We start from the raw sequence: 72,089 nt of genomic DNA, 5'->3' as shown, positions 1-72,089 counted from the left end.
CATTGGGCCTCTAGTATATTATATTTTTCATTTAATTTATTTGTAATTTTAAAATAAAAATGTGGAGCTGCAAAACACTAATGCAACTCAAAATGTTTCAGTGAATTACACTGACCAATTCAACGTTGTAACAATTATAAGTAAATATTTTAAATTTTGTGGATAATGCTAGCATTTAGATTTTAAAAGCAACTTAAATTTCTTATTAATGGCAATTAAATGGTCTTTGTGGTATTTTTATCATGTTATAGATGCTACCCTTTCATTCTACTTTTGAGTTTCCCTACACAGCAGTCCGTATATTTGAGGTGTATATATTTTATACTCTCCTATAAAGTTTATTATTAAAGTGTATTGGACCACCAAAATATGTAATCCAAACAAATACCTCATCAGTGCAATATATAGTGTACATTTGGGATACTTCAACAGCATGCTCACCTTTCTGGCCACACCCAATCTCTGATTCACAGATTTAAGTTACAGTACACAGATTGGGAAACTGGTGTCTGATTTACTTAATAATAATTAAAAACAATGTGAACAGTATAGTAAATCTACCGTTAAAACACAGAAAAAATATACAAAAAAAATAGAAGACCAGTTTGAAATACCGGGTACTGTATTTACAAGAGTTTTGCTCTCAAGAGGATAATTTTTAGCATATATTAAATGTATAAATCAACAATTGCATAAAAATAGTCATATATTGTTAAGTACCAAATTAATTATACATACAGGGTAGTCACAAGTGAGAGCTATTTTCCTGGAAAGAATAGGGAGAAATTTTTAAAAGAGAGAAAGAGATACAAGAATTCAAACTAAATCAGAGATAAAAGAATTTAAAAAGATGTAGTGAAGATAAAGGGTTCTTGCAATTCTTAATAGAAAGGCCAGCTCACTCCACAAAATATGGAAAGATGGTTAATAGAAGGTTTATGCTGTGAACATAATGGAACACTGAGTAAAGCTGAAGTTGATGAGAGGAATTCCTAAAATCCTAAAATCATTCTAAATTCCTAAAATCAATTTAAAGGAATATAATTTTATTTGTATAGCTATATATAGACATCATCTTTATATATTACAGAAGTGACATATAAAGTGAAGTTTTTAAAGTTAATCTGGGGTGTTCTACACAATAGATTGTGGAGACCAACTCTCTGGTGCCCCAAAATGCTAACTTTATCCATTCAGAGTTCTGAGTAAGGTTCTCAACTGTCATACTTATCAAAGGGAAGAAGAAAGAGTAAATGAAATACATCTCACCAAGGGAAAAGTGACTGGAAGACTGGTTAGAAATGGGAAACAAAAGAGAGAAATGAGCCAGGGATGGCGCTGAGGCTTCAAGTGTGCATGATTACCTATGAGAAGACAGTTCCACTAGCAGATGGGAAGTCATCCAGAAAACCAGCTTACAAAGAAGCATGATGAATGATGCTTGAGGTGTGCTTGGCTTGGAAGAACAATGGAAAATCCAAGGGATCAAAGCACTCACACGGAGTTGCGGTGGACTTGTAAAGAAGACTCTATCCTCATCTGAGGCATCAGTCCCTTTAATCATCATCCCTAACCAACTGTCATTCTTCATGTGGTTGACATCTTTAATGACAGGGAGATGCTCTATCTTCTTATCAATTCAATGTTTTTTGCCAATCAATTTTTAAACCTATCCTTCTTTACTAATCCAAAATTGCACCTCCTCTAAATTCTAGGGTTGCTGCTAGCTGCTTCCTATGGAAACCCAAAATAAATGTAACCCTCTTTTCACAAAACAGCCATTGGAATAAGTGAAGGCCCTTTTCATGTCTCATTGAACTTCCTCTTCTCCAGATTAAATGCCATTTGATATGCTTTCCATCTTTACACTGTGTCTTTCTTTAAAGCATATTGCGTGAAACTAAATTAAGAATGTTGAGAAAGAGAACAGAACACTATGAAGATCGCTGAAGCTATGACCCAGGGAAGACTGCTCAAGGGAAAAAAACAAGCTAACAAACAAACAAACAAACAAAACAAACAAGAGTCACTAGGCAGCAGAGCAGAGGGCAGGGAGTTAACCTTAGTAAATGACGGAAAAGAAAACCAGGGCCGGGCCAAAAAAAAAAATAGAGATTTTTGTGATAATTAGCGTATTCAAAAATTAGAAAATGCTATTGAGAAATTTATATATTTTTAAAAAGCTGCACAAGGTCATTGGGTCATTTATTAATTAACCTAGGAGTGATGGTTTTAGGAGAATCATGAGAGTATAGAAATTTGGGAATAGAAAAAAATGAGAAAAATAATGCAACTACAGTACTATCATAATCCTATTCAGACTTTAAATCCTAAATCAAGGGTTACTTCTTCAGAGAAATCACCTAGCACCCCAATTTGTGCTTCTTGAACAATAGGCTCTTGTTGCACTGCTTGTCACTCTGTACACTTTTTCTCCTCTTCTGTCCCTACCAGAAACTTGTTCCTAACCATCTCTCTGAAATGTCAGCATAGTCTAAGCCTGACACATAGATAATAGTCAAATAAGTGTTAAATCAGAAAATGAAGTATCTGATACAAGAAGTTCAGGGGCAGTTTTAAAGATGCCCTAGGTCAGTGGTTCTCAACCTTTCTAATGCCGCGACCCTTTAATATAGTTCCTCATGTTGTGGTGACCCCCAACCATAAAATTATTTTCATTGCTACTTCATAACTAATTTTACTATTGTTATGAATTGTAATGTAAGTATGTAAATATATGTTTTCCAATGGTCTTAGGAGACCCTGCTAGTGGTTATCAACCTAGAGGTCGAAACCCACAGGTTGAGAACCGCTGCTGTAGAGCCTAAGACCATTGGAAAACACAGCTATTTACACTATGATTCATTAACAGTAGCAAAATTACAGTTATGAAGTAGCAATGAAAATAATTTTATGTTGGGGGTCACCACAACATGAGGAACTGTACTAAAGGGTCATGGCATTAGAAAGGTTGAGAAGCACTGTCCTAGGTGCTCTGCCCAGTTTTGCTCAGATCTCATGCCCTATTCCTTTGTGAACTCTTCCCATTTTCTGTGTGATTCTGCATCCAACTTCTTGAGCCTGAAACCATTTTTGAAGACCGTTTTAGGATTAATCAATCCACTTTGCTCATGCTTGAAGAATAGAGGTGCCTAAGATTTATACGCATACACACACACACACACACACACACACACACACACCCTTTACTGTACACTGTTGGTTTTTAACCAGTAAGAGCTAGGTGCAGGAGCAAGCCCTAAGCTGTGGCCTCTGGGAACAATAACTCTGACTTATAAGTTAATCAATTACATTCTAAGAATTCTTGAGGAATTAAGCAAGAGCTACCAGATGTGGGCTTTGCCTGAAGTGTCATCCATGCTTGGCCTCTTTCCCTCCCTTGTCTTGCTTTCCCCAACTCCTTATCGGTTTGTTGGTACTATGAATACCTTTCTAAGGAGATTTACCTCATTAATCCTTGTTCCAAATCTGCTTCTGGTAAACCTAACTTACAAACTCCTTTTAGAAGAGGTGGAACCAGTGATATTTAAAAGCAGAGAAGTAGGTCCATCTAGGAAAAGTGCTTAAATTAAATATGCTCTCATGTGAACTTTGTTTCGCAGAGATTGAAGTGATACATAGCTGATTACCAGGTAAAATCTTGGGAGGGAGGGAGAGAGGCTAGCCAGTGACTATCCCATGCCTTGATTTGATTTGGAAAAGAGAATAAAAAATAATTTATTAGTAGGAATATATCCTGTCATTTTGGGGGAATTCTGAAGAATGTGAAGAGTTTAGAATGAAAAATAAATTTTCAGTTATGTAAATATAGACATGCGTACTGATACAGAGCTTGATGTGCTCATGAACTGAATATGTGAATAAAGTATAGATAAATACAAATAGATACTATAAAATACTCCAAAAATATTCCTTTAAGTTTCAAATCCAGGATGGTCAGGGTGTTTCCAAATCTTGCACTAAACTACAAGGAACAATGTGACATAAATAATGTGTCAAAGATCAAGGAGAGAAATGGTATTAAAGACTCTCTAGCACCCACTTCAACAAGCACTTCACAGTCATTATTTCAACATTTTCATCAGGTCCATGTTATATGCTGTGAATACCAAAATCAATAAGACCTAGGCTTATGCCATGTTGTTAGCATACAGAGTGACAGTGAGGAGTCACTTAAGTGCAATGAATCACAAGAGCAAAATTGACTAGGAGACATGAATGGTAAAATTAACATGTAATAAAAGTAAAGAGTTGCAACTTCATGATAAAATGAGAGAATAATTTCAAAGCGTGCAGAGTGGACTGTACCCTATCTATCTATCTATATTAAAGCCCAAGCGACCATTATGACTAAACAACCAGAATGACCAGAATGACTGGTCACTATGACGTGTACTGACCACCAGGGGGAAGACGCTCAACCCAAGAGCTGCCCCGCTGGTGGTCAATGAGCTCCCGCAGCCAATCTCCCATGGTCCCTCCCGTGCCCTGCAGGAATTTGTGTACTGGGCCTCTAGTCTGAATGTATTACACTTTTAAGGAATGGTTCAAAGTGAATGGGGGTGGTCAGCTATAAAATTACAGAAAATGAGATTCAAAAGGTCAACATGGGCAGAGCCATGAGGACCTTGCACAGAGTAGAGACTTTTATTCACAGACTTTGACATTCCAAAGTTTTGGCAAGGTCATTGATCCTTGTGCAATATGCTTCCTCTGGTATAACGAAGACATAATTCATCTGGCTTTTGTTGATTCCAGGCTGACGGGGCATATAGTTTTTGAGTCATCTCTCCGAGAATATGGAGCCAGCTGGTGTTAGTGTCCATTCTGTGTGATAGTTATAGATATCATTCTTTATTAAACATCAAAGCTGCCATTCTATATTAGGCAACTAAATGAAAGCTATCACTTTCTGGGTGCTATGGCTTCTTTCTAAGTAAAAGTTAGTAAAACTGTCAGATTCACCAAGTAATCTCAGCCTGTGACACTCTTTGGTTGACAGCCAATCAATGCTCTTGACCCAACAACAACAGTGTCCTCTCCTATGGAAAGCAACCCTTTAGTGGTCCATTCTCCCCTCCTCTAGCCATTGTACCTACAGCAGCCTCAGCACTGAACACCATCTCAGACACAAATCTTGAGAAGAAAAGCGTAATCAGAACTGATTACCCATTTTCCCCTAAAACACTCCCAGAATCAATTAAGTAATCTCTTATAGTCTGCTTTAACCTCAGCCCATATGAGTTCAAGTCCCTGGACCAACTATCATCACCCAAATTGCTATCCCTAGATGCATCTGTATACTCTCAACATTGATCATGTCTCCCATAAACTCTATCCTTCCAGAGTGCCCTATGGGATATATTATTTGTCATCAGCAGATTCCCTAAATCTCTGCTCTGACATTCTCTTTATTTTCTTGTTCATCTTTGAATGTAGATAATCTCCCTCCAGAGCTCCATCTCTGCAGCTCTCAATGTTCCATGTTCCCATGTGAATGAGTATTCTGCTGTTGGCTGGAATGTTCACTAGGTGTCTGTTAGATTAATTTTCTATATGTGTGCTTAAATATTCTGTGTATTTATTGATCTTCCTCATTGTTCTATCCATTGTTGAAAGTGTGGTACTTAAGTTTCCAATATTATTATTCAATTGTACATTTCTCCTTTTAATTATGCCATTTTTTCAATTCATGTATTTTGGGACTCCTTTAAGGGACACATATGTTTTAAAATGTTATATCTCACTCATGCTTAATATGTTTTCTCCATCCTTTCCCTTTCAAATTATTTGTATTTTTTACTCTTAATTGCATATCCTGCAGATCACAGTTGAATTTTAGTTTTTATCCCATCTGATAATCACTGTCTATTGTCTAAATGTTTAACCCATTCACTTTTAATATTATTGATATAGTTTGTAGTAGGTCTGTTATTTAATATTTGTTTTCTATTTTTCTCATGACTTTTTGTTCTTCTATTATTCCTTTGCTCCTTTTTTTGATAAAAAGTATTATTTCTTGTAAAACATTTTACTTCTCTTGATTTTTTTTCACCCTACTTATTTGTAATTACTTCTTGATAGATGTTCTATGACTTACCATATTCATCTTAATTTATAGAATCTAAATAAAATATACTAATTAAATTCCAGTAAGAAATAGAAATTTTATACCTATATAGCTTTATTCCCACTTACACATTTTTGTATTTATTTTATTACATAAAATATTTTTACATATTTTACCTTAAAACCATGTAGTTGTCTATAACATGGTGAGAAGAAACATTGTTTCTTTCTGTAGAGTTATACCCAAATCATTCAAAGCCCTTTTTTTAATTATGTATCTTTATTTTTACAACTTTATTATTATCACTACCTTTTGCAGTATGTCTCACCTTTGTATTCCTGAGTCCTATTCACTATATAATCTAATTCACTGTGGGCTTTTCAACTGTGTCAGAAATTGGAGAATATTTCTCTCTGAGCACATATTGTATTGTCAATTTTCATCACGATAAGCCATTCCAAAAATATGTAAAACACTGGGTAACTGACAGATATTTATTTTCTCATGCCAAATCTATTTCATTTTCACATGTAGTAAATGCTGCCAATGAAAATTAGCCATTAATTGCCATTTCTTTATTACTTATGCAAGCATCAATATTATTCTAATCCTGCCTAATTAGTTTCAATTTGTCACTCAGGATAAAAGGACTGTAAACATTTATTCAAAAATTATTATTTCTCCTACGCAAAGGTAGGCTACAATATGCTAAATTCATCCACATCCCATTTTTATGAAATACTTATTACTACCCCTGCTGTTACTGCTCCTATTGCTGCTACTGAGAAAAAACTCTCATATGGAAGAGTGTATTTGCAGTCATCTAGAATCTAGAATAAATTAATAAAATATCCTAATATTATATAGGATATATAAATATATATAAAGCCACCTTGAAAATTCATAGACTTTTATAAATATTATTGTTATTCCAAAGATAAAATAAAGAACAATTTGAATGACCAAAGTGGATAAAGAAGATGTCAAATAAAGAAATAATACATGGAAGTCTTCACACTGGAAAAGATGGAGAGGGTAAATTCTCAAAATCTATACCAATGCACTTTTATGATAAAGAAAGAGAGCTATTGAATTACTAATATTTGGATTTGTGTCCCTGTTGTTTTTCACTCTCTGAATCTCACTTTTTTCATCTGAAAATTCAAGATTAAATTAAGGTAAATCATTAAGAGTTGTTAGTTCAATGCCTGTCATATAGTAAGTGCTCAAGCAATATTTTGTAATTTAATCATGGTATATCTTCTAGTTTATCCACATATTTACTGTATTTTTCTTCAAAATAGAATATCTTGAAACTGACACATTTTTTTTCATAAAGATGATTATATGAAAATATAAAATTATATAATGCATTATACAGTAAGAAGAAATTTATAGAATCTCAAAATCCCTAAATAGTCTAAAGGAAATGTGTCAACTATATTCCTGAACAATTTGGTTCAGGTTAGAAAAAAATGCTATTCTAAAAAAAAATCCATTATATTTCATTACTACTGTAAATGAAATAATTAAATGAACAGGTTATCTCTTGTTTAAATCCTTTAATCACCCCCGTAATAAATACAGGCTGAAATTCGGAATTTATAAAGTAGCCAAACCTTTCACCACTGGGCTTTATTCTCTCCTTCTACTGTGACTCATAGTCAGTGTTCCGGTCATAAAGAATGACTTACCTGCCCAAATATAGTTCTCTCCATGCACCCTTCACCACCTCCATGTGGAAAACCCTCCTCCAAGCTTTTTTATTATTTACTTAGTGAACTCAAATGCACTCTGCACAACTCTTTCAGGCATTTTATTAATTTATTTTACAAAGTGTGTTTAGCACCTATACTTTCCCAGGCCTTATGATAGAGTACATGGTTGAAGTCTGAGGTTCATGCCCTTAATAACCAATTATCTGGTAACAATTGCAACACAGAGACAAATAATTCCAATATAACTTATGTGTTATAGGTTGGAATATGCTGAAAGCAAAACAATAGCTCTGATGAAGGGCTTGTTGGACACTTTAAAAGGTTAGGGAAGCTTCCCGGAAAATATGATGTCTGGTGTCTTAGAGGAAATGATGGCCTGCACTAAGAGGGGAAAATACTAGAAGCTTTGAAAAGCATTTTCCTATAAATCCTATCTCAGTACAATTGACTGTTCTCCTTATTTTAGCCATCAATGCATCATGAATGAACTAAATATCCTCATTATAGTATAGTATTGATATATAGGACATTCATTCTAAAGTAATCATCACACTATAAATCGACTATTGATTTATGCTTGGCACCTTATTAATCAGAGTTATGTCTTTTTAAAGTTATTATATTTTTTAAAATCCCACTGATTAATACAGGCATGACCATATAGAACATAGTAAATATTTAATCAATGCCAATGATTGAGGCCCATAGAATACTCATTCCATCAGTAAAGCAACAACCAATGTAAAAACATAAAACCTTCCTTTTAAAACATGAGTTGGGTAGACTATAACAGAATAGCACACTATTATCTATACTATTTCACTGACATGAAAGGAGGCATTCTATCAATAGTAATAAAGCCGGAGAACTCCCTTAGGACAGGGTTGTACACCAGTGTTGATCTCTGACACTATTCTTTCCTGATCACAGATAATACCACAGGCAAGAAGCAATATCAGTAATCAGGATAGGACACAGAAATTAGGTTTTCAAAACTATTTTTAGGGAAAACACACATTGAAACAGGGGAATGAACCAGTTGCTTGTCAGCAATCATAAATAGAATTGTCTTTTCTAAACAAAGAATTTGAAATATAATAGGTTAAAATACAGTTAGTCAGAGAAATATAGTTTAAGAAAAGTAGAAACTCACCAAATCCCATTCCATAAGTAATAGCTTGATTCATCCCACAGTCTAAACAAAAACAGAAACAATAATTTTAGCACTATTCCTTGTCTTTTACTGATTAAAAAAAAAGTTAAAAAAAGTTATCTATATGAGCTGAAGATGTTACATCTAAAATTTCTGAGTTGATATCCAGTTTTTCTAAGACTATTTAGAAAGCCTTCTTTGCTACAGAGCTCAATGTTTAAATAGAAAGAAATGCAGCTCATTTAAAAACACAGATTCTTAAAAATGTTAACATATTTGATACATTTTAATCACAGTTGAAATTAGGTAGTTTCTTTGTAATGGGGAAATACAATATAATTAATAAACTGACAAAATCTTAAATGCCTGAAGCAAATTTTTCTCACTATCTTGAAAAATCAAGCCCTCAATAACTATTTTAATAAATTATATTATTTTTATTACATAGAAATACAATATATGTAGAAAATTTGACCCATACATCAAAATGATAAGATGTTTAAAAACCATTGCACCTAATCACACCATCCAGAGACAACCAATATAATAATTTTGGTATAGTTTTTTTCTACTTCTACTACTTTGTTTTATTTTTTCTTTACTCTTTTGCTACTTATAATCTCTTTTATTGTTTTCAATTTTATTTTTAAAATTTAAATTTCAAAATTAATTCAACATTTTCATAAACATGCCCTTTAATAATATGAACCTTAGAACAATAAATGTGATCAATCCTTTCCAAATTACATGATAGTACAAGTTTATAGTTTTAAGGTATGTTTGCCTTCCAAATTAGACAGGCCTGCAATGGATAGTAGTTGTGGGCGATCAGGCCAGCAAGAGAGGGAAGTTGAGGGAAACCAGGCCGGTAGGGGAGGGCAGTTAGGGGTAATCACACTGACAGGGGAGCAGTTAGGCATAGATCAGGTTGGCAGGGGAGTGGTTAGAGGGTGATCAGTCTAGCAAGCAGAAGTGGTTTGGGGCAATCAGGCAGGAAGGCAGATGAGAGGTTGGGAGCCAGCAGTCCTGGACTGTGAGAGGAATATCCCAGATTGGAGAAGGTCTAGGCTGGGCTTAGGGATACACCCCCTGTGTGCATGAATTTCATATATATATATTGGAGGCCAGGTGCATGGGTTGGGTCCAGCCAGCCTGGCTTGGGAGAGGGACATGGGTGGTTGGCCGGCCTGCCTGCTGGTCAAACTCCTGGTTGAGGGGACAATTTGCATATTAGTCTTTTATTATATAGGATATACACTGAGTGACCAGATTATTACGCATTCAAAGAGCATAATAATCTGGCCACTCAGTGTAATTTATCCCATGTCCTGAGGACATCAGGTCAGGGAAAATGAATAAAAAACATGTAAGTAGGTAAAGATATACAGTGTTTTATTCACGTTCTCACCTAAATACTACCATCTCCTGATCCTAGAAAAGTTTCCAGTAGAGTCCTCTCATAGTCAATGTGTTATTTAAACAACTAAGCCATTCCTTTAAAACTTTGTACCTGATGTTTTGAATAATAAGTGTTCCTAATCTCCCCCCCCCCCCCCGTCCCCATAAAGCCCATCTTGTTTTATGGAAGGATAAGCAATGAGGTGTGGCTATGCATATTTCTTATATATTCTGCATGTTAGTAGCAGCAAACTGCTAGACTTGATCAGAATGATTATGTCCAGATGGGCTGAATAATAGAGAACACACTGCTCCAAACTTATCTGTGTGTTCATCAAAGTTCCTTTTTTTGCAGGGTAAGGGAATCTGAGAGCACAGTAGGTCTCAATCCTGGTTAATTACCATTTAATAGCTTCCTGGGGTCCCTGAGAAAGGTCTAATATAATCCCCTTGCAAAGTCTGTGCTGGCTCCAGTCTTTGAAATTTCACTTACAGCCATTTCTAAGTGATTTCTTTCCTGTTGCCATTGGATTCAGTTTACTACTTCAGCCATTTCATCAGGTACAACAAAAAATGTGCTATGACTTTACTCATTAGTGAATGGCTGAGCCCCCAGAAACCTGCTCATTTTAAGAAATCAAGTTAATGGCTCTGAGGATCTGACTAAAGCATGTGCCCTAGCATTCCTGATCCCCAGAGCCCTCAGCTATGCATATTTTGTGAGCATATATGTGACCCATCTTATTCTTCCCCTAAATTCACAAAGGAATTTCCATTAAAAAGTGCCTCATTCAAGAGTGCTCTTTTATGGTCTAGTTATCATATTTAGGGCTCATCTGCCTGACAATATCAGCAAGGCCACAGCAAAGAGTAAGGGTGTCTAGATGAGGAAGAAGATCTTCTAGTTGCTGAGCCTCTTGCTTTTTGTCAGGGTCAGTAGCAACTTATTTTTCACCTTTTGAGAAATGTCCCCAATTACAACAGCCCACATAATTATGAGAAATTTCTAAGACAGAGCTCAGCTTTAGATTTTAGCTATATTTATCCATCAGTCTCTCTTCATCATGTAGGTGACTATGTTCTTACCTCCTTTGGCCTTCTTCCTCTGAGAAAGTAATTATCATGATATCATCATATATTTCACTACGTTGCTCAACAAGTTTAAGTTCAAGTGCCATATCACTACATATGTTAATAAGCTAGCGACTTAAAATATCCATGTGGCAAAACAATAATTGTTTACTGAATCCCACTACATGAGAATGCAAATAGTCCCAGGTCAATTTAGATACTAGGATTGATTGAAATTAAGTTCACTTGTGGGTCTGTCATAGCATCTCATACTTCTAAGAAATATACCCCATATAATCTTTATCATAACAGGTACAGCTGAAGCAATCAGTAAACCTGTTTAGTTTAATCCTGGAGTGTTAACCTCAGGAACCATTTGCCTTAAGAATGGGCCAGATAAGAGGTAATGGGTTACAGACCTGTCCCTTAATCATTTACTCCCTAACAAAGTATATCTTCATATCCACAGAGTAGAAAATACGTGTTCCTATTCAAATTGTTGTCATCGAAGGAAGCATTATAATGGCAATATCAGACTTAGGATTCTAAAAACATGGGCCACATAGGCAAAATATAGTACTATATTTTTTAAAAAGTGTATCTCTTTTCTTTTTACATATATTCTACATATAATGAGCCAATTATCACTGTAGCCAAGAATAGGTTGTTAGTTCAGTTTCCCAAACAAGGATTCTATACTCTTTCCCCAAAGGATTATCTCTGTCTGAGCTATATATCTTTCCATCCTCTTAATGTCCTTCTGACTTATATCAGCAAATTTATTACTCAAAAGAGTAAAGTACTTTGTTATATTTTTAAATACTGCTTAAAATACAGCTTGAAAAACAGAACCCATTTCTTGACTCTATTAAAGAATAAAGACTCACGCTAAGAGGAAAATGCTTTGTTTTCTAGCAGAGAAAAAAGAAAAAAAAATTGTGCTTCTCTATCCAAACATACTTATTGCTTAACACTGGTAGCAATTTTATGAGATTATTGTGATCTAATATCCCAGGCTCCTAGCAGCTTAATGAATTGACTGAAGACAAAAACCGACACCAGATCTTTACTACTCCAGGTGCCCGGGAAGTAGTTCAGGGCCAGATGTTTGTAAGTAATGTGATTTTGTAGTTACTATCTCTGGGGCTGGGAAAGAGGTAAATTCAGTTTGGTTCATTTTGGATTCAATGTTCTTTTATTTTTCACTCCTCTCCACAGTGTCAATATAGTCCACACTTCCTAAGGAGTGGTAAAATAATACCTCGTTAACTTAAGACTCTGGTTTCTGCAGACTTTCTTTTTATAGATGTGCCTTAGTTGTTTTGACTCAGAAGGCATTAAATTTAAAGATGTGTACTCTATAGCATCATAAACAAAACAGTCAAGTGAGAGAGTCCATTTTAAACATCCACACTGTCAGGTCATTCCCCCATAAGGAAAGCATCATGGGATAAAGTTAGACGTTTATCTGGCATCAATCATTGTACCTTCAAGTGGGAGGTTGGCAGTGTCCCAAGCATATTTGCACTTTATTCTTCAAAAGCAATTCTCTGTTATGTCCTTTCATTCAATGTTTTAGTTTCCCTTCCATTTAATTAGTTCCTAATTGTTCTCTTGTTTACAAAAAATAGTTTCGATCACAGAATCACTAACATTGATTTTCATAACATTTTTTTGTTTGTTTTACAATCTTATAGTTTTGCCTATTGTTTAAAATAGAACCCTTTATTGAATTTCAGGGCATTTCAATTAAACAAATATCATAAATGTGTATGTATACAAAGAAAGTATTTTATTTATTCCAAATATATTCAGAGGATTTTTCCAAAGTACATAAGAATCCTGGGAAGAAAGCTTTTTTCCAAATATCAGTCACAATTTCTTTAGAGCCATAACTATACTGAAAGAGAAGATGTTGCTGATATTGGGTGTGGCTACTTTCCTCTGATGTCTGCATTTGAAAGTGAACATCTGTGTGTCAGAGATAGAAGCATTTGCTCTGTGGAATGACCTCAAGGGTCCAGAGGCAAGGTCCACACTTGCATTAAGTGGAAAATCTGGGAGGCATGTGTGAACTAGATAATGAATTTGGAGGCTTGACTAACAGTAACATGATGCTTCAACGATTTGATCTCCCTGGTATAGCCAACAAGGTGAATTCTGCTAGATTTAGTGGTGGACAGTATAAAAGGAAGTGATAGCCATCTTAATGTGGGTATCTTGACAGAGAGGAAACAGCACCTGGAAACATAAAGAACCAACATAAACTACCCATGTTATTCTTAGAAGAAGAATATACATCCAAACCTAGTCCATATCATTTTCACCATAATTATCTTTTATTATTTTTTAATTGCTTTCTGACCTTAAGAAATAAAATGGGCAGGGGTCATTTAGATCTGTATGGGCAGTTTCATTCTAAGCTTTATCCTGTATGGCAACTTCTGTTGCTGGTATAGGCCTGTATCCATCTCATATTCTTTAAGAGTAATTTTAGTATTTAGGGTATATATCTATTTATAATGATATTGCTTTTCTGTTAAGTTAAAATCAAAATATACTTTAAACATTTATGGGATTAAATTAGAGAAATTTTATGACCATATATTAAACTATTTCAAACACACAAGAGAGGAATTTAAAAATAATTCTTTTTCTCATTTTATTTTTTAATTTTATTGGGGTGACATTACTCAACAAGAACATCCAGATTTCATGTGTGGATTACTAATTTAAAAAATCTGTATATAGGACCATGTGCCCACCTCCCAAAGTCAAATCTTATGTCACCTCATAAAAGGTTCTATTAAGAGAAAAAAATAATTACTGATATTCTTGATATAAGAGAATATATTAAGATGACTGGATGAATAAATAATTTATCTGATTATTCTGCCTACCTCATAGGAAAAAATACACTATTTGATTCACTCACAGAATATTAATTTTTAAAAAATTATAGTTTTGGCCCTGGTCCGTTTGACCTGAGACTGAAGGCTTCAATTCTGGTCAAGGGTACATACCTGGTCAGGGCCCTTGCAGGAGGCAACCAATCAATGTGTTTCTCTCACATAGATATTTCTCTCTGCTTTTCCCTCTATCATCCACTCTCTATAAAAATCAATTTAAAAATATCCCTTGGTGAGGATTAAAAAGAAAAAAGAAAAAAATTACATAGTTTTGGCTTGGGAAACAAAATGATTCTTTATACTCTACTAGAGACCCAGTGCACAAAATTAATGTAATAGTAAGGTGTCCCTCAGCCTGGCCTTCACCCTCTCCAATCTGGGACCCAGCAGGGGATGTCTGACTGCCAGTTTAGGCCCCATCACACAGGGATGGGACCTAAGCCAGCAGTCGAACACTTCTCTCACAATCTGGGATTGCTGGCTCTTAACTGCTCTGCTCGCTTGCCTACCTGCCTAATTGCCCCTAACCTCTTCTGACTGTCAGCTTGATCCCATAACTGCTCCCCTGCCAAACTGATTAATGCCTAACTTCTCCCCTGCTGGCCTGATCACCTTCTATTGCCCTCCCCTGATGCCCTGATTGCCCCCAACTGCCCTCCCCTGCTAGCCCAATTGTCCCAAACTGCAGTCCCCTGCTAGTCTGGTCACCCCTAACTGCCCTACCTTGCAGGCCTGGTCTCCCCCAACTGCTTTCCCCTGCAGGCCTGGGTCCCCCCAACTTCTCTCCTCCACTGGCCTGGTCTCCCCCTAACTGCCCTCCCATGCAGGCTTGATTGCCCCCAACTGCCTCCCTTGTAGCCTGGTCCCTCACAACTGCCCTCCCCTGCTGGCTTGATCACCCACAACTTCCCTCCCTTGCAGATCTAGTCCCTCCTAACTGCTCTCCCCTACTGGCCATCTTGTGGCGGCCATCTTGTGTCCATATGGGGGCAGCCATCTTGTGTGTTGGAGTGATGGTCAATTTGCATATCACTCTTTTATTAGATAGAATAGAGGCCTGATGTACAGGTGGGGGCTGGCTAGTTTGCCCTGAAGGGTTTCCTGGATCAGGGTGGGGGTTCCCTTGGGGCATGGGGTGGCCTGGGCGAGGGGCCTGTAATGGTTTACAGGCCAACCATGCCCCCCTGGCAGCCCAAATGGAGGCCCTGGTATCTGGGATTTATTTATCTTCTATAATTGAAACTTTGTAGCCTTGAGCACAGGCCAAAGCAGGCCAGGAAGCTTGGCTTCCTCCATTACCTGAAAAACCCAAGCCTCTGGCTGGCTCCAGCTTTGTGGCTGCCATTTTTGTTGGGATTTATTTATCTCCTATAACTGAAACTTTGTAGCCTTTAGTGGAGTCCAGGGCCAGCCAGGGTGTGCGGGAACCTTGGCTTCCTCCATTGCTGGGTAAACCCAAGTTTCCTGCTTGCTCTGTTGCCACAGCCATCTTGATTGGGTTAATTTTTATAGTTGCTCCTGATTGGCTGGTGGGCATGGCTTTCGTGTAGTGGAGGTATGGTCAATTTGCATATTACTCTTTTATTAGGTAAGATTACTAACCAATGCATCGTCAGATTATATTTTTAACTAGAAAATAAATTGATTAACCAATAGAAAGTATGCTGCTTTATGTGAAGGAGTAGATTTATACTATAAAGATTTGTGATATTCTAACTTATTATAGTTAAGCATCACTGTCTGCTACTGGCTTCAGTGATAACACAGAATTTTCTGGTTATCCTCTTGATTCTCTTTCTCCTTCTGACCATCTCTTTGACCTCTTACTATTAGGAGTTCTTCCTCAAGGCTCCATTCTGAGCTGTAATCTTTTTTTGGGGGGTAGAGCATACTTCTAGAGAATGTTATACCTTCCCATGGCTATAACAGAATCCTGTTTGTCAAGAACTCAAAACCTAATATGTGGTCCAATTGCCTCATAAGGACTTCAGACTCATGTAATCAATTTTCTATTTGTAATATCTACTTTGATATTGAAAATCAGGAAAAATAAAAATAAACATAGGCAAATAAAACAGAGCACATCTCAAACTGACTAGTTGATCTTCTTGGGAAAATCCCTCTCTAATCATTGCTATCACAATAAGTGGCTCCATTATCCACTGAGTTGCTGAACTTGATATTTTGGAAGTTATTGCTGTATTTATCTTTCTTTTCCACCACAATAATCCATCACCAAGTTCTATAAAGTAAAAATGCCTACCACTTGTCTCATATCACCATCTCTACTACCACTTACCTGGTACAAACCACCACTCTCTCTCACTTGGACTGAAGCAACAGCTACTTATCTCCCTACTTCCACTTTTACTTCCCCTTCAATCCATTATTCACCAAGTGATCTTTTAAAAAGCCTCATGTCATAATCATGTGTAATGCTGTTACAATTACTCTTATTTTAAGACTCTTCTATATGTAAGGCATGTGTTTGATCTGGGCCTTTCTGTCCTCCCTATCTCTTCTTAGTCTCATGATGCTCCTTTACCAAGCTCCAGTCCCAATAATCATCTTTGCACTCCTTAATCTCATCAAGTGCTTTCTCACTGCAGGGTCTTCACTTTCATATTCTGTGCATGAGAACCTGAAATGCATTTTTTTTTGGTACCCTTCAGTAGAAGACCTACAACTGCTACTCAACTCTAACCTCTCAGCTTGAGAAAAGTATTTTGCAAAGAGCACTCTCAAGATAGCCATTCTAAAGATGGATCTCCTTATTCTGTGTTGTCACTGAACCAGCACCTTTCAAATCCAATTCTCCCTTATCTAATTCTCTATCATCTTCTGCCTAAAACCTATCTATGCTTTAGCTTATTACAGTCACAACACAGAATATCCTTCTCTCCTATTAGAATACACATGGGAAGGCATTTTTTCCCTAAAGGTTTATACTTTCTCATTCAAGAAGATAACTTCCTCTGAGAAAAAATAAATTAGATTGGAAGTCAATTTTAATAATCTATGTTCTTTATAGGGGAACAAGACAAAAGCAATTCTTTAGGAGATTAAACACTGAAGGAGATGAGCTTAATTGAAAGATCACATCAAGGAGCTGAGAGCCCTGCACTAAAGAAATAGTACCTACTGCAGCGAATTACAGAACAGTAGGGCTTTGGTACAACTCCCAATTAAGGTATTTTCAATTTCAGTAGCCAAAATACTTTATATTCCTCTATTATAACTTATTTGTTAAATATCTATTAAGTAAACATAAGTAAATATATAACTTGAGAGTTAAGAAAAAGAAACAAAAGTAGCATAGAAAATAAATAATAAAACTTGAATTAAAAAATAAAAACAAAAAGCAGTCAATTTAAGGAATGAAAGAATTAGTACATTGAAAAATGTTAAAATATAAACTACTGACAAAGGTGTTAAAGTTACAAGACAAAGAAAGCTAGGCAAATTACACAAAAAAATTTTTTCAGGTACTATTAAACAGTTCATCTTAATGCAGGGACTCTCAACCTTGGCAGTGTTGATATTTGAGTTGTATAGTTTTTTTTTGTTGTTGCTGTTTTTTGTTTTGTTTTGTTTTAATATATTCCAAGGTGAGACAGATTTGGCCTATGCATTGTAGGATGTTTAGCAGCATCCCTGGCTTTTACCCATTAGATGCCAATATCAACCCTCCCCTAGGTTGTGACAACTGAAATAATTTCCAAAAATTGTCAAATGTCTCAAGTGATATTACTCTACTCTCACTCCAGAGAGAACCTTTGGCTTTGTGTGGCTTCATGTGAAGGCAACATAATTTATCTTTGGTTATCCATGGTTAAATATTAGTTTCCCAGTGAAATCTTGGAAATCCCATAACCAACATAGATAATTTTTCCTCAAGAAAATAGAGATATTTAAACTGACTACTTCATAGATATTATTCAAATGCTTATAAAAATAACGAAGTAGAAAAAAAAAAAACGAAAAGAAAAACCAAGAGAAGACTTTATAAATGCATATAAAAAGATCATAGTTATTACATTCGTTTCAAATTCTACTCTGATCTTTTTAGCAGACATGAAACAGAAAGCCAGTTCCTCCAGGAAGCCTGTGTTTCCTTAGCCCTCTCCTCTTCAGACTTCTGATTTTATAAAGAAGACAAGGACAGACATAGAGGACAGAGCCCAAAACACTTTTATGCCAATTATACTCATGATCTTGATACACTTGTTCAAGTGTAGAGTTCTTCAATAAAAGCTGAGGCAGACCAGCCAGCATGTTTCAGTGGTTGAGCACCAACCTATGAACCAGGGGGTCACAGTTTGATTCCTGGTCAAGACATATGCTCCAGTTGCAGGCTCATGGGGCATGCAGGAGGCAGCTGATCAATAACCTTCTCACATCATTGATGTTTCTGTCTCTCACTCCCTCTCCTTTCCTCTCTGAAACCAATAAAAAATATTTTTTTTTAATAAAAGCTCAGGCAGTAACATTAGAACAATCTACTGAAAGCCACTCTGTGATCAATTCAGATACTAAATAAAACCAATCTTGACATAAGGCTATTATTTAAAGCAGGGTTGCTAACCATAGTCTGTGGACCGCTGATGGTCCGTGAGGTCTGGTAGGTTGGCGACCAGTATCAAAATTAGCTATTTAGCTTATAGCTTTCAAGAAGTTTAATAAGTATTACTTCTTTCACTATGTTTTTTTGTTTTTTGTTTTTTTATAATAGCTTGCTATCAACTATTTTGGAGATTAAAATTGTGAGGGCTTATTATATAGATAAACTGCATACCAGGGCAATTCAAATTTTATTTTCCAAGTTCTACCTAGTATAGAGACTTTGCCATCAAGTATAAGACCTTTTTCTGAAATTGGTGCAGGGCACCTATATGCCCAGGCTGTGTAATGTGGGATGGGCATGTAGTGGGTAGAAAATGTGGTGAGCAAAAAGAGACAAAAATGTAACCCAGTGATCCAGACTTGAAAAGTTGTGATGAATTTCATTACTCCATATTTCAATTATGTTGTTTATGAATTTTGCCTATTTTATTATCTTTTTACAATAATCCTTTTGTTTATAATCATAACATTTCAGTTACTGTATTTCTCCAAAACCTAATCTTCCTGATATAAACATTTTATCTCAGTAAAACATACAACAGTCTGGAATTTTTTTTTGTGTACTGAGTTTAAAAATAGCAAATCTATCGTTGTTCAATGATGCCCTCTCCACAGTAAACACTAAGGGTCAGTCACTGAAAAGCAGGAAATTTTTGTTTTATTTATTTAGTAATTGTTTTACAGGCCTGTTCATGAAAACCCTATATAATAGAGGTAATATGCAAATTAACCCTCACACCCTCACAAGATGGCTGCCTATGACCAGGCCGCCAGGGGGACTAATGAGGGACGACCAAAAAACTGAACAATCAGGCTGCATGGGGTGACTAGGCCAGTAGAGGGGCTGTGAGGGGTGGCCAATCCAGCAGGAGGGGGCAGTTAGGGGCTACCAGGCTGGCGGGGGGGTGGGGGGATAGCTAGGCATGACCAGCCTGGAAGGGGGCAGTTAGGGGTGATCAGGCAGGCAGGTGAACAATTAGGAGCCAGTGATCTGGGATTGTGAGAGGCATATCCGACTGCCAAATATTAGGCCTGATTGCTGTAGGGGTCCCAGATTGGAGAGGGTGCAAGCTGGGCTGAGGGGAACCCTCTCCCCTGTACACGAATTTCATGCAACAGGCCTCTAGTTATTAAAATCAGATTTCCTGCTGGATCATGAGGTCTGTCTTGAGAACATCTAAGGCATGGCTGGTCAACACAGTTGAGCTCCATGCATCACTCCTGGTATATGACACCACCTTCTTCAAACCATCCATTGATAAACAGAAAATCATCTCTCCTCAACATCAGAGGCCATCTATTTTAAAGACCATTTATCTGTGCATATCTACTAATAAAGCAAAAAAATTAATCAATAAAAGGGACAACCCCAGAGAACTTCCTGGAAATATAATGCTTTAGGATCTCATTAAAGATTAAATAAAAAATAATATGTGGCAGTTTGGCTATTAACTAGGGAGACATATATTCACAATTAGGAAGTCAGTAACCACCTGCCTAAGAGGACTGGCAGAAATAATTTATTATTTGATGATAAAAAGCATACTATAATGTAGTTATTTCAGAATAATAAAATTATAAGTTTTGTTCTTTTAAATACTTGAGGAACACTGTCATTGCAAAACTGTTCGATTTTTCAGATCAATTATTCCTTTCCTGGTGCATATGTAATTTCCATGTTAACTAGTTATCTGATTATTTACATTATTTCATATGTAATTTAAGATGCTGGCCAGAAATCCCAGTGGCCAATTTTGGCAAAAGAAGAAGACAAAGATCTTACATTTTGGTTTCTCTCTTTATAAAGGCTGATGTGGCTGGCTTGGCACTTCATTAAACAAATCAGTGTTAATTGTTACCACTTTAGCAAATTATAGAGGTGTGAAAAGGCAGTGGATAGTCTGGCATAAAGGCAGTAGTTCTAGAAGTGCCAACTAACTGAAATCTCAGGAGTCCAACTCGGGCTAAACATCAATAGATGCACTTCCTGGAAAAGCTAAGGAAGAAGGCAATTCTATGAGCACTTCCCAAGTAAGGGAAATGAGCAAATGCTTCTAGAAACTCGTGGAGTATAACTTTATGTCTTTTTTCACAAGATCCAGTCAATTCCATTAAAGAAAGTTTGAGAAGCAGCTAAACTTACATGAAGATTGCAAAGAGCCCACTAGTTTACTCAGACAAAAAAAAGTATATATATATATATATATATATATATATATATATATATATATATATATATAAACAGAAAAGATAATGCAAGAATTAAAACAGAAGAATCTCTAATTTTCCAAATATGAGAGTTATCTGACTTCCTTTTGTCAATCAACCACAGATTTTATATTCAAAATATGAAAATCAGAAAGGCTGGATATGTATCAAGTTACAGGACACAGGTGACTGAGATTCGGTAGGTGCAACATTTCTCAGTTTAGTCTTCTTTGCACTGGATCTTGATACAGGTAAAACTTTGGAAAATACATTATGAACATCCAAACACAGAAGATTAGTTAATATATATCATGTGCTTTATGCTCAACTCAATAAATAAATGATTCTCAGATATTTTCAGGTGCAGATAGGACAGATAAGTTGTCGATTTTCAGAAAATAGTTGGAAATGTAAGTATAAAGTCCCAGAGGAAGATTGGGATTAGAAAAGAGACTTTAGAGTCCTCTACATAGCAATTTTCTGTTCTCAGCCTGGTGAATAAAACTTTCATGAAAGAAGGGTACGTTCTGTGTCTGGAGCAAGAAAAGACAAAAGAAGAAAAAGTCAAGAAGACAGCATTATCAGAAGAGAATGAGGAAAGTTGCACTGAGGAAAGAGAAGATTCTCTGTCACATATTCCAAAGTGAAATATGAAAATGTTCAAGTCAATGTCTCAGCTGATGAAGAGTACATATGGATCTTGAGGGGGATATTTCATAGAGTTGAGGTATTGAATCCAAAATAAGATAGTTTGGAGTGTGAACTGAAGGCAACACTGACTATTAGTAATTCTCAGACTTCCTAATCAACCGCCCTGAAGGTATATGTATGTGTGCGTTCTCCAGGCATGTGTGCTATTTTTATATTAAATTGACAGGGAGAAAGAAACCTAAACAAACAAACAAAAAAAGGTTCACCAAACTTTTTCAAGACTGATCTTAAGCCCTAATAAAACACAAACAAAAATGAAATAATTATTACTTATCTTCACATTAATTAGAAATCCTCCCTTTTACATAACACTAAAAGGCATTATTCACCTAAATGATGATTTCCCTGAAATTTTGAAAACTGGATTCCCTAATTATTCCACTAAGAACAGCAAAAATAAAGAAACTGAATCAGAATAATTAATAAAGCACCATAATGTGTGTATAAACATGCATGCATAAACCATTTTATCATTTCATTAAATTGTTATGAAAATGTAGTTATGAATTGGCATTAGAGTACTAAAGCTTTTCCAGAATTATAAAGAAAGGCTATGTTAGAGCTACACCAGGAATATAGGTCCTTATTCTACAATAAGTCCATTCAGCTTAGTTTTCCAAAAACAAATCTATAAATGAATATAATAAACATTAAAAAAAAAAACCTTAAGGTTAGAAAATATGACTAAAGTTCCATTTTTATTACATTACTTTATAATTTAACTTTTTTTTAAGAGTAAATTAAAAATAATGAAGATAGTTGGTTTCAAATTTTTACTTCATAAGCAGGTAAAGCTGTTACTAATAACTATTTATCTTAAAATATAGTCCTATCGATTCAAGGTTAATATTTCTCACACTTGGCTGTATCTTAGAATTACCTAGGATATTCTAAAAATACTGGGTTCTTCCCAGAAGGTGTGGCTCAATGACTGAGCATCCTCCTATGAACCAGGAGGGCATAGTTTGATTCCCAGCCAGGGCACATGCCAAGGTTGTAGGATTGATCCCCATTGATGTTTCAATCTCTCTCTCCCCCTTAGTCTCTGAAATCAATAAAAAGATATTTAAAATATTGGGTTCTATCCCAAAGGATTCTGATTGAATTGGTAGGAGATGTAACCTGAGCATCAATACTATTAAAAGTCCTCTGGAGTGATTTTAATATACAGAAAAGCCTGAAAACAACTGTCCTAGGCCAAAATATCTTCTAGTAGCGAGTTTCTTTCATGAAAATTATTGTCCAAATGAGGTGGAAAATGGCATTTCAATAAAAGGACTGAATTGAATTCTGTGAGTAGAGAGCAGGCTTGGGAACACACTGGATGATTCCACTCAAGATCAGAACAAGCTCCTTAAACCAAAATCATATTATCCAAGTACCAATTGTTGTTATTGTTGTTTACAAGATTGCAAACATATTCTATTGTTCCTACAACCTGCAGGAACAACAAAGCCAGAAGATATGGTTCCTCCATGATCAAGGTCTCACAAATGGAAGGAACTGGAACTGAATCACCAGGCAACAGAAATTAGCCTCTTCTGATCAGATCCAAACACTTGATTTTGGAGTGACTACAGCAATCAAAAAATGCATTAGGGACATGCCTAAGCCAGTGTGTCAATTTCTTTTCATCCAAAAGTAGCTAATCGGTCACCCTATTTTGAGGCATATCCAGTTTGGAGACCAACTTGCATATGAAAGGTGGCTTGGCAAGCAGGCAAAGAGATTTTTCTCTGTAGACAGGCTGGCCATGGCTACATGGTACACTGAAGGAAGCTCACTTTCAACTCTAGGGACATTTAGTCTAACCAAGCCTATGCTTCTTTTAGTCAGGTGGGATCAGAAAATCATCTCTTTAAAGTGTTGTTTTAAATACTGCTAAATCCTTGCTCTTTGCCTTTCCTTTTCCTAGACACTATGCTGACAGTTAAGTATGTATTTATTACAAGAGTTTTCAGACAGTGTTATTAAAGTACCTTAATCTCATTCTATTGCATCTGGTCATTACTTCCAGGTAGGACACCTTGGCCATCTTTGGTATACATCCCAGGCTCTGGCACAGTGACTAGAAGCATGTGCTCAGAAATCTGATTGCCTAGGTTTAAATTCTGATCGCACCACTCACCAGCTTGATTAATTAAATTCCCTAACCTTCAGATGTCTCATCTATAAATGCAAACAATAATGATATCAATCTCATATATCACTTATGAGGACTACATAATGCATTCATTGCAAATTACATAGTGTTTGCTACTGGCAGTAAAATTAATCATTATAATTATTAATGATTTTGCCCAATCATCAACAGCAACATATTTTATTCCACACCTACTACATGTTATTTAATTAGAAGCGGGAGAATAGTGCATTTTACAAGGGACACTGGGTGAAGGGCAGAAGCATCTGTGAGAGGCAGCCCCTAGTTCCTAGAAATACATACACAACCAAAAGAACTTCCTCCTTACAGATTCTTAAAACATATCCCTTTCTTGATTACTATATCTTTCTATTAAATGATACAGTTCTCCTATTGTTTTCCTCTCCAATAACTGATAGTGCGATACTTCTAGTAACTATTAAAAAGATTTCAGTTCATGTATCCAAAGGAAAAAAAAAACACTACTTGTTTAATAGATATATCTCATAGTCACCGAGTGAAACATAAATAAAAGTAATAAATAGATGAAACGTTAGTATAAATAATTGCAAATAACTAGATTGACATGCATATAAATAAGTACATCGATGTATGTGCCTATAAAGTAACTTTATTCTGTAATATAGTAACAACCTGCAAGTTACTGTAGAAGAGAAATATACCTGACAAAAGGGGGAAAAATCCATCAGCTCCACTTGATTTTGATCAGAGCTACCATTAATGAAAGATTAATACCCTGAAAGATTAATAACATCTGAAAGTGAAGAAATTCTTCTTATCCCCTTTGCCTTCCTAGCCTTTAATATACAGGTGTTAATGAGTATTGAAATGGACAAAAGGCAAGAAAAGGAATAAAATTGAATCTTCATCTTTGAATGATCTGACTTGGTCTTCAAGGCCTTCCCATTTGAGAACCTCAGAAAATAGATATTATGTGACAGGAATTTCACATGGCTATTTCTGCACAGAAAGTAAATATTCATAGAATAAGAAAAATGTGGCTTATGAATTATATAAGATGAGCTCTAGGAAAAGTCAAAATTCTTACACATGATATATTGTGATATCAAAAAACTGGTTTCCTTAGCAAAATAAACACCACTTTGCCTTTGCTTCCTAGCTATTACCCCTCTTCTTCAACTTTAAGAAGAAACAGGTCCTCCTCAGGAGCTAAGAAGGGGTTTTGCTTTCTCTCGTCATGGTTTAAAACAAAAATCTCAAATTAAATGTCTTCTCAGGGTCTGTGACTTTGCTGTATGAGCTGAGAAGAGAACCCCCCACCCCACCACCACCACCTTGAAGATGCTTACTCCTGTGAAATGGTGAAGCTACAAATAAACATGGCATAAACACAGGCTGATCATAATAGCTGTAACACTGCTAAACAGCAAATCCCTTGCCACATGCTTATCAAACAGAGCACTAAGGTTACATAAAACCAAATACAATTTTCAATGGTGTGGTTGAACTACACACCATGGTTCTCTGGAGTTACTACTTTGTTAGCCATGTGTGGCCAAAGTCAAAATTTCAGGGATGATTCTGGTCCTCCAAGTCATCCTATCAGGCAGGTCACAGGGGCTCCCTTAGTCTTGCCTGGAACTTCCTGCCTGTGACCCTTCTTAAATGTAGAAGAGCATTCCAAGACTCCTTCTACTGCTCTTGTTACTGCATTGACATCTTTTTATCCCCTGAACATATGTTATGGTAGCATTTAACTGGCACTGATACCCTATGCTGTCATTTCCACAAATGTGCAAGACGGTATGTTTTCTTTGGTCACCCTGCTGCCCGAGAACAAACCTGAGCATCTCTTAGGCCTCTATGATAACCTAATTGCATATAATCGGCATCATTGAGTAGAGATAACATCCTTGGTCTTCTGAGTGGCCCATTTTGTGCCATAAACACAGCATCAGTATCTCAGTGGCTATGTCTTTCCTTCAGGGTGTGCTGACACTATGACTGGACTAGCTGTCTAGTTACTGTCCAGCTTGAGCAATTTAGACTCAAAGCTCCAAAGGCCCCAATGATAAAAGTCTTGACATTTCCCATTACAATCTATTCCTAGAACACTTTGTAAGGTTTGTTATCTCCCTCTGTGGTTTCAAGTAGGAAGGGAATGCATTTCCCAGGTAAAAGTCACTGCAAATACCATGACTGGGAATAATAGGATAAAAAAAAAAACAGCTCAGGGGATCTGGTCCATCTGGATCTGAGTGTTAGCTCTTATAATCTGTGACACTGGGTAACCACATACCCCCCCCGTTCCCCCCATCTGGCCTCCAGGTCCTCACTTGTGAACTGGAGATAATGGATGCCTACTCCACCAGCTGCTCCACCAGCAGAGGTTAAATGGAGTAAGAAATGAAAGGGTGCCTAATTAATGCCTAAATCTACAGGGTTACTGAAAATATGTCAGCATTAGATCTGAGCATCTTTCCTCAACACTCCCTATTTCTTTACTACAAACTTTGTAGTCCTTCACTTTCTTACCAACGGTAAAGTGTGGAACATTTGTAATTTTTTACATTTTATTTTATCAAAAACATCTTTTGACTATCATGCTTAGCTGTCAAATGCTGTTATATAATTCAATATGCATTTTTTAAAATTAACTCTATTTTGTTCCTACCAGGGTCTCAACTAGCAGAAAGTATTATAAGTATTGAGAATAGTAATGTCAGCCCCAAACTGAACCCTTCAAAGCTACACCTCATTATCTGTAGTGAGCTGTAAGCAAAAATCTTTTCAAATCATTATGTTCAAATTAAGATATCAGAAGATAAACTGCAAAGACTCAGATGGAAATTCACTGCCCTCAGTAGAGCCAGAAATACATTTTGTTCTATTTTTTAATTATGTAACATAAAAATTGAAATATTTATAAGCAGTCATAAAGACCAGGAATAATTTAAAAACTCGTGTTATGGGCAATTCCTTTCAGACCCTTCTCCCAAAAAAGGAAGCACAATGAACAAAACAGCATGCCTCGAATATTTGTACTTCTTAAATTTTAGTTCTAGTGTATCCACATTCCAGTGCAAATCCATGAGGATAAATGAAGTGACATCCTAGGGTTTGGGGGAGAAAAATAGTAAAAATGGGATGTGCTTGTACCTTGGCAAGGGATGTGACTCACCAGAGACTAGGAAATTCTGAAAGAAAACATTGTTAGAGACTTAAAATATCAGTGGTAGTTTCCAAATATTCCTCTCTCTCCATCTTCCTGGTCCCTCTGGAAGGGTGAGCCATGTGGTTTCTTCTGTCCAGTGAATTGGTAGCCATGTAAAAGTGCTTTGAAGGCCAATACATTTACTTCTATTTTTTAATGTTTTTATTGATTTCAGAGAAAAAGGGAGAAGAAGAGGAATAGAAACACAAACGATAGAGAATCATTGATCAGCTGCCTCTACACACCCTCCATGATGATTGAACCCACAACCTGGCCATGTGCCCTGACCAGAAATTGAACTGTGACCTCCTGGCTCATAGGTTGATGCTCAACTACTGAGCAAAGCCCTAGTGTGGAGCTTGAGGGAACACATAGGCAGCATGGTAGAAGCTCTTATTGCCCTAACCAACTTATTTGTGCTTTCTCAGACCTATCCATTGGATTAACTTAATTATAATAAAGATGTCTCTTTTTTTTTTCTTTTTGCAGTTTATCACTGTGGATCAAATGCAAAAATAAATCAATAAAGTAAATAAGGCCAATACACTTAATTTCCAATGCAAGAACCTGAAGGATTTCCCTTTGGACCTGAGACTGTTGTGATCATTATCCTTAAACCTGATCCCTCTGAGTGTTTATGGAGCACTTCCACACCTTCCCCCTCCCCCGACACTGGCCAGGAGTGGGCATATGTGAATTGGGAAGAAGAGGGCAGTATGTTCTATATTTGGAGAGAGGAGGGATGTATATATACTTGACTTATATATGTTACAGAATACACACACACACACACACACAAATATATATATATATATATATGTATATATATATACATATATATATATATATATATATATATATATATATAGAGAGAGAGAGAGAGAGAGAGAGAGAGAGAGAGAGAGGGAGAGAGAGAGGTGGACATACCAGTAACAAATAATCAAACAGGATTGTATTGTTCCTGTCGAAGGAAGTATTGATTTTTTTTTCCAAGGAAATAAGTATTAATTACCAAACAATAGTTTTTATATAAATTACCTACCCTCCTTCCTCTAACAACCAAAAAAAAGCATATTAAACCTACATATAAAACTAACACATAAAGTAAAAGGCTGATCCAATTGACATCTAAAATAATATTACAAATCAAAGAATGTTTACACCTCCAGTGGGACAATTCTAGCAGAGATGACTCACCTTTGTGCATTAACAGACAAATAAATCCTACCTGTCTCTACCATTGGGATAACAATGCCCAGCTTTATCTTGCATTTATTTGAAAAAAATTGATTTGCTTTCTTAAAGATTGGCTTTCTAGCCCTCTGAGTAAAAAGAGATTTCCAGGCCTTCAACCTTTTGATTGCAGAAGTCGTTTTTATCCACATATCCTTGAAGAATACCAATTGCTCACTGTGGTCATACTGTCTATGACATAGTGATGTGTCAGCAACAGCAGGCAAAGAGACCCTTCACAATCCAAAAAAGCTCAGGTGAAAAAATCTAGTCAACTCATATCATTTAAGCCAAAAAAACACCATTTTATTAAAGATAATTTCAAGAGCATGGAGAGAAAAAAGCCCAGCATCTTAGAACTTCCTGTCTTTGTGATGGGAAGGGTACTATAGATGACTCTCCTTCCCCAAGTTTATCTAGTATTCCTCTTAAAATACTGTAGGCCAAACAAGTAAAGAGGAGAAGAAATCCTGTTTTCTGCTTTTTTAAATTTTTATTTATGTTTATCTCTTCCTATCTATATATATATATAAAAGGCTTAAGAGACTGTCTGACTCTCCAACTGGCCGGTAGGTATGATGTACACTGACAGCCAGAGGGTAGACACTCAACACAGGAGCTTCTGAGCTGAGGTGACTTGGTAGCTGTGGTTCTTGGGTGATACACACTGGAACCAGAGAGGAGGAAACCTCATTCCTCACAGATCTGCATGATTCCACCTTTAGCTGCAGTTATGTTGTTGCTGGGGCACTGTTAACCTTGAATCTGGTTTACTGCACACTTGGGTTTGCGTTCCACACCCTCTATGACAGCAACTTTGCAGAGTGCCCTCTTACGCTCTGGGACCCCTCAGGGGATGCCAGAGATCAGATTTTTGCCTGATCCCTGATCCCCACAGGCCAGGCCAAAGGTCCCCACTTGCTGGAGGAATCCTGCTCACTCCACAGATGCCCTTGGAGCCACAGCATTGTCCCAGGTGCGGCCTGCCCGAGAGAGACCACAAGAGGTTGGCTCTAGCATGTAGGGCCCATCTTGCCCAGTCCTGCCCCCTGTTGGCCACCTTCTAATTAATCTCCTTTCACCATGCATGAATATGTGCACCAGGTCACTGGTTATTAAATATGTGAGAAGAATGAATTGATTCCTTAGAGGGAAAATGAGATAACTTCTACTGACTTGATATTTTCTACTTTAAAATAATCTATAAACTAATTATTCAAAAATTTATATTCTGCTCTGACCACTTACCGTATTTTTCGGACCATAAGACGCACCAGACCATAAGATGCACCAGTTTTTAGAGAAGGGAAATGAAGAAAAAAAAGATTCTGAAACAAATAGTGTCCTAAAGTATTTTATGTGCATTAAAACCCAACATCACAGTCATAAACACATGTAATCAATCCTGTAAAGTAAACAGCAGCATTTAGAACCATTTTAGAGCCGGGCAAGCACACAGAGACCACACAGAGCCGGGCAAGTAAAAAAACTTTTTTTTTACAGTATATGTGTAGGCTATATTTGGACCATAAGACGCAGGGACTTTTTCCCCCCACTTCTGGGGGGAAAAAAGTGTGTCTTATGGTCCGAAAAATACGGTAATTTAAAAAGCTCTCCCCAAGATACAGGCCACCCAAATCTTGCTACTCACAATGCTTATTTAATGCTAAAAGCAGCACTGGTTTAGAATTAGAATAGTTTTCAACCATCTGTACTGATAGTTATTTTTTATTATTATTCACTAGAGGTCCAATGCAGTAAAGTCATGCAAACAGCTCGGCCCTCTCAGCCCCGCCTGCCTAGGCCAGCCTTCATAGGCCCTCATGGTTCCTTGCAGCCTTGGCCAGCCCTTGCAGCCCGGGCTTCATTGGGAAGGTTGTCCAGACAGTCATTCTCCTGTTCGGTCTAATTAGCATATTAGCTCTTTATTATATAGATTATCAATCTTTGTTATCACTTTTCTAAATTAATAAGATGGCAAAAATAATAGAATTGTCTTCATTTAAAATAAAAGAAAGCTATCAATATGTTCTATATCTAATAGTTTGCTTTTCACAAAAGCCTTCAATAAAATAATCTACATATCATATAATAGGAAACTATGTAAATAAATTATGATACATTCATAAAATTCAATATTTTGCAGCCTTCATGTACCAATAATTTATATGGCACAAGTAAATGCTTACATTACAAAATAATGTAAATATGAACTAAACTTTATTCATGCTTATTTTTATCCTATACATGGAGAAAAAGAAAATTAAAAAGAGGTGAAAGACTAGTAATAGATACAGAGGTTTGTTTAGTTTGGGAAACATATTCTATACTTAGATTGTGGTTATGGTTGTTCAAATACCATTTAATTGTATGCTTTAAATATATGGGTATATAGTATATGAATAGTATATCAATAAATATGTTAAATATTTCATATAAGATTATTCTGAATAATTTTATTTTAGTATAACTTACATAAAATTCCCATTTCAGGTACACAATTTGATAAATTGTAACAAATGCTTACACTAACAAAATCAGTATCTGATTCTGGAAAACACAACCGACAAATGGCCTAAATGTTCCTCCTAGTTTACTTCGTTGTTCTTGAAATTTCTTTTTTTTTTCCATTAAATCTACTTGAGTGACAAATAACAAAGCTCAAGTGCTGTGTTTCTTCATTACTGATTCTAACACTTGAAACCCATAAGTCACCAAGCACATTCCATAATCAGACCCTAACTGAAAATATGTTCACTACCCATAAATAATAAACATTAACTAGTTGTGAATTCAGCTTTATAGTTCTAGGTTTTACAACTTAAATAGCATCAACATTGTATCAATCCCTTTGTAACACTTTGGAAGTTCTGATTTTTTTCAAGTGATATTAGAGAAATTTTTCACTGGTATGGATTCCCTACCTGGCAAGTAAATAAATTTAGGCCTTAACCACAACAAAACAAAAAAACTTTTGGGGTGCCCTTTATTTTATTTTATTTTTTTACAAAGCTGAAACGTAAACCCTGTCCAGTGCTATGCCCTGACCCATTTCTCTTTGGGTGGCAAGAATCCACTTGGCAGTCTGATGTTGATTTTCCAAGCACATTTCTTTTACCTACCTTATATCTCTGGATTTTGCTTCACCCTTTGCTGGAAAACAAATCAGTTTCACTAAAAAGAGATGTTGACAGAAAGCCAGGAAGGCTGGTCAACAACCTTATTTGCTCTAACCACTCACCATTTAGGTGAGACATCATTAGCAGAAGCAGCCTCCACCTTGTTTGTCCCATGTAAGTTTCTGTTAATTCCTGCCTAAGGGCTACATGTAAATTTCTATTTATATTGCCTAAGATGTTTTCCCTAATGCCTCAATAAAAGGGAATGGCAGGGCCAGAGCAGTAATAGTTCTCCCACTAGAGTTGGACTACCTCATATTGCCAAATTGAATTTCTTCAAGTCTCAAGTCTTTTCATTTGTGTGCCGCCCTTCTCCAGAACCTGAACCCTAAATTGGAACTCTTTCCACGCGTGAAAGAATTTCCTATAACCCTTTTCTTCGTGAAAGGGATTCCTATAACCCTTTTCTTCTTCTTAACCCTTTGCTCAGTTATTGGGTCCAGTCCTGGTTCAGACTCCTGTTGTGTACGTCCTGTGGCCATCCATAATTTGGCATTTGTGTCATGCACATGAAGTGTCAGTGAGCATTTATATTAATAAAAAATATTTATTATTCTCATTATGCCATTTGCAGTCACACTGATATATAGAAAAACATTTGAAAAATTTAGTCAACAAAGATCAGATATAATATGTGCAGTATTTTGTGTATTTATTAATTAAATGTTCCTCTACCTTGAGAATCATTTAATCTTACTAAACTCACTTTAATTGGTTTTCTAGCTTCAAGCAATCCTCTGCTTCATAATTAGAGTCCAGTCTCTCAATCTCAGCTAAATCCATGCCATAAACCCACGGAGAGCAGGGTAGTGAAGGTCAGAGACAGTCCAGAGCCCAAGAGGCAAAAAGAAGGAAGGAGACAATTATTAGAACTCGATCGCTATAAACAGAAAATACAGGCAAATCAAATTCCCCAAGTGCTCCCAAGCTTTCTAATCACAGGTACACACACAAATACCTAACATAAGCACACGTGTATGCACACACACAAGCACACAAATACCATAAAGCATTCTCTATATTTCTTTAACATCAAGAAAACAGTTTCCAGAAAATACTAGTGGAGAAATAGTATATTCAAAGGTGTTAAGAACAATAAACAGGAGGGGGGGAAAATGTCTCTTGCAACTGAAACACACCTTTTGCTCTTTCTGCAAGGATATTAAAAGAGAGAGAAAGAGGCTGAGAATGATAGAGATACCCCTATGCAGTAACCTTTTATAAGGGCATAAAGAGTTCTCGTCACTACCATTATTCCCTGCGTGCTGTTCTTTCCCACTAAATTATCACCTGAAATCCTCCTTTCTTTTATTCTCCCTCTGTTGAACCTCAGAGGTGAGTGCGGGTACTGCTGACATGGCAGGTATAATGCAGTCAGTACAAATGCTTCACATAGCACACTTACACATTGACCTTCATCTGCCTCTTTGGAGGGGAAGCAGGAGGGGAAGCATCTGGCAGCATGGTACTACAACACGGGCAATGCATTGTACACAGCCCTAGGAATTCTCTCCTTCATGTCAGAAACCCCCCTTAGCAAAAATTAATGGAGATGCAAATGGGGCATGAGGCCCAACTATACTGTTCTCTTTCAAATTGAGAATGAAAGGCTTTGAGTCATATTAATTACAAGCATCTTAAAGAGACATTTCCTGTCATATGTCATCATTTCTATAGCACAGATTTACACAGGGACAGATTATCCTGTTGAAACAGAGTATCTTCATGTATATGACACTTTATGGGCTAGGCAGTATTTTAAAAGCATTTTTTTTTTTTTTTTTTACTATTATTGCGTATAAATCAAGTATTCCGTTTCCTCGCCTCGACTTGTAAATTGTTACCAATGAGCACAACTAGTTTGTCTTTGCTATATAAATTTCTAAAATGTGGTATTTTAACTTTAAAAATATGAGGCTATTTGAACTAAAATTGTGAAAACTCCAAGCTCCAAAATGCCCTTTGGAGTAAGGACCCCAAATGAAGGTCAGCAAACCATAGACTAAATGAACTGTGAAACCAATAGGCTGCAATTTGAGCTACTGCTGAAATCTAGAAGCTGGGAGGAGATAATATAAGTGATGAGAGTAATCAGGAAATGCCCAGGAAAATGCAGCATGTGGATCACTTCCCTAAACAGGCCTTTCATTTGCAAACAATGGTTGGTCTGCAGTTAGCAGGAGTGCCTCCACCCTCTATTGTTCAAAGCTCCACTAAGTAAACATGACATCTTATTGGTTGGCAAGTGAGAATCATCAGTCTCAACAACCCTGACAAATGTCAGGAATATGCTGATAGCTTAAATGTTTTGGGACTAAGGGGATGGATTCAAAACACTTAATCTATCTGGCAGTCAAGGAAAAACCACTGTCTCCGAGCCTCCTACCACTTCAAACTACGGCCCTTGGGCCACATGCGGGCCCGCAGAGGAGTCTAATCCGGCCCGCCAGGTTTTTTGGGCAGTGAGCGCAGCCGAGGTGTTACAGTAGGAATTAGTAGTTCATATAGTCCGGCCCTCCAGCTCTCTGAGGGACCGTGATCTGGCCCCCACTTTAAAAAGTTTGAGGACCCCTGATATAGAGGGTCCAGGATCTTCTTAGACACTGAGTATTAGAGACAATATGTACTTAGTATTATTGACATTCTCTCTGGTCTCTCATATTGAACAATACACAAATTAGCATCCTTAGTGCAGATCCAAACCAAAAGTCTGCATGGGAAGCCATCCAGTCTCCGTCTTTGTGCCTCCACAGCACTAATGACCTCTTTGAGCTGTGAGTCTCTGTGACTGATGGCTTTGCCAATTGGGCCTTTGTATAAGGGAGGCAGCCTCAATGCAGAGGCAACCCCTAAGTATTGGCCTCGATCTCTCCATGACAGGCCTGCCATGATTATTCATTTTGAAAGGTGGTTATTAGCTTGCCACTGGGTTCTTATTGAAACAAAATGCCTGACTTCAGTGTGGGTTAACTTGGATTTAACAATTAACAAGGTAGGAAGGATCTAATTAGCCTCACTTGTCAAATAAAAATGGTTAAGACATTGTACCTGGCCTGGCCTTGGCAATCACAACCTTGGGAGCAATTCATCCCCCACACCACTGCCTTATAAGAAAGCTGCTGGACCCTTCATTCACAGCAGGGGTCCCCTAAATATCTGGGTCTGCCTAGTTCACTGATGGTTTGGCTGAGGTGAAAACAGATGGCATTCACTGGGCTCTACATCTATTCAACCTCAGAGCTAGCAGCAAAGAATAAAAAAAGGTATGGTCTCTCAGCTCAGTGGACAGAAGTCAAGGCATTTGCATAGCTCTGGCCAATATTCATCTAGACAAAACTTGTTAGAATTCCATTGAAGTTTGGGCACTTGCCAACGGCCCTGTGTTCGGTTTGCCACTTGGAAAACTACAGAGTGGCAGATTAATACTCTCCTCTTTGGGGCCATGAACTGCAAAAACTAATCACAGTTGCTGATCAAACCATCTGGATTCTTCATGCAAATGCCCAAGTTAAATGCCCTTTATCTGATGAGACCAACTGAACTCAAGCTGATGTTTGAGCCTGCATCCCATAAAATACCACCCTTTCTCTCTGAGCACAGCAACACCTCCTCCATCACAGATTGTTTCTGGTGGAAATATAACTATTCCATGCCAGAGTCTTGACTTCTGGAAAGGGTTGATCCCTTTGTCTAGCAGTGAGGGTGGCCACATTGCATGGGGCACTGCTCCTGTCTGATCCTAAAAGATTTACTGCCTCACACGTTAACCTTCCCTCAGTATTATCAGCAGTGTCTTACCATAGTTGACACTTTTGCAGGTCATGGCACTGCTAGTTGGTCTGATCAGCCAACTCAGGTCACACCTTTGTGGCCCATGAATTTAATTTGTGTCATGTTTCTAGCATAGCAAAACATCTGCAATGTGATAATGGTGTACATTTTATCATAAAATCCATGACACAATAGACGTTTCATGCCCCCAACCATCAACACATATCTCCAGGTCTTTTTGAGCATTTGGTGTTGTTGCTATTTTGATTTTAGCCATTTTACATAATATTTGTGTAAGGATGCATCGTTTTGGTTTTAAATTTCCCCAATAGATTATGATGTTGAACACTGTTTCACATGCTTGTCATCTATATATTCTTTCCAGTGACATGTGTATTCATTATTTTTGCCCCTTTTCTAAATGAGTATGAGGTCTTTATATATTCTATATTCTAGATACAAACATTTCATCAGATATGTGGGTGTCAAATATTTTCTCCCATTGCCACTTGTATTTTTATCCTCTTCACTGGGTCTTTTTGAGAGCAAATTTTTCAATGTTGATGAGGTTCAATTTATCTTTTTTTTTTCTTTTTTTTTTCCTTTTTGTGGTCAAGATTTTAATATAAAGTCTAAAAGCTCTTGCATAGCCGAAACCGGTTTGGCTCAGTGGATAGAGCGTCGGTCTGGGGACTGAAGGGTCCCAGGTTCGATTCTGGTCAAGGGTATGTACATTGGTTGTGGGCACTTCCATGGCAGGGGGTATGCAGGAGGCAGCTGGTTGATGTTTCTTTCTCATTGATGTTTCTAGCTCTCTATCCCTCTTCCTTTCTCTCTGTGGAAAATCAATAAAAATATATTTAAAATAAAATAAGATAAAAGCTCTTGCATAGTCTTAGGTCTTGAATGTTTTCTCCTAATTTTTTCCTAAGTTTTGTACATTTCATAAAAGTCCATGATCTATTCCCTGTTAAAATTTATGTTGAGATTTGCTTTTTTGCTTATAGATGACCAATTAATTGAGCACCATTTACTAAAACGACTATTCTTCTTACATTGAATTGTTTTTTCATCTTTCTCAAAAAATCCACTGGGCTGGTGTGTGTGGATATCTATGTATTTTCTATTCATGTGTTTTTAGGCTATATTATTGGTGCCTACACATTTATAAATTATTATGTATTCCTGGTAGATTAATCATTTTATGATTATTTATGTCCCTCTTATGTCTCTAGTAACTTGCTCTAAAGTAGAATTTGATCATAATATGATTCTCATTCCCCTTAAAAATACCTTATACCTGCTACACTCTCTCTTGGATACTCTTTAATCTCGTGTTAATACTAGTACACCTTTATCTAAAGTAAAGTATATTTATCAAAACACTTTATTGTATTTTCCATACTAACAACTACAATTATTTTCTTGTATAACGCATGCCTGCTATTGTTTGGCAAGACTTCAAAGAATTAGATAAATAAGTGTGTGTAAAACTCAAGTGATTAAAAAAGAGTCTATATTTTCAACAGTATCCCTGCATTATTGGCATATGCTACCCCATGGTCTGCTTAATTTGTCTCAGTCCTACAGAGTGAAGAGCTTATTCTAGGCAGGTTTATGTTGAGAAAAAATGGTTATCATACTGGTATAGTTGTGCGTGTCTTTCTTAGTGTCATTGGAGTACACCAAAAATGATCCATCTACTTTTAGCAATGGAACAATTAAGGTAGAAGCCACAAAGGCTGTATTTGGGGAAGCCAAAAGTAGGGCACAATATTTCAATTAGTAGTGATCAGGAATAGTAGCTCTAGGAGAAATAATAGGTAAAATTTATATAATAATTTAGAGCTTAGAAATCATGTTCATAAATTAACTAAGTATGCCCAATAAATATTTTATTATTGACATTTTACAGATCAGGAAAATTAATCTTAGAATTACTCTAATCTTAGAGGAGTTGAATAATCTGTTATATCATATCAGATCATAACCTAAGCCTGAAACTAGAATGCAGAGCTACTGAATGCCAAATCTATACTGAAATACAAGAGAGAAGACTGAAGTCCTACCTTTCCCCTACTTCTTTCTCATGGAAGCAATCAAGTTGACACTAGATTTATAGATAACTTCCTTGAGACAGGAGGAGCAAACATAATTTAGTATATCATTCTTTTTATCACCCAATTAACTCTCCCATGCATCCAAGAGGGGTCTGCTGCTTGTGTATATAGATATATAGATTCTTATGGAGTAGAAAGAGTTACTAAATGTGCAGCTAGGCAAAATAAGGAGATGAGTTTCATTTGTGAAAAGAATCATTAAAGGTAAACAGCCATATATATATATATATATATATATATATACACACACATTTGAATATATGTATATGTATATTTGTATATATGTATTTAACAGCTTCAATGCAAAGGTAATGTTAAGAAAGAAAGCAAAAAAAATTACTTAAAATGTTTCAATGAAATAATAAGTCTCACATTGCTATGCTTATGTCCTTGCTCAGAAGAAGGAGAGAAATTTTTGAGTATTTGGGAATTAAAAAATATCCTCTTGACCAGGAATGTGGTAAGTCTGTGCTTCTATATAACCATCTTAATTACTAAATGGTTAAAGAAGGAAAATCACTTAAAATGTTTTTTTATGGGAGGACCATATATAGAAGTTTCACTGTTTAGCCTAAAAAAAGAAACACACAGTATGGTTTTAACTAGTGAATTCCATGAAAATATTGTAATCTCTAAAATTAGCATTTAGGCTAATGGATGCCTTACTAGCTGAAGAAATTCAAAACTGTCCTAAAGTCTTATTTATTTCATAAAGGCATGATTTTGTTCCTTCAAAACAAGGTCAATATTTTTAAATAATGTCTCAGCAGAACTTTTCCCAGTAGTACAACATGTGCATAAATTATATCAATGTGCAAAGCATTTAAAAATCAATTGTGTTTATGGGGTATTACTATATTAAACAATGATGCCTTAAGTTTGAGTGTATTTGCCCTTCAAAGTAGAAAGTGAACATTTTCAAAGTTATAACAATTGGAATGTTAGCACTAGGCAGTGTTTTCCCAGCTTAAAGCAAGAGTTTAGATGAGGATGTCTTATCACTATTAACAAAACATCTGTTGCAAGTTCAGCAATTAAGACAAGTAGTTTCCTCTCTAATTATTTGAATGTGAAATGAACATTGGGGTTATTAAGAGAAGCTCAGGCTATTACAGATCTGAAGCTGAAAGAGGCGGTAGGAGAAGCTGAGCATGGGTAAGCACACAAGGCATGAGCTGCTTAGAACTAAGGCACCCTCTGCCATTCACACTGAGGAAGGGTCCGGACAAAACAGAACCAAACTGTTCCACACAGTTGCTACTTTAACAGCAAGGAAGCAATTGTCTCTCTTAATGAAGAAAATGAGCTGATAACATTTTTTTCCTTGTTTCTCAGTAAACTCTGAGTAACCATAGGATGATGGCTATACCCATGATGACATACATCCTTCTGAAGTAAGTGTCCTGTTTAAGCTGAATCTCTCTCAGGCTTAATGATCCAAAAATGTATTTCATATACCCTTCATTCTGAATCGCTGTTTGATTAAATATTATCAATGATGTCATTCAATTATCTCAAATGATTTAAATCTTTTTCTAATAATCCTATATAATAAAAGCCTAATATGCAAATTGTTTGAGCAGGAGTTCGAATGCTCACTATGACAAGCGCTGACCACCAGGGGGTGGCATGGAACACGGTGGGTGGGCAACGGCAAGCAGCGCTGGCAATGGGCAGCAGTGGAGGTGTTGCCAGCCCCGACGGGCCCCAATGAGAGTGGAACCAGAGCTGGGTGGTAGAGCAGGTGAACAGGTGGCACCAGGCCAAGGCAAGTGCAAGCAGGGGCCCCATTGCTCTGCTGATTGCCCCACAGATGGTGACCAGAGGTGGTAATGGGGGATGGGGCTGCCACCTGACTCCCAGGCACTGAGGGAGCTGGGCAGGGGCCCCTGCCCCAATCAATGGTCTTACAGGTGGGATGGAAGAGCAGATGACAGGGTGGTGCCAAGCCACAACAGGGTGCCAGGTGGGGCTGTGGGGCTGCAAGATTGGGGGCATGAGCTGGGGTCAGATTCTTGTAGGCCATCCCTAGGGGCCCCACCTGTGCATGAATTCCTGCACCTGGCCTCTAGTTTAATATATCATGGTTTTAAAAAATAATCACTACTAAAATGTCTCATTTTAATCTTTCTCTAAGCCCAGACGGCATGGCTCAGTGGTTGAGCATTGAACTATGAACCAGGAGGTGATGGTTTGATTCCTGGTCAGGGCACACATCCAAATGTTGGGTTGTGGGCGTAATCCCCAGTGTGGGGTGTGTAGGAGATAGCCAATCATTGATGTTTCTATTTCCCTCTCCCTTCTTCTCTGATATCAATAAAATATATTTTTAAAAAATTATTCTCTAAGAACTGTTCTACTAGCACAATGAAAATCAGTACCTTATTCTGCAATCTAATGATAAGCCAAGAAACTAGATAGATTTCCAGCATATCCCTACTGAAGTGTTAAAAGTCCTTGGAAGTTGTAATGCACATCTAAGTTGGCATTCTCAAATCTTCTGACCTTTTTGTGACTTTCGTGAAGTGAGCTCCTTCAATGAGACCAATGACAAGAGAAATGGTCCATGCTGGATTGATATTAAGGCTCACCTCTTTTCAATTCTTTTTTCAGTAGTCTCAGAGGAGGGAAAGGATCGGACATGCTCCCTTAATTTTGTTTCCTGGCAATTAACTCCCAGAATAACACCAAATAATTACAACCATAACATTGCAGAGAAAGTTAGAGTAACAGTAAGTGCAGCTAAGCTGTGAACTTTGACAAACAAGCCCTGTAAATGATGCAAGGCTACTGCCATGCATCCAATAACATGCTCTGCATTGATACTCGGAAGACTTGCCAAAGAAGACAACTTATCACTGAAGGAAAATCTAACTTTTTGAGGTACGACACTGTTTTGGAGGTTAGGACAGGAGAAATAACACAGAGAAAGACTTCATTAAGAGTGAAATCAGCAGTATCTCAAGTTAGATATCTATGCATTTACCTATTTCTCTATTCATTTTATTTTATTTTAATGAGGGAGAAAGAAAAAAAAAATGAATAATCTTCCTGTGTTGTTCTCACCAAGGGTTCACAGCAGAATGGCCCTGAGTTTGTACACGTAAATAGAAAGAAAGACATTCTGTTTAGCAAGCTGATGGCTGAGTACCTCCAGGTCCCCAGTGGTCCTCTGATGGAAGATCCAACCCCACCCACACCAGTACTTGTAATCTCTATCCTTTACTGGTGAGAATCTCAATTTGCTGAGTGTTTTGACTTTGGCCTTGCTCCATTCCCTTTAAACTATCCCTCTTTCTTTCTTATATGCACCTTCTTCCTTTCACCCACAATGTCCCCACACTGGTAATGCTGACCTTGTTTCAAATCACTTTGAGAACTGAATCCTGCAGGCTGTGAGAACTCTATTGGGTCGGCAACTAAGTAATTGTGGATTTTTAAAAGAAAATCAAAGACAATTTTTTCATGGAACTAAATAACTTTATTCTGTAACGTATTGCCCATTTTGATCAATGACCTTTTGCCATCTTTCAGGCAGCATCATAATCCCACGTTCAAAAAACTTCTGGTTTTTATTAGCAAAAAACTGAATCAGGTACGATTTGACATCATCATCATTATTGAAATTTTTACCATTCAAGGAGTTTTGTAAAGATCGAAACAAAAAGTAATCAGATGGTGCAAGGTCAGGACTATATGGTGGATGTGGCAAAACATCCCAACCAAGCTCCATTAATTTTTGCCGAGTGACCAAAGATGTGTGTGGCCTTGCATTGTCATGATGGAATACAACACCTTTTCGATTTGTCAATTCGGGCCGCTTTTCTTCAACTGCATTGTTTAATTTCATTAGTTGTTCAATGTAGACATCAGAATTGATCGTTCGGTTGGGTGGTAAGAGTTCAAAGTAGACAATTCCTTTGTAATCCCACCAAACTGATAACAAAACCTTCTTTTGATGAATATCAGCTTTTGATGTTGTTTGAGTTGGTTCACCTGGCCTGCTCCACGATCTTTTCCGCTTGATATTGTTGTAAACAACCCATTTTTCATCGCCAGTTATCAGTCGTTTTAAAAATGGATCATTTTCATTACGTTTCTTTAGCAAATCGCAGCTGCTAATGCGTTGCTTTAACTGTGATTCTTTCAGTTCGTGAGGAACCCATGTATCGAGTTTTTGAACATAGCCAAGTTGTTTTAAGTGATTTTCAATGCATGTATGTGATACATGAAGCTTCTCTGCAATCTCACGTGTTGTACTGTGACAGTCTGAATTGATTATTGCTTTGATTAGGGCGTCATCAACTTCAACTGGACGACCAGAGCGTTTTTCATCTTTGAGTGAAAAATCACCAGAACGAAATTTGGCAAACCAATTTTGACACTGCCGTTCTTTTAAGGCTTCAACACCATAAACAGCACATAACTTTTTATGAGCTTGCGATGCGTTTTCCCTTTGCGGAAATAAAAAAGCAAAATATGACGAAAATGTTCCTTTTGATTTTCCATTTTTCAACTAACGCCAAACGAAAACTACAAAACAGATCAAAAAACTTTTTTTACTGATTAACAGCTGAATAGCCAACTATCAAGTAACAAAATGTGTTTTACATTTGTACTACGTCTGCAAACTAAAAATTCAACTGAAGCCATATATGTGTGAAACCCGCAATTACTTAGCTGCCGACCCAATATTATCAAGGTCTTTCTTAGTTGTTCCCACTCTCACTTTACACCTCATTCCTACCAGTGTTTCCCAAAGTGTGGTACACGTACCCCCAGGGGTATGGGAAGAGTTTGGTGGGGGTACACGTTGCACCGGAGTTTGGTGGGGATATGCACTGCACCATGCTTAGCTGCGCCTAATTCTACATTCTCATGAGTACAAGGGGTACTCAGCATTATGAAAATTATAGAAGGAGTACACATATGTCAAAAGTTTGGGAAACACTGCTATAACTAAACAGCTAATTGGCAAAATATGAGTTAAGCTTTTAAAGCATATAGATTTTTTCCTCCAACCAATCTTTGCATTTCCATAGGCAAGTTAACTTCCTTAAATCCCCAGGAGAAGGATAGTGAGTCACTGGGAAAATACTATTTCTAGAAATATTTGCGTCTTTGAAAATTTTACAAAATAACTCCATTTAGAAGATTTCCTGTTAAAAAATTTTGTTGTTGTACAACTTATCTTCTAATAAAGGTAGGATCTTTCTAAATATTAGAAAGACTAGATCTTTCAACTTTAAAAATAGTTTAGAATCTAATAATCTTATGGTAGCATGGGGACAGCTACCATATCCAGTAAATATTCCCAAGGGCTCTAGACTTCATATGATTAAGCAGCCAAGAGTAAAAGGAGAGGTCATGCAGAAGAAAATGGGGAGACAATAGTGTCTGGATCTCACTTGCCAAATACAATAATACATGCACACAGGTGTGTTCCCCTTGATTTATGAAGATTAAAAACACATGATAGTATAAATTTGAATATTCAGCTCCCTGTCATTAAAAAAGGCACATTTAAAAAATCAGAAGAAGTTATCTTGAAGGGGAAAGTGGATGTTATTAGAAACCTGAAAATCTACAACTGTGGCAATCACCAAAAAGCTGAGAACCCAAGAACACCAGTTGGCACAAACATGCAGATTCAGAGGAGCTTTACACTCCACCACAGAAAAGAGAGAACTACATAACCAGACATCTGGAGAAGAGAGACCATGGAGAGACAAAGAAACTGCCTGCATATGAAAGAAAAGCAGGAATCACCAGAAAAACAAGTAAATAAAATTGAGGCAAGCAACCTGTCAGAGAAAGAATTCAGAAAAATGGTCATTGGTGGCTGAAAAGAATGGAAGAAAAATCTGACAATATGAGTAAGAACCAAAAGGAAATGAAGAACCAAGAAGAAATGAAAAATGACATCACTGCTGTACAGAACTCAATAGACAGCATCAAGAGTAGACTAGAAGAAACAGGACTGCGTCGGTGATCTAGAAGACAAGATGGGAAAAAAATACCCAAGTAGAGCAGCTTCTAGGAAAAAAAATAAATAAAAATAAAAAAATTTAAAAGCAGGAGGAGAGCCTAAAGGAATGTTGGGACAACAGGAGACAAAACAAAAAAACATCCACATAATAAGTGTTCCAGAAGGAGCAGAAACTGAGCAAGGAATAGGAAACCTCTTTGAAGAAATAATGACAGAAAACTTCCCTGATATAGGGGGGGAAAAAACCACACAAATCCAAGAAGCCCACAGAGACCCAAGCAAAATGAACCCCAAAAGACTGACACCAAGGCATATTATAATTAAATTGGCAAACACCAACAACAAATTAAGAATTTTAAAAGCGGCCAGAGAGAGAGAGAAAGTTACATACAAAGGAACCCCATCCGACTAGCAACTGATTTCTTAACAGAACTCATCAGGCCAGAAGGGAATGGAGTGAAATATACAAAGTCATGCAAAGGAAGGGTCTGAATCCAAGAATACTGTACATGCAAGAGTAGGCCTTCCTTCCCCCTGCTTCCAGCACTGGTTTCCATCTGGCACCCAGAACCTGGGCTTCCCTTGCAGCCCCAACTTTGTCTGGAAGGTTGTCTAGTGTAATTATTATGCTTTATTATTATAGAGCACATGTGTCAAACACAAGGCCCGCGGGCCAAATCCAGCCCGCCAGGCCTTGCAATGTGGCCCGCACCGCGCTGTCATCACTGCACTCCGCTGTCAGTTTATGACATTGGTTTACAGTCGTTCAGTAAACCATTCGGCCCGCGATTTAGGCTGGATTTTAGATTTTGGCCCCTTCTCTGATTGAGTTCGACACCCCTATTATAGAGGAACACTAGAGGCCCTGTGCATGAAATTTGTGTACTTGGGGGGAGTCCCTCAGCCTGGCTTGTGACCTCTCACAGTCCAGAAACCCTGGGGGAATGTTCAACTCTCGGCTTAGTGAGCTTAAGCCATCAGTCAGGCATACTTAGCATTGCCATGGACGTGGGAGAAGCTCACAGCCCTGCCACTGTGCTTGCCAGCCATGAGCAGGGCTTCTGGATGAGCAGCACTCCCCCTGTGGGAGTGCACTGACCACCAGGAGGCAGCTTCTGCATTGAGTGTTTGCTCCCTGGTGGCCAGCATGCATCATATTGACCAGTCAGTCCACCATTCAGTCATTTGTATATTAGCCTTTTATTATGTAGGATATGCTGTAGATGTGGCCCCCTAGAAGCATAAGAAATGCAAAAAATTCACTGTTAACGCATTCCAAATTACCCCAACATAAAATCAAATTGTCCCCCCTGTGGGACATGTGCTGCACTTCGGGAACCAATGGGCTTGCCACTTTTCCTCTCTGAGCTTCATTTCTGAATACATACGCATATACCACAGGAACTGTAATATCTTCTCTGCCTACCTCACTGGGTTGTCAGGAGGAGGTTCTGAGCTAATAAAGCTAGAAATGTTTCATCAAGTAAATGGTGTCTAAACTGGAATGGACTGTTATTTTTAAGCCCATGGGTACCCTGGCAGATAGCAGGTGCTGACTGGGGAAGGAGGGCATGATTGTTTCCTGGGACTGTAGCTATGGAAGCTTTACAGAGGGTTCCGAAGGCCTCAGAGGGGCAGGCTCTGGCCAGCAGCCCTATAGCAGTGACCGTCCCTGGAAGCACTGATGGGGGACAGGGAATTAGGGGGATACTGGGGGGCAGTGAGGATGAAGGGGAAGTAACTGTCAAACCTTCTCACTTGGTGCCATTCTTTTAATTGTACATGTCTGTTTCACAGCTGTGCCTGCTCAGAGCAGAGCTCCAGTCTCCTAGAGCGGGATGAGGGCGAGCCAGGGTGGAATCAGACAGGCTAGGAGGGCAGGTTTAGCCATGCCCCCAGTGAGATTCAGAGTACTTCAGCTGCAGAGATGGCACTGCTGATGTCGGGGGGGGAAGGGTCTGACCCTGAGGGGCTGCTCAGGCCTGCCTCCACCCAGGTCTGGAGTTGTAGGGAGGACAGGCATGCCTAGCCCCAGTGGAAGGGGCCTTACAGTGGTGGGCCTCAGGCTGAGAGTGTTGACGGGTGATCACCACTGTGCTATTGTGTGGGTGCCCCTGGTAAGGGTGGTGGGGGAAGAGATCTGGAGTCAGAGGTGCGGGTCGCAGTTACCCTTGAGGCTGGGTCTTCTCCACATCCAGTTAGCCTCCCCATCACCCTGAAGGTGTGGGGGCTGGGGTAGGCTGTCCATCCCCTTGGGGGTATGAACACTGGGGTAGAGTGTCATCTCAGAACCCAGGGAACTTTACATATTAGCTGCATGTGCATCAATATGCAAATAGGTTGTTACAGAGACACCATCATGGACAAATTAGCATATTACCTCTTTATATGTATAGATATACCTAATCTATTCAATTTTGCCTTTATAAATAAACTAACAAACATAATTAAATTACCATAACATAGTCATTATTGTAGATTTGGGTAAAGTCATGGGTATTAACGTTATGTGTAGATATATTTTTCATTTAGAAGCAAATGTTCACAACTCAAATACTAATTTAAAAAAACAAGGATTTTTTTTTTAACATCGTTTGCTTGATTGTTTTAGAGTTATAAGCATGGATTTTAGTTGTGTCCAAAATTCAATACTATGTTTCTAACTATATATCTCTGCTGTATTTGAGCTGAGTCATTTGTTTACTTATATTTCATATAAATAATAAGTTATGTATATATTAAATATATAATAAATCATAGTCTATTTGAACAAAAAAAAAAAACAACCATAAATACAAAACATTTTACTTAAATCTTTCTTCATATTTTCAAATGACTCTGGAATCCTCAACAACTTCCATGTTATCATTCTCTATTAAGTAAATGATACTATGGTATTTCAGATATCAATATATTGATAGGCATTATAATAAAATGCAAAGAAATTAAATTTAGAATTTCTTTATATTTCTGAAATGTGCCTTTGAATATTTTCACCCCAATGCTTAATTTATCCTGAATTGTAAGAGTGAACATAATCCTTAAAATATATTTTCACCTAAGTATTAATCAATGAAAATTTTAATAAATTCTTCCTTTTTCAATGATATCAAAACCTGTATTTTCTTTATACAATCATTTACCATTTCTCACCATTTTCAAGACTAGAAAACAGATTTAGAAAGTTTTAAATTAAATTATACTCAGAGTCTGTGCATTTTGAACTATTAATGTTTCTCTATCTTCCTATCTCTTACAATGATCTCCAAAGAATAATTCACTCAAAGTATGCCTTGTTTACAGGCTAGGTCCATCAAATTTATCATAGATTTCTTACTCTTCCTTACAAATCAGACAGTTCCTTACAAACGGACCTATGAAAAGTTATTTCCATAAATAACAAAATGACAAGCTAAGAGGAGTTTGGAAATTAATGAGTTAGAAGATTAATACAAGTCAAATTTTGAAAAAACAGTAGCAATTCTTATGTAAATGTTTTAGTTTCATTCAGTTGAGATTCCACCTTTGGTATTAAAGATGACATTTTTCACACATTAATATTTCATGTGGTTTAAAGCCCTCCTGAGAATTGTTTTCTAATTACATTGACTAGGAAGATAAAAGAAATTTACAGTGTTGATAATTTTGAGAGTCTAACCCATTCTACTTTTAGTTTGTAAGTTGAGAATAGTCTCCATTATTTATCCTTGCAAACTCAAATGTTATGTAATAGAATCAGTAACAAATAACATAGATATAAACTTAGATGCATGTTAATTCAACCTATATACATAAAAATACTAGTAAGTAGTTTTAAACAGAATGGTAATAACAGAATAAATGAAGTTGTAATTCAATACAGAACATTTTCCTGAAAATTCTATTTATACAATTAACAAAATTGATATTATTGTTTTCATTCCAGTCTACAAAAATTTACTTCATAGCTTTTGGGAAGAGGGATAGCTACTACAAATGTACAGATTCATAAATGCTTATTTTTCAGAAAGCATAGAATTTTTTAAATTAATCTGTACTAGTATAATAAAGAAAAATGTTTATCATTGAGCTCACTGCAATTAGAGGTCTTATAAAGATTTTATTCTTTTTTATTGAATTTATTAGGGTGACATTGGATAATAAAATTGTACAAGTTTCAGGTATAAAATCCTATAATATATCATCTGTATATAGTATTGGGTGTTTGCCACCAAAGCCACATCTTCCATCACTACTTATCCCCCTTTACCTTATTCAAAGATTGGATTCTAAGAAAGAAATTTTATTTTGTTGCAAAAAAAGTTTCATGTTTGACAATGTATTTACTCTTTTACCAAACTATCTAACCCTACCACACATCTTTAACAGGATACATCAATGATAACTACATTGTCAGCCATGAATGTTCTGACATGAATTGTATATTAGTGTTTTCCATCTGATAATGTAAATGAATATTTTACAAATAAGTTTGTACCATACCTACAAGGAGTAACAAGAATAAAAATATATACTATATACTGGAGAAATAGTTATTGAACTCTAATTCTTTATCTAAATTCTTACAGTGTTAAAAAGCCAAATTATATGTAGACTAGAGGCCCAGTGCATGAAATTCCTGCACAGGGGGAGGGGGTCTCTCAGCCTAGCCTGCACTCTCTCTAATCGGGGACCCATCAAAGATGTCCAACTGCCCATTTAGGCCTGATCCCGAGCAAAGGTCCTGTTATCTGGGATTTATTTATCTTTTATAATTGAAACTTTGTTGCCTTGAGAGGAGGCCAGGGCAGGTGGAAAGCTTGGCTTCCTCCATCTCCAGGGGAAATCCAAGCCTCTGGCTGGTTCCAGCTCCATGGCTGCCACCATTTTTGTTGGGATTTATTTATCTTCTATAATTGAAACTTTGTAGCTTTGAGCAGAGGCCAGGGCAGCCAGAAAGACTGGCTTCCTCCATGGAAGGGGAAACCCAAGCCTCCTGCTTGCTACAGCTCTGTGGCTGCTGCCATATTTGTTATGTTAATTTGCATACTCACTCCTGATTGGCTGGTGGGCATGGCTTGTGGGCATAGTGGAGGTATGGTCAATGTGTATGTTTCTCTACACATTAGGAAAATAGGATTATTTTCCAAAAATGTCCTCATACATTTAAAATAGGCAATTATTAAGAACCCAACTGATGAAACATTTTCAGAAGCAGGCATTTACAGAAAAATTGTTTATATAAGAAAGCTATTAAATCTAGTGATTTTTCCCACACTTATTTTTCTTCTAGTTTCACATCAGTCTAACATACTAAAGTCACTTTACCCACTTTTAATATTTCAGATAAAGTGTATCTATACTAATAAGAGAGTAATATGCTAATTAGACTAGGAGACCTTCCAGAGACCTTCAGGACAAACCGCCCCCAAATGGCCCTTAGCCCCTTGCCCAGGCTTGCCATGCTTCCCAGCGGGAATCCCCCTGCCACTGGGGATGGGGCCAGCCTCAAAATAGCCCCTCAGCCCCTCACAAGGCTGGCCATGCCCCCCAGCAAGGACCCCCACCCTGATGGGGCATGGCCAGCCTGCAAACCACCCCAGCCCCTCACCCTCCAGCACCGCCCCCAGTGGGGACCCCCACCTTGATCCGGGACCCCCTTTAGGGCAGACCAGATAACCCCCACCCATGCACCAGTCCTCTATCTATTTATACTATAAAAGGGTAATATGCTAATTAGACCAATTGAACTTCCTGATAAAGCCATGGTGACGGAGCCAAGACAGAGGCCATTGGGAGAGATCCGGACAGGAGGGGAGGGCATTTGGGAGTGATTCAGCTAGTTGGGCGGGGGGGGGGGGGGGGTAGTTTAGGGGTGAGCAGGCTGGCAGGGTGGGGGCAGTTGGGGATTAGCAAGTTGGTTGGGGGGGCACATATGGGGGTGATCAGGCCAACAGGGGAGGCAGTAGGGGGCCATCAGGCTGGTGGGGGGGGGGGCAGTTGAGAGCAAACAAGCAGGCAGTAAGAGTGTTATGGGTGATTAGGCAGGCAGGCAGGTGAGCAGTTAGGAGCCAGCAGTCCCAGATTGCAAAAGGGATGTCTGACTGCTGGTTTAGGCCCATTTCCTTTGAATTGGTAGAAGGACATCGTTCAAGGGGTCCCAGACTGGAGAGGCGGTGCAAGCCGGGCTGAGGGACACCCCTTCCCCCGTGCATGAATTTTGTGCACCAGGCCACTAGTATTCTATAATTTATTTCCCTGATAGTATCCTATCCCCTTTTACTTAACAGCATATAAGCCTCAAATACCTAGAAATTACTTGATGAAAGGCAGCATGGTATAAAATAAAGATATAATGTGGGGGGGTTTTACTCCCCACTTTGATGCTTAATGCCTTAGTCAAAAATTTGAAATTCTACCTTTTGACTTCACAGTAATGACTAAGATTTGATACTCACATATGTAAAAATCAATAAAATTGCCCTATTTCATTAGGTTAATGTAAATGAACAAATTAGTGGCCATGAAAATATGAGAGCTAGCTTTTGTTTAAACTGTAATTCATTTTACATTGAAAGAATCACCCAACAAAGCATTTTTAAGTATTGTGTAAGTGCAAAACATGACATTCTGTGTTGTGCTGTGTGGTAAGTGAATACGTCATATGCAGAATCTCCCTTACAAAGCTTGTAAGCTCATGGTCAATGTCACTCAGACCCATACTTAATACTGAACCCATAGGAAACATAAATTGAATGTGCTGTATTTGCAGCTATTGTCTGTTCTGATAAAACGTGTTTCTATTACACAAATTAGATATTCTGTGACTGCTAAATTGAATATTTGTTAATTTAAGTTGAGCACTGAGTTGATCCACATAGAATTGGAAGCTAGAATAGCTTGGATAGAATTCTAACCTTCTGAAGGAAAAGAAAAGACCCTTAGTGTCCTGCCAGGCAGGCAGGAGCTTTTACCTATACAGAGGCTCCATCCACATAGATGCACACCTTGCCATCACCTCTGGAAGCTGGCACTTTCTCCTATACTAGGAGCTCAAAAGCTATCATTTTGACACTATATTGTAATGCAGTTTAAAGCTTCTGAAATAGCATTCAGCTGCCATTAGGTGCCTGGCTAAGCTCTTCAAGTTATTTGCTTTCAATAATATCTATATAATAAAAACCCAGTGGTCATGATGCCATAAGGACCAAAGACCCGTCAGCAGGAGGTACACTGAGCATCTCTCAGTGCTGGTCCCTTCCTCCCCCAGCCCATAAGCAGTAGCTCTCACAGCAGTGGGATGGGGCACAAGCTACTAGCAGCAGAGAGCTATGAGCAGCGATGGGCTGGAGGCCAGTTGAGGGAAGCAAAAGCTAGCTACTTGCAAAAAATTTCATACATGCTGGGCCTCAACTTTATATCTAATACTGGATATAAAGTTGCATAGATTGAGTGATTTGGCCCAAACCTATTTTCTCATGAAACTTTGTTATCACAGAATGTCTTATTTCTTTCTTTTTCTTTTTTTCCAGGAAAGCATATACTCTCATATTAACAAAAGCTCCTATCTTTTTAATTTGGAGTACCCTCATTAGACAATATTTGTAAGTATACTATCTATTGTAGAAAGTAATTAAACTTGTCTTGAAAAAAGTAAAAATGATCAATATAAATAACAAATAACTGCTATTTTCTGTCTTAAGACATAGATTTGTAAAATGTGATACTCTAAGCTTCGATTGGGTTCCCACACAAAGGAAATATGGCCTTCACAAGGCCTGGAGAACAGCTCAGTAGCAGGTTGTGGGTGAAAATCAAGTCCCTGTGGCTCATGTCAAAGGTCAAAAACAAAAATGGATAGTGGGAGCAGGATCTTCTGGAAGGAAGGCACATGGTGAGCTGATGTGAAACAAAAACTGGAGGCCAGGAAAGTATCTGTAAGTCTTGGCAATGAGAAAAAAAAATGGGCATAAAAACAAGGAACACAGGCTCTGGAGATGTTCAGCAGCTGTTTTCAGAAACAGCTGTTCTCCACCAAATACTTTAGAATCAAGTCACTCAGAGTTCAGGCAATAGGAACTCTAAACTTCCTCCCCCTAGTAACTGAATCTCTCTCCACACCCTATGCCGCCTGCTTGGTTACATTCATAGTGCTAAGTAAATGTTTGTATGCTACTTGAGTAACAAGTTAATCAAGCATCAGGGCACATGGCAATTCTATGCTGATGTGTACACAGCATGGCCACCAAACATGGGACTGGTGGAGATACAGACACAGGAGAGAAAATTTAAGACGCTGCCTCTCAAAGGAGGTCTGGAGAATTGTCACCAGAGAATTTAAAAAAAAAAAAAATGAGGAAGGGATTCTTGAGGTTAAGATTCTCATAGTTGGCGAAAGAGCAAAGAATTAACAGAGTACAAGACTTATTTCCAAATACATAACATTTAAGAAAACCTTTATAGGCTATCAGCATTCTCCACGTTTAAAAATCAGATATATATCTATCAGACAATTTAACACATGTGAATTAGTCACATGTATGAATGAATCTAAAATTAATTCACATAAGAGGAATAGTTCAGGTATTAAGAAATATGAATCATAACAATTATAGAGCAGACCTTAAGTTATAATATGATTTCATATCTAGTTTTATTTTTTAAATGTTTAGTTTTTATTTTTCTCTTGTTGACTGAAGGCATAATAGATGACTAGAGGAGATTTGTTACTTTGGCTGCACAATACCTAAATCCCCTTATATTCTTATCTATTTGGAGGACACATAAGGCCCTTCCTATCCATACCCACACCTCTCTGGCCAAAGGTTTTAAACACACACATAATAACAACAAAACAACAAAAAACTGGAGATAATTAAGACTACATGAGTTAACACTAAATAGTGTTTTCGCTTCCCTGTTCTTATTCCACTGAAATTCATTAGCAGAATACTCCCTATGACTGTTCCTATCACAACTCTAACTAGAATTAGATGAGGGCCTGACACAGCAAGACTGAGATTTCAATGAGAGTAATGCCATTTTCAAAGTTGGTACAGATGTGTGGCCTCCAACAAAGGGAGCTCGCTTAAGCACTATATGTAGACACTATCCATGAGGAAACATCTATCAATCCCACCCTGAGGTGGAAAAATGGAGAAGATCTCTTTCTCTAAACCTGACAACATACCTTTTGGAGAAAGATTCTCTCTATGTTAAATTTTTCTGAATAGCATCTAACTTCTTTGGAAGACTATAAAATTTTCAAAGTTTTAAAATGCTTTATTTTTCTAAAAAGCATTCATTCTTCTCATTTAGTCTTGCTTCAGGTGAGAGTTTGTTTCCCTTTTTCAAAAGTTTATATATACATTTTTAAAGATTAAAAAGATGGTATAAATATAAACTTTTGCATTCATCTTCTCAGTTCTTCATTTGTTCATAAATCTCTTATGTGTGTTTAAATAAAGTCATTTCATCTTATAACACCTGTACACTAAATGCTAATCCTCACTGATTCCAACAGTAATAATTGCAGGAAGTTTAATTTTGCATCTATTTTAAAAGCAGAGTACACAGCTGGGATCTCTCTTAAGGGCATCTGTAACACAAACTGCCTCTTTTTCCCTGTAGACTCATCATGTCAGGCCAAAGACTCATGGCCTTTGGCTGCCACGGAAAGCTATGAATATGTAATACAAACTGAAGCTCAAGTGTCCCCACTGAAATATGCTGAAAAACAATTTATTGTGCCTACCCAGAGATTCACTCTAAAGAAAAAAGAAAACCAAGTCATTGCTGAGATTTCTTTCCTCTACTGATACTGACTCAATATTTCAAATGAGGAGAAAATATATAGAGTGATTGTTTTTATTCTTGGTAAATGATAAAAAGCTGTAAAATTCATCCCACACTTATCCAGAATTTTGGAGTCCAGAAAAACTTTGTAGAATACCTCCCATTCCACAACAAACCATTTTGAATCCTCAGATCTTAAAGACAAACTCCAACGTTTGTGCTCCTCAGTTCACCAAAACAAAGTCAGGAATAGTGTTTGTTGGGAGCTGACAGCTGCATCCATTTTCGGGGAGAGGAGAAGTTGGTTTTTTCATCACTCTAAAATGGTTTGCCATAACCATAATTGTATACCTCAATGAAATATCATTAATTTAAATAAAACTACTGGACCCAGATGTTCTGACTTCTATCACCATACCTAAAACCTATGGGCAGCATCTTATTACATTATAAACACTAGCAAAAATGTCTACACACAACAGCCAGATCAAAAGCATTGATTGAATTGCATTCAACCTGATGCAGTTAATCTTTTAACCAGAAGACACAGAGTGGTAAGCATTTTTAATGTAACTATTATTGTGAAATTAAATGGATGCCAGCAGACAAAAGGAAGTAACAAACACACAGACATAATTCAATTAACAGCCATTGAATCACATTGTTTAGATGAACTGCTTGTCAGAAATTGTTAATCATCTGTAGCTCCGGAATACCAAATCAGGAAACATCTTCTAATTAACTATTAAACATAATTTGTTAATTATACATTGCTTCATATTTATAAATGACTACGTGAGATAATAAGTATTATCCAATTCCAATATCTCTTAAGCATTGCTTCTTTACCACAAGAGTATAATATACCCAATGCTTCTGTGAGCTGTCAGCACTGAATGCCAACACATTTGTACCAGTCAATCTCCAGCCAATTCTAATTATTCACCTCCACTCATTTGTAGGCCCACACTGTCAACCCCCAGGTACCAAGTTTAAGTTAGAGAAGAAAATTAAAACAATTGTGAAATGGAAGAACCTCCCCTAAATTTGCAATTATTCAATTTTAGGCATTTGTCTATCTTTTACTCCAACACTCAATATCTAATTTGCAAAAATCATGCAGATTCAGGAGAATAAGACATTTAGAAAAAGATTAAAAAAAGCTAATCTTATGTATGGTTGGGAATTATAAAAGGAAAAACATTACCCATACATTAATGATTGAAATTAGATTACTAAAGCCATTCTGGAAGGCAGCTGGATATAAAATAGAAATTTAAAATATGAATGTTATAAGCAATGTGTAGAAATAAAGAAGCAGATACAGAAACAAATTCAGAGACAAATACAGAAAGACAGAAACAGAGATTTCTTTTTTCTCATGTGAGATATTTCTAACTCCAGCCTAGACAAAGATGTAAATTTATCAATTTACCAGATCCTATATAATAAAAGGCTAATATGCACATAGACCGAACGGCTGAACAACCAAACCAATCAATATGACATGATCTGACCACCAGGGGGCGTGTGCAGAACAAGGTGGGCATTGCCCATGGTGGGATGGTGGAGTAGGTGATTTAGGGTCCCAGACCAAGGCAGAACATTGGGGCAAGCTTCTAGTGGTTACTGAAAATTCTATGCTCCCACACCATGGTCCCACCCGATACTCGCACCTACTGCAGGTACCCAGCACCAGTCCTGATCGCTCAGCAACATCCGTGGGTGCGAGCAGCAGCTGCCAGTCCCAATTGCCCCTGAGGGCGTCTCAACAACCCCTGCTCCTGAGGGGTGATTAGGGCAGCAACCACTGCTTACACCTGTTGACTGGGCTGGCCCCAAATGGTCTTCACTGTCAGCGGATTCAAGTGGGTCAGAGCCATCAGTGAGTGGGATTGGTGGCCGTCAGCAGATAGGGGACTAGGACAGCGGTGGGAGGGACCAGGCAGGGGTTCAGAGGATGGGCTGAAACCTGCCTGTGCCCATCGCAGCCTCACAGCCCACAGTTCCTTTCAAGGTGCACAAATTTGTGCACTGGGACCCTAGTTAAGGAATAAAGCCTAAAGAAACCAAGATGTTAGCTTTGGAAATATAAGACACTATAGAATGGTTTTTAGGAGGCATTCTCTTTCCTACTCCCCATCCGTCCCTTTCTTCATCTCTATATCTGTCTTAATTTTCTCCTCACAGTCTCTTAAATATAGAGGAAAGCATGGCCACTGGCAGGTCCCAATCTCTCCACTTTGAAACATGCACTGGCAGCAAATGAATGGGTAATTCAAAACAAATCCCTGAAACTGCTCTAAATAATTGTGATAAAGAAATCTCAGTCTTGCCGGGACCGGTTTGGCTCAATGGATAGAGCGTAGGCTTGGGGACTGAAGGGTCCCGGGTTCGATTCCGGTCAGGGGCATGTACCTTGGTTGCGGGCATATCCCCAGTAGGGGGTGTGCAAGAGGCAGCTGATCGATGACTCTCTCTCATCGATGTTTCTAACTCTATCTTTCTCCCTTCCTCTCTGAATAAAATCAATAAAAAAAAAAAAAAAAAAAAAAAAAGAAATCTCAGTCTTTTAAGAAAATCACTAGGAAGGCGGAGCTTGAAGATGGCGACCGAACAGATGGACTTGTTCTGACCCCGGTCCCAAAACAGATAGAAGCAACATCTGAGTCGCTCAGGGAATGTTGATTAGCAGCTAAGGGGCAACGGATCACTCTAGGAAGGTAAGGAAGTGTCCACTGGACAGGTTTTCCTGACCAAGCGGCCAGCACTCCCGACTTCTCCCGGAGCTCCGGGCTCGGCGCAAAGGTGGCGCCACCCTACCAGGAAGGGAGCAGCTTCTCTGAGGCCTGGAAAACCCACAGCCGAGGAGTCCATCGAGCACCTGTGGCGCCCCGATCGGAGCAAGCGCGTGGATTCAAGAAAGCTCTTCAACCACCCACGGAAAGGTCAGAGTTTGCATGGCTAGCCTGCGAGTTCAGGCTACGATAGCCCCATTGCTCCCGTGAGGCCCCGCCCCCAGTGCGGCCTGGAACGCCGCGGCCCCGCCTATATTGTAGCCCAGGAGAGCTGCAAGGGCCCGCCCCCAGAGAGAAAGAAGGCCAGAGCAACCAAAGTCTGGGAGGTCAAACTGGTAACACTGACACCTAAGGGCTGAACTACAAACTGCCTTTTTTTTTTTCTTTTTTTTCTTTTTTCTTTTTCTTTTTCTTTTAATTAATCAAAAATAAATGGACACAAATAACTAAGATATAGCCTACCTAAAATTAAGGACTACCTTACAAAACTGAGGTGCACTGGAATGCTGGGAACTGCAAGACTCTCTGATCCAAGAACCAGGCATACCAAATACAATAACAGAGGAAGTGATTGAACTCTACTGGACAATTTTATGCTAATTATACTATTCTTTATTTTATTTTCATTTTTTACATTTTTTATTTAATTTTCATTTTTTACATCTTTTACTTCAGAAACGATTTTTTTTCTTTTTTCCTTACTTGATTTTACCTTTTCAATTATTACATTTTTCAATCTCTATCATCACTATTACTACTGCTATTTTGCAATTTTTTTTTTCTTTTCCTCTCCAGTACCATTTTACTTCGTCTTTATTTTACATTGGGAGTAACCTTCATTCTATTTTAATCTCTACTATAGCATCATTCAACCCTATCTCAATTCGACCTTTACCCCATCACTCTCTTACTAAACTTTAGTCTCCAGTTTATCCTATCCCTTTCCGGCTTTAGTTTTTCCTCTATTCTTTCTGTATACCCCCTGCTAAAGCTCTCACTATACTCACAGACCTAAGTTCCAACCCCTGATACAAGTGTATAAATATCACTCTCTGCACTATATTAACTAGTTAAAAAAAAAAAAAAAACACACACACAAAAAAACGGTTCTACTTTCTATCCTTTTCTCATTGTTTGAGTGAAGGTTGATTATTGTGAATATTTGTGCTTTTCAGTGAAATTGTTATGCTTATTCCTGTGTTGTTATTGTTGCTTTGTATTTTTTTTTAAATCCTCTGTTTTTGTTTGTTTCTTTGACTTCTGTATATCATAACCTTACTTAATAATAGTGGATATTGTATTGTAGTTTGTATTAATCTCCAAGTATTGTTACTGGCATTGGCTGGGCTCAGTGGTTGATCTATGGCAATTTTCTCCACATATATATAGTTTGTTTCCCATTTTTTTTAGTTTGATTCTTTTCTCTCTCCCTCTCTCCCTCTCTCCCTCTCTCCCTCTCTCTCTCTCTCTCTCTCCTCTCTCTCTCTCTCTCTCTCTCTCTCTCTCTCTCTCTCTCTTCTTTTTCTCCCTGTTTTCTAACTTCATTTTGTCATTACTTTATTTCTTCTTTGACTTTTTTTTTTTTTTTAATTTTTCTTTATTTTATTTTTACCTTCCTTCCTTCCTTCTCTCCTATACCCTAATTTGCCTATCGCTAGGGGTTACCTTTATTAGAGGTTATTAATATTGTAAATACATTCCTGTTAAGTGCCTCTCGTGTTGTACCTGGTAGTGTTGTATTTTGCACCTATAAATTAACGCAAGAGAAAGAACACCACATAACCAGACATCCTGAAAAGAGATACCATGCGAAGACAAAGAAACACCCCACAAATGAAAGAAAAGCAGGCATCACCAGAAAAGGAAGCAAACGAGCCAGAGGCAAGCAGCCTACCAGAGCAAGAGTTCAGAATAATGATTATAGGTTGGCTAAAAAGAATGGAAGAGAAATTTGACAATAACCAAGAAGAAATGAGGAAGAACCATCAGGAATTGAGGAAGAACCAAGAAGAAATGAAAAATGACATCACTACCATGAAGAACTCAATAGAAAGCATCAAGAGTAGACTAGATGAAGCGGAGGACCGCATCAGTGAGCTAGAATACAAGATGGAAAAAAATACCCAATTAGAGCAGCTTCTAGAAAAAAAGATTAAAAAGCAGGAGGAGAGCCTACGGGAGCTTTGGGACATTACAAAACAAAATAATATTCGAATAATAGGGGTTCCAGAAGGAAAGGAAACTGAGGTAGACGTGGAAAAAGTATTTCAAGAAATAATGACAGAAAACTTTCCTGAGATAGAGAAGAAAAAACCCACACAAATCCAAGATGCTCGCAGAGTCCCAAGCAAAATGAATCCCAGAAGACAGACGCCAAGGCACATTATAATTAAAGTGGCAAACAACAACGACAAAGTAAGAATCTTAAAAGCAGCCAGAGAGAGACAGAAAGTTACTTACAAAGGAACCCCCATCAGACTAGCAACTGATTTCTCAACAGAAACATATCAGGCCAGAAGAGAATGGGATGAAATATACAAAGTCATGCAAAGGAAGGGTTTGAATCCAAGAATACTGTACCCAGCAAGACTATCAATCAAAATTGAAGGGGAAATCAGGAGCTTCACAGACAAAAAAAGACTGAAGGAATTTATCTCCACCAAACCAGCAATGCAAGAAATGCTAAAGGGTCTACTGTAAAAATAAAGAAATAGGAATTGAAGAAGGAACATGGGTATAGAATAAAAATGCCATCAAATGAGTACCTATCAATAATAACCTTAAATGTAAATGGATTAAATGCTCCAATCAAAAGACATAGGGTGTCAGATTGGATAAGAAAACAAGACCCTTACATCTGTTGCCTACAAGAAACCCACCTCAGAAAAAAAGATGCACACAGACTGAGGGTGAAGGGATGGAAAAAAAGAAAATCACTAATTTCCAGGTTAATGTTCATATGGGGATGGTGATATACAAGAGGACCTGTAGAAGTAGAATGGATACTGGGCAGGAAACATGTATGTGCTATACATATTATATATACATTATATGTATAAATGTAGTTTATTACATCTTACACAAAAATCAATACAGGTGGATTGTAGAATTAGCCATGAAAGTTAAGCAAAAACCTTGTATTATAAACAAAATATATCTATGAATTTTTTTCCCTTATTTCCATGAATATTTGATAGACAAAAATTCCTTGCCTGGCACATGAAAACAACTACCTACAAAGCTTGAAAAATTAGACTACATTAAAATAGGATCTTCTTATAATGACATTTGCACTATCACAAATTTAGAAAATTTCATGCCAGTCAGCCCTGCAGTCGCAGTGACCCAGCACTGACTTCTGAGAGGCCTGAAGAAAGAAGCAGGGTCTGATTTGTAGCCTCTGTGGCAGATGTACATCAGCACTTGCCTCTCTTTCTAGCCATGCCTTCATTTCTCTCCAGACCTCCATGGGGAATACTGATCAGCCCTGCCTTTCTGATCAGGTCCCATTGATAGGTCCAGAGACTCTAACTGGCAAAGAAACAGATCAATCAGAACCAAATTGGCCTGCAGAGGTGGGCAGTTAGGGGGCAAGATCAGGCCTACAGAAGAGGGTCACTGAGTGTGAGATCAGGGGAGGGCAGTTGGGGACAACCAGGCCAGCAGGGGAGCAGTTAGGTGTTAATCAGGCTGGTAGGGTAGTGGTTAGGGGGTGATCAGGCTGGCAGAAAGAAGCAATTAGGGGCTATCAGGCAGGCAGGCAGGATATCTGTTAGGAGGTAGCAGTTCCAGATTGTGAGAGGGATGTCCAACTGCTGACCCCTGTGGGATCAGGCCTAAACTGGCAGTCAGACATCCACTGAGGGGTCCCAGATTGGAGAGAGTGAAGGCTGGTCTGAGGGACCCCCCCCCCCCAGTGCACAAATTTCATGCACCATGCCTCTAGTAATTTAATCATCAAAATAACTATAAATGATAGAATTAAGCATTAAATACCTGCCAAGATTATATTAGGTGAAGAAACCAAAACATATGACAGTTAAGTATCAAAGTCAGAATTTTAACACAGACTTATTAGACTTTAGGCTCTTGTTTTTATTATTATCATCTGAAGTCCCCTTCTCTATTTTCATATACAACTTCTCATCCTTCCAGGACAATGAGTTAAGAATTACCATATTTTTCCTTGTGTAAGATGTCCCCGTGTATAAGACACCCCTCTCTTCCCCCGACACACACTTTTTTCCAACCCCAAATTAAGAAGTCAATATCTTAAACATTTTTCTGGTTTTACTTTTAAGGCCTTCTTCTTTTTTGGGCATCTTAAGGAGTTGTTCTTTCTCTTTTCTCCATTGTTTGATCATATATTCAGTGGGAAGAGGTCCAAATTGTCTCTCTGCAGCTCTATTCCATGCCCCTTTGAATAGCTGATTATATTAAGTTTGAATTTTGCAGAGTAAGACAAATGCTTACCAGTATTTTACATCTTTATGGGATCAGAATGCTCGGGTCCCTGTGACATCTGTGCACTCTCCACCTACAGTTACAGCATTAGCTGATATCAGTGACAATAAGGCTTGAGATTAGAGGAAGCCTGTTTGACAAGATATGGCAACTATATACCCATGAGGCTCCTTCCTTCACTGACTTCCTTATATAAGACACCCCTCAATTTTCAGTCTAACAATTTTAGAAAAAAACATAACATCCTATACACGGAAAAATACAGTACCTACACTTATTCCAAATAACTAAACATTACATCATAAAATACTTATAATATATTAGTAATTTTTATTTTTAACTAGAGGCCTGGTGCACAAATTTGTGCACAAGTGGGATCCCTCAGCCTGGCCTGCTAGACCCCAGCAGCAAGCTAACTTACTTGTTGGAATGTCTGCTCCCTGGTTGTCAGTGCATGTCACAGTGAGTGGTTGAGCAGCCTTAGCCTATCATTAGCATTCTAGAGGCCTGGTGCACAAAATTACTGCACAGGGAGGGTCCCCTCAGTCCAGCCTGCACCCTCTCCACTCTGGGACCCCTCAGGGGATGTTTGACTGCTGGTTTAGGCCCAATCCGGGGATCGGACCTAAACCGGTAGTTGGACATCCCTCTCACAATCCAGGACCACTGGCTCCTAATTACTCACCTACCTGCCGGCCTGATCGCCCCTCACTGTCCCCTCTGCTGACCAGGTTATCCCCAACTGCCCCCCTCTGCCAGCCTAGTCGCCCCTAATTGTCCCCCTTGCCAGCCTGGTCACGCCTTATGGTTCTCCCCTGCTGGCCTGGACACCCCTCGCAGCCTGCTTGTTTAGTCTTTTGGTTATCACACACTAACCCCCCTGCCTGCCTGGCCACCACACACAGGCTACTATTCAGTTGTTTGATCATCCATCACTAACCCCCCTGCATGCCTGGTCACTTTGACTTCTTCCAAATACTTGAGTTTGTTAAGTGATATACAGAAGCAATAGGCAGCCATCTTGTGAGGGTGTGAAGGTCAAGTTGCATATTACCTGTTTATGATACAGGATTACGCTTTAATTGGTTGAATGGACAACCAGTCAACCAGACACTTAGCACATTAGGCTTTTATTATATAGGATATCTGTATATGTTTCCATATACCTGTGATTTATAAGACAGAAATAAAATTAAATGATTATTTATAAGACAGGGATAAAATTAAATGATTACTTGTGTTTCATATTATATAGCTACTTTAAAAATACAAAATCAAGTAATATCAAACTCTCCCTGACTGTCTGGGGTCAAATGTCCTTCAGGCTGCTTTATTCCTACAGGAGCTGCTGATTTGAACCCTGAGCTTTCTAAGATTCTTATTTGCTTTTTATAGGTTTATCTTCAGGCTATTAAGTTATTCATTGCTATTTGCAGTAAGTAGCTTGTATGTCTCCCCTTTCTATAATAATTTGTTCTTTCTCATTGCCTACAGTCTGAGATCTTGTACAATCTTGATTGTGTGTAAACTGAGATAAAACAAATAGAAGAGAGTTGTACTTTGCGTGAGAATTAGAATTATGAATTTGAAGTCTTCACTTTGACTTCTTCCAAATACTTGAGTTTGTTAAGTGATATACAGAAGCAATAGACAATTTAAAAAAAATGAAAGTAAATTGCAAAAGAAAGATGTAAAAAGAAAACTGTTAGAAGTTCTAAAAAATTCATTAAGAGCATAAAACTCCAGTATTAATGCAATTTTAGAAAATCTTCAGAAACTACTTTCCATTAATGAGCAAAATACACTATACAAAATGCCAGACTTCGCTATACTACTGTGCTGCTAAGGAAGGAATAATAAAGTATTTTCTTCAAACATCAATGTAATCTGGGGCGGGTTTGTCTCTGCAAAAGGAACAATGTCTCTCTGCTCCTTCCACTCCCCACTCCTTCCTTCACTTTCTCAAAATGGGGAAAACTTTAATCTGATTTTCCAGACTGTAGAATATTTGAAGGTATATGTGTAGAAACCATCTGGATTTACTGGCCTCCTACCAAGGTATGAGCCTGCAACTATCTAACTTTACATGAAAAGACCTAAGAAGGCATGAATATGGAAAGCTTTGTTCTTTCCTCTCCACTCCCATGGAACAGGAGGGAGAAATGGACCCAGGCCTACCATCCTAAGAAAGATGCTTTGACTATGCCTTTCTCCATCTAAATACTTCAGTGTTCTGGCATCTGGCAGTTCTTCCAGGTTCCAGGATTGTGAAGGCAACCAGTTTACTTTTTTTTAAATTGAGATGTAAACCTTAACGGGAAGAGTGGCCTGGGTAAGCCTCCAAACTAAGGCATATGCCTGAAGAGGCACATTAGGATTTGGTACTACCCAGTTGACAATAAAATGACATTTCCATTCTCATTCACTCGTATTCCTTTCATAAAACTCCCTTGACGATTACATTGCCAGAAAGGGGATTGGTAAAACAGGACTTGAGAATTCATTCATTCTTTAAGCAAACACCACATAACATATCATAACATACTTAAACCCCAACCTTGCTTCAAAAACCTCTACCTGTATATATGAACTGCTTCATTGAGCATCTGCCTCTGTGCTAGCAAAATAATGAGTATAAATACGTTTAGAGTAATAAATGTTGAACAAAATTTTTTATATTTGTCGATCTTATTTAGAGAAATGATACCATTTTATTAATTTTTGCCTTAAAAAAATCCATAAACTACACTCTAAATGAATCACAATAGACCTTCTAATGAAGCTTGCTCAATTTCTATGCTTGTTCAGTTTTCCTCGGTTTGCTATAAAAAAATAACATTTTCATCAACCTATTTTACAGCAAAGTCGGAAGACCTTGTGACACAATATGTTTACAGTTAAAGAACAACATTCATTAAAATACAAGTTGTTAGAAGGCAGGAGCTCTGGACTCTGTTTGGGCTCCATTATATTTAATGCACTTTCTTTTACAGTACCAGTGATTACGAAGATAGCACAGTGTCCATCAGCAAAACAGCATATGTCATAGTGAGGCTGTTTGGAAACTCACAGTTGAGAGGTTGTAATAGATGCCTGATGGCTACTACATACTTTTCAATGGGAGATAAAAATGAATTGCAGATGTTTTCCCCAGAGTGATGGGCTTACTATAGGAAAGAGTAATGTTTTAGATTCCAGTCACTCCTGGACAAAAGAGAACATAAAAACAGTTTCTGACATGTCGCTAAGGCACAGGGCATTCAAAAAGGGACTTCTCACCAAGAGAAAAACAAGTTACAGTGTTAGAACCACAATGTCCTCTAAAAGTCAAAAATTGTTCCTCCAACTAGAACTACAACTGGAGGTGGGGAGAAGGTTCCAAAGCACAGACACAGGGCCAGGTGTTATCTGTGCAAACAGCTGCTGCATAGTAATTCACCATTTGCAAAACCAAATTTTTCTACTACAAAGAACCCTGACTTCACTCCTGGCCCAGGAAGCCTTCTACTTCATTTGAGCAATTCTGGAAATGGGGGAATAGAGGCCATGTCTTCTTCAATCCAAAAGGCTATCGGGAAAGCCCAAACTTATCTGAGATGACAAGAGAGACTTGATGAAGGAAGTAGCCATGCCTAGGATGGCTGCAAACTTGTTCCATTCAGCACAAGTCATCTCAGTTCTCTACCTCTCAAATGCAGAAGATTATAGGATGAGATAAATAATTCCAGCTTTTATATTTTATGATTCAAAGCAATAAAGTATAACTATCCAGAAAATATTTAATATTTAATAAGTCATATCCCTCCATACAACATCCATGTAACACTGGTAAGGTGACTGATGTGTTCATTGTACTTGGACAAACAGGTGATGGCAAGACAGGAAACAATCTTCAAATCCAAAGATTACACTTTGGAAGAACATTAATAAATTTGTTCACTGGAAGAATTAAAATTATTAAAATGAAAAAATTAAGTAGGGGAACAACTGCAGTGCCAAGTTTTCATGGAAACTCCAGAAATAAGCATATATGTCACAAACATCATGCTGAAGGGGGGAAAAAAGTATTATAAATGTTGAGTTTCTAAAGATTCTAGCCACTAAAGCTGCTATGTTCCATCAAAATTATTGATGACATTGTCCGTTGTTTCATTTAAATCCTGCCAATTCCTGGCCTAGAAATAGGAGGACATTAATGGGCATGTTGTCCACTCTACCTGATACTTAGTATCTCTGCCAACAGGCTACTCTACACACACACACCCCCCTTTTATTATTGTAGAGCTCATGCATTATAATCATCCATGTTCGAAGTGTGACAGTGATTTACCTGACAGGGGTAGCAATGCTCCAAACGAAGCGATGGGATCTTACTCCCAGATCCTAGTCTCACATTTGTAATGAATTGTTTCTAACCAGGTGATATGGAAATTCCCAAACACACACCCTCCAAAAAAAAGCAAAAGCCATCAGCCATGTCCCGCTCCCTAAGATAGAAACTCTCAGCTCACTTTGCATCCAGGAGCCTTCCATGTCCCATGGTGATCCCTATGATCTCTGCAAGTCAGCAAGGAAGCCGTGTGATCCCGCCGCATGTTAGCGCCAATTGCTTTTACATTATTTTAAAATGAGAAGGAGGAACAGGTTAACTCCAAAAGAGATTAAAGGTAACAGAATAGATGAAAAACCTATTATAACCAATTTAATTTCTTATCAGACAGGAAAAAGGAGATGAACTCCAATGAAAGACTTGTTTTAGACACAAACACTAAGCTATTCATTTGTTTTGATTTACAAACCATGCCCTCCACAGCTCAAATGGTGGATTGTTTTCCGTAGTATCCTAAATCAATTTTAAGGGACTATGGGAACTATTTATCAAATGTGCATAACAATTTCTCGGCTTCTCCCTTAAAGAGTAGTTTTTCATATCCATTTAGGGTTCATAGTAATGAGTTCTACGTGATTCCCTTCCCTGGGTTTTATCTTTTTGAATCCATTTTATATTCTTTCACTTGATGAATAATCATTGAAGAGTAACCTCATAGTACTGGATAAATTTCAATAAGATATCATCCCTGTCCTAGTTAGTTTTACAGTGGCAGAAACAGACACATGTAAACAAAATAAAATAATTTGTTCAATGTGCAATGATCCTATAAAATAAAAAGCTAATATGCTAATTAGACCAAACAGCATTATGACCTTCCGGACAACCTTCCAGACAAAGCCTGCGAGGACCAAGCCCCTTGCATGAATTTGGTGCACAGGGCCTCCAGTAAAATTACAACACTGTAAAATTAAGGAATGCAAAGAAATTACTAGGCATTGATGTCTGTGGGATACACAGAGGTCAGAAAACCAAACAGGTATTACTCCGGGGCCACAGATTGGGAGAGGAGTTAGATATGGTAGAAAAGCACTACAGTTAGGTAATATTACAAAATGTCTAATACTAATTACACTGGAAAGTTCTCTGCTTGTAAAACTTAATAACTGTAACAAGTAATTATTTTGTTTTCCTCTGACCCATAAATTGTTTTTTCCCCTCTCCTTTTCAAATTCCAATTACATCTACATTAGCTAGCTTAATGTGCCCTATGGCTGAGACTATGTACTGTATTTTGTTGTTGTTGTTGTTTTGTTTTCATTATATACTGTAGTTTAAATAGCTTATATCAATGTACTTCTAATTCTTGGATCCTTTAGTTACGACTAATTTCATCAAATGGCTTCAGTAGTTCGGAAATTTCCACTTGACACTTCTTTTAAGGTGGTAGATAAATTTAATTGTAGGAAAACATAGGCAAAGGGCTGGAAAACTAAATTAGAAACTTTCTGAAAATTCGAGTATGTACCTACTTTTGTTCTATCATTTAAAAGGAAACTGTTTCTAGTGTAATTTCTAATGCTAACTATTGCTTCATCTCATATTTGTTTGTTAAACAACAACAAAAATCAGAAATTTACAAGTTTCCAGGACTCAAGGCACTGCTGGTTTTAGAATACGACAGAGGACTATATACCTCACTTAAAAAGCTCCTTATACAACCTTTTTCATCTCCAAACGGGAAAACAAGTAAGGTAGTGTAGGAAAGATAGTATTTAGTTTTCTCGTGGAGTATAATTTTTAAAAAAGATTAATTCAGGAAGTCATCTTTTTTTTTATGTTTGCAGATCAGGAAATAAAATATTCCATCATCACACACACAGTATTAACCAACCTACATAAAAAATGAGATTACTCACATCAGGAAGCCCAAAGTATTCTCCATTCTTTGTTCTGATTTGCAGAAACAAAGGTGCAAAATTTGGAGCCAGTCTTTCTTGTATCTTGAGAACGAATGACACATGAGTTTGTTTGAACAACCAAAAGGACTTTTCATCATAGCCGATGCCATTTTATAATGTAGAAATTCATTTTTTTTCCTACTTTAATTCAAGTCCATTCTTAAGAATATGTTGTCCAACAACTAAAACACTTTCAGGATCCGTTGCCTCTCTGTGTGTTTATTTATGACTGCCTTCTGCTCTCCTCCGGAGCCCCCGGGACCATCTGGAATGACATTTGCTTTGACCTCATGTATCTAGGACGCTTGCTAGAGGGTCAATAACTAATTTAGAAAAATGAAGCTTCTTTAAGCAACTCTTTTAACTGGTGATCACACAATGACCTGCAATGCATCTGTGTTAACAGGACACAGGGCTTGAGCACATCTTTTAGGTGAAACCAGCCTTTGTCCATGAACAAGCTTTGTCACCTCTGCAGCAAGTCGTCTCCGAGGACGCCACCTCCCGGGCTTTCTGACCCGCAGCTGGACCGGGCGGACAAGTGATGAGCTTCAGGCGCCTTCTAAGGAGTCACCTGACATCTCACGACTCCGTACAATTCTACTGGCGACGTCTTCTCTCTGCTTGCTCACACTGCCCTGCCAGAGGACTTTCCCCTTTCCCCTCCAGTTACCCTTGTAATTAGAGGCACAGCAATTCCAAAGACTTCTCCGGTCAACAAGAGGATGAACTGGTATCCCGGCAAGATGAAGCCCAGACACACAGCTGGACCCGAAGTCCATCAGGATGGCACAGGTGGCAGAAGTCACCGGCCTAGAGCACCAGGCCCTCGGGGCTCTGCAGCAAGCTCAGCAGCGTGCCCGGGGGCAGCGATGGCCACTGCTGCCACGACCCCCATGGGTGCTGCTTCTCGTTGCCAAGCTGCCTGTCACTGCGGGGCTGCCCCAGGTACCCCATAAGCTGGGGGCTGGAAGCCTTGGAGCGCACTTTGCTTCTCATGTGCTTTGCGAGATCCTCCTCTCACAGCTGCGTCTCCAGGTGCACGTAGCACCGCCCTCTACCCATGTGATCACATTGAGGCCACGCACGTGCCTCGCCCACGTGCCCCGCCCACGTGCCCCCTACGTGCCCCCCACGTGCCCTGCCCACGTGTCCCCTGCCCACGTGCCCCCTGCCCAAGTGCCCTGCCCCTGCGCGCCACATGGGCATTGGGATGGACGCACAGGCACAGTACAGAGTCTGGAGAAAGGTACCCCGTGTGTCCCCTTCTCCTAGAAGAACTCCCTGTTTGAATAACCTCTAAGCCTTCTGCACCAGCGCACACCTCAGAGCGCCCCAGTGGGCCTCACGCAGCCCGAGGTGGGAAGTGAGTGGGGGGGGGGGGGGGATGATTCCTGATGGCCCTGGTACCAAACCCCCGGGCAGTGCCATCTGGGTGTGGCGGCACGAAAGGAATGCTGGGATCTAGATCCCCGCCAGACCCCTCGATTCCTACCCGCCTTGGTGCATGTTGATTAAGCTTCTGTAAACTACATTCCAAGTACAAGTGCACCATTTTAACAGAATGTGTCTGTAAAACGTATAAAAGCATCACCATCAGTGGGCAATCATTTCTATCACCTTCAAACTTTTCTTTATACTTTATATCACTTCTCCCACGCATACTCCCAGGCAACAAATTTGTTTGCATTTCCAGGAATGTTTTGGAAATGGAATCAGTCTTGTTTTTGTTTGTTTGTTTGTTTGTTTTTTCTGTCTTTAAAGAATTCAGAATGATCACTGAGATGTACCCGTATTTATCAGGAGTTTGCCCCACTTCTCCCTGCCCCTTTTCATCTGGTTGGGGATACACGGCCTGTTCACCCCTTCAGTCGTGAGGGACACTGTTCTTCTGGTTTGGAACTATAGGAAATTAGGCAGTGTGCACAGTCATGCACACATCTCTGCACATTTTTTTTCTTTTGGGTAAGTACCAAAGAATCACAGGAGACATATGTTTAACTTTCTAAGGAATCACCAAACATGTTCCATTGTGTTCAACCACTTGCTTTTCACTAGCAGGATATGAGAGTTCAAGTTGGTCTATATCCGTGACAATAAAAAACATGGAAAAGCTTCTAAAATTTATTTTAGTAATTCTAACTGGCTTATGGTGCTATCTAAGATTTGAATTGGTAATTTCTCGTAAGTACCCCTGTTTAACCAAAAATAAGACAGTGTCTTATATTAATTTTTTCTCCCAAAGTTGCGCTAGGTCTTATTTTCAGGGGATGTCTTATCTTTCCATGAGCTAGGTCTTATTTTCAGAGGATGTCTTATTTTGGGGGAAACATGGTAATACTGCTGTGCATTTATTTTATGAATGAATTGGCCATTTACGCATCTTTTGTGAAGTGCCTGAGGTTTTGTTGGTGTTTTAAAATCAGGTGTGTGGTCTTATTGAAACGTAAGAGACCTTCACATAGTCCACATGTGTGTTCTTTGTCTGATACAGGTCTTATAAATGTTTTCTCCTAATCTGTGACCTAATTTTAATATTCATGATAATGTCTTTCAAAAACCTTTAGGTTTTATTTTCATGAATTCAAACTTACAGATATAGATATGTAATTGCCTACCTATCTAGATCTATAGATATAGATACATACTATGGTTTGTTTTATTTGTGTTCTATCTAAGAAAACATTGTCTATGCCAAATCTTTAATAATTTTATTCTAAGAATGTTATGGTTTCTGATCTATGATTCGTTTTGAGTTAATATGTGTGTATGGTGTGAAGGAATGGTCAGTTTGAAAAATATATTTGATATCCTGTTGACCCACAATTAGTTGAAACTATTATACTTTCCCACTGAGTTGCCTTGAAACCTTTATCAACAATCAGACCTGAAATCAAGTTGAAGATGTGTAGAGTTACAGAGTACAGTCCCTACTCTTAAAAGAAATTGCAAGTTGCCAGCCTTTTCCAAGTTATCAGATGGTTTCGTGGAGAGAGAAGTAGTTGATTACAGAGGGGCTACTCAGAAGAATTTTTAGGGTTATTGAACTGTTATGTGTAAAACTGGAGTGTTGGTTACATGACTCTATGCATTTATCAAAATCCATAGAGAATGACCTTTACTGAATGCAAAACTCAAAATATCAGCCACAGTGTCAAGGTATTCTAACATGGAATACAGATGGTGGGATATAAATCTAAACATATTACAAATGTCTGGTATGACTTCAATGAGGATAGTTGGGATTAAGGCTGACTTAAAGCTACAGACAAAAGGAACCATATAAACATAGTACTCTAGTGATTGAATTGATTTCCCAGTAGAGTATGAGTTTAGCAATTCTGAAACTACTTTAGATATATCAATTTTTATGTGTATTAGTGCTTCCGAGTTTGCTTTTTAAAATGCCCAAATACTTATTTTTAATACTTGTTAATAGGAAAAACAAATTTTAGGCTCCTCCCTTCAAAAATATAGATCTATTATTCTCAGAGAATTTTTCATCCAAGAGAACTCAAAGATCTTTTCCAGAACTAAGTTGCAAGCTTTGTAATTGTTTTAAAATTGATTGCTATATGAAATAGGCTTATGTGTTCTGACAATGTGCTAATATAATAAAAGGAATTTTCAGTAGTAAAGGAGTTACAATTTTTCATTGGTTGTAATAAGTTTGTGGGTTTTTTTTTTCTTTCTGTTTCATTGCTGTCTCTTTGTAGATAAAATGGGATTTCATAAGCTCTTGTTTTTCAACCTCGGTTTCTAGGAAATTTTTTTCATCAGGATGCCTGCTCAAGGCTAAATACAGCTCAGAGAAAAATACATCCAAAAAAAGCCTTTAAAAGATTTATTGTGTTGTGCTTAATGGGAAATATTGTTACTGTAAAAATACATTGTAAGGTGTAACCTTGAATGTTTGTTTACTGGGCTACTTGAAAGTAAATGTAATAGCCTTATTTTCCAAAACACATAAACTACTTTTCATCTGGTATCTATGCAATATTTTCCAAGAAATTTTCTCAGGACATAAGTACCTATTTTAGCATCAGTAAAATATTTTAAATTTGTGTTTATCATTCAGATATAAGCCCTGTAGTTAGGAATATTCATCCTCTAGTACTAGAAATACTTTTATTAGTTTTATGTGAACTATGCAGTTCCTATTTTCCAAGACACATTGTCCTGGTTTCTTTCTCACTTTTAGTTTTAACTACAAAAGTTTATATTTGTGGAATATTGTAGATACACAATGTGTGCACCAAATGAAACTATTGTCAACTGACCTTTGATAGAGGCCACAAGTAGTGGCTAACCTAAGGCCACTTTTGTACTTACAAATATGGGTGTAGAAACAAACTTTGGAGTAGAACCATTATGTGAAGTGAAGACTTAGTATGTGAAGCTGCTTTGCCTATGGGAAATAGAAATGGGAAGTCTTGTGTGGTAGGCAAAATCTTGTAAATATTTAACAGTTGATGAAATAAAACATAGTATAGGGCTAAGCTGGACAAGATCAGTATCTCAAGTTCAGTTCCCTACTTCGTTCCTGCTGACTGGGTGACTAAGCATGAAAGGCCCTCCTGTAACCCTCTACTCCCTGATCTGTCCCTGGACAATGCCAAGGGTTTTCACCACAAGCAGGGGAGAGAAAACCACAAGGAATGTCTCATTTGTTCACCAATCACTACAGTGACAGTCACTATAATAGGCAGTAGGCATATAGTTTTGAATAAAATCTTGTATAATGTACAGCTCTTGTATAATATATCCTACTAGAAGCCCAGTGTGTGAAATAGTGTGGCCCCACCTACCCGCACCAGTCTTTGGTTGTTATAGTGTTAGCGCCACTGGTTTTTTATAATATAGACCAGAGGCCTGGTGCATGAAATTTGTGCATGGGGGTAGGTCCCTCAGCCCAACCTGCACTCTCTTCAATCTGGGAGCCCTCAGGGGATGTCATACTAATGGTTTAGGCTCACTCCCCATGGCTCTTTGCTCTCTGTGGACCTGCCTGCTAGGCATTGCTACAGGTCCTGCTGTCTGCTCTCTGCAGGGACCTGCTTGCCCCTCACCATGGCGGGGGCTAAAAGGATAACTGCAGCAAGGCTGAGGAGACTGGGCACCACCATCTTGTGGCTATGGATGCTGCCATCTTTGCGACAGCGTGATGGTTAATTTGCATATTCCCTCTTTATTAGATTGGATAGTCTAGTGAGGGAGATAAATAATAATTTATAACAGTCAATATTTGT

Source organism: Pipistrellus hanaki (assembly GCF_964339955.1).
Source record: "Pipistrellus hanaki genome assembly, chromosome: 6".
Lineage (NCBI taxonomy): Eukaryota > Metazoa > Chordata > Mammalia > Chiroptera > Vespertilionidae > Pipistrellus > Pipistrellus hanaki.
Note: the sequence above shows the minus strand (reverse complement) of the source record.